At 37.6% G+C, this 72,089-nt stretch overlaps 2 pseudogenes across 2 annotated transcripts; one reads left to right on the top strand and one right to left on the bottom strand.

Annotated features, from left to right (window-relative positions):
• Positions 1-14,225: 14,225 nt before the first annotated feature.
• LOC308244044 (large ribosomal subunit protein eL21-like) lies at positions 14,226-14,695 on the top strand (annotated as a pseudogene). Its single transcript has one exon. The product of its transcript is annotated as a large ribosomal subunit protein eL21-like (transcript).
• A 25,229-nt stretch (positions 14,696-39,924) lies between these two features.
• On the bottom strand, positions 39,925-43,475 carry LOC308244043 (succinate dehydrogenase [ubiquinone] cytochrome b small subunit, mitochondrial-like; annotated as a pseudogene). The gene is made up of 2 exons: positions 43,379-43,475; positions 39,925-40,387 (listed from the first exon to the last, which is right to left on the bottom strand). The product of its transcript is annotated as a succinate dehydrogenase [ubiquinone] cytochrome b small subunit, mitochondrial-like (transcript).
• Between the last annotated feature and the right edge of the window lie 28,614 nt (positions 43,476-72,089).

Genomic DNA, 72,089 nt, shown 5'->3' with positions numbered 1-72,089 from the left:
CCAATGGGAATCTCATATCTTAATCAGAGTCAGAGTGAATTCTAATACTCTAATGGACCAGGAGAGCTGAATTTACAGTTTCATTTCTCTCCCTTTGCACCTGTGGCTTGCAGTTATTTGTACTTCTAAATAATTAACAAAGCTTGAGACTAGTAAAATCTCTGATTCATGTAAGTTTAATTTGATAATCTAATTCTTTTGAAACTAAAGAGAGGTATATATAAGGAAACTAAAACCCTGTGCAATTCTATTTTTATTTTTTAATTTTAAAAATCTTTTAATTCTATTTTTTTGAAATACATTTTTACTGATTTCAGAGAGGAAGGGAGAGGGAGAGAGAGAGATAGAAACATCAATGACAAGAGAGAATCACTGATTGGCTGCCTCCTTTACAACCCATACTGGGCATGGAGCCCGCAAACCCAAGCATGTGCCCTGACCAGGAATCGAACCATGACCTCCTAGTTCATAGGTCGACACTCACCCACTGAGCCACACTGGCTGGACTGTAATCCTATTTTTGATATATAATTCTGAATTCTAATTATTGTGATTGTCATTTTTGTTGTTCAATGTAATACTGTGCCTGATAGCATTATGTAGCAGTCAGTATTATGATGATCATACATAATTATTTCAAAGTCAATATCAGACACGTCTGTTAGTAAATGCTGTTTGTATATCAGATTAGTTAAGTGCCATTGCTTCTCAGTCTTTTGGCTAAGATCAAGTGCAGATTATTTAAGTGCAAAATACTTTACTATTTATAATATTCCTTCAAAATTAAATATCTTGATGAAGTTATATAATAACCTCTTCATACTTGCTACATATTGTTAAAAATGTGTTTGAATATTCAGTCCCTTGGCTGGACGGTGTGGCTCAGTGGCTGAGCATCGACCTATGAACCAGGAGGTCTTGTTTCAATTCCCGGTCAGGGCACATGCCAGTTGTGGACTTGATCCTCAGTGTGGGGTGTGCAAGAGGCAGCCAATCAGTGATTCTCTCTCATCACTGATGTTTCTATCTCCCTCTCTCTTCCTCTGTGAAATCAATACAAATATATTAAAAAAAATTTCAGTCCCTCTCTTCACTTCCAGTATGTCTTCAATTCATCTAGTTACCCATTACTGCTATACATCATTTTAAGATTGAATGAATAGATTGGGTACTTTAGAACGATTATTTAATTATTCAATTTTCTCCCAATTCTGAATGATCTGTAGGCCAATCTGAAATGACCAGATGACTCTATTATTTTATCTTCTTTTATTTTTTTGGTTGGTTGAATAATAAAAAAATGAATTAAAAAGTCATTAAGTTTACTTATAAAACCTAAATTCACATTAGATTTAACAAATACTTTTTAAAAGAAATAGAGTATGTTATTACTCCATAATAAACATATATTTAACTGTATTTAATAAAATGTGGTTATATTCCTAATTAATATGTTTAGTAAGAAGCAGAGTTGAGGAACACAACTTTCTCTTGTTAACTAATATTTTCTGCATTTTTACAGAAACTATTACAATAACCCAATATTAATTTTGTCTACAAGTAAGTTAAACATCTATATTATTTGCTTATGGTTTTTCAGACTCTTATTTCGATATATTTAACCAAATGTGGGCATAATTACCAAAGAATTATATTAGCAGTAAGAAATAGAGTTTTAAAAATACTGTGTCTTGTTGAATAACATTTTCTTGAATGCTATAGAATGACTATAATAAATATTTTTTCTATGTTTATAAGTATGTTGTTTACTTGGTATTTTTTGTAGACTTTATGATAAAACCAATGTGGTCTGCTATTTTCAAACATACTCTTTATCCTTATTTTTTTTCTCTTTCAAGGCTCCCATTTACAAGATCCCATTTACATATAGGTTATATGTAATATATTAGTTTTATTTTAAAAATTGAGGATGGGAGTGATGTCAGAGAAATGACAACACAAGGGGTCACCTTTTCCTCTCCCCCTAACATTTCAACAAGTTAACCATCTATAATTCAACAAAGAAATCCCTGCTCAACACAGATACACACACACCTAAGAGACCCGGGTACCAAAACACCTAAGGTGGGCATCTGGGAATAAACGGGGAAATGAGAAGAAGTTCACATTGACAGGAGTTTACAATGTGTTTTCCATTTTGTAAACCATTTGATAAACTTCGTTTTGTTTTATTATACCAATATGAATAAACAGCTTACCTTGATAATTGTGAAAGAAATTTGAATGACAGAAAAAGAAAGGGAAAGTAACAAAAAAATAGATATCATACATAAATAATTTTAACTCATGGTTCATTAAAAATATTCAGGAGCTATCATATTACTCAGATGGTCAACTTGCAAATACTAATAATGGCTTTGAACATCAGCCAGAAGGTAATTAAATCACTATGGTCAGAACTGTATAAATAACTTCCATACACTACACATACAATACTTAAAATGTTGCTTGATATACTCCTAATTACCATTTTTCAAATGAGGTGATTGGTTCCTGTGAAATTGAACTGAATTTAAATTATACAATTTCACAAATTTAAAAATGGTAACATTAAATACAAACCTAGATTTGATTAATAATCCCAAAGCCCATGCCCTTATCTACTAGGCAATATTAGTAATCATGTTTGGTAAGAAAGAATATTAAAGGAGAACTCATAACTTTGTAAGATTTCATTAGTATAAAGTTAAGAGAAAAGAAAATGAGTTTTAAATGGTGCAAGTTAATGTAACAACGAATGGTAGTCACCAGTGAAGAAGTATAAGAAACACATTATAATTGTGATCAATAAACAAGTAGGGCATTACGTTTACAGGAGCAATTACATTAGGACAGAAATAATTTGTAAGTTATTTTAGGAAACTTCAGCCTATTTTCAAAGGCATATGTAAGCGTTAAAGAAAATCACAGAATCCCATTATATTTTAAAGAAATAAATAGAAAAGAGCAATCAATAATCACTTTTAATTTCCCCAGTTTATATATGAAATGTATGTGATTAAAATATTTTGACATATAAAATTAATGTTTGTCAAATCTTGTAAGTATCTTTAAGAAGGTAAAAACAAATCCAATTAATTTAATATGTGATTTTTATACTAAACTAAATATAATTGTTTAGTCTGAGAAGGTTCTGCTCACCCAAGAAAGAGAATTCAACTTAAACCATTGAATCAAAAAATATTATTGAACAGGATGTTCTCAGCAATTATTTTTCAAGTTTCAGCATGATAGTTCTAATTTGATACATAAAATTATTATCTTTCTCTTTTTCCTTTCTATTAGATGTCAAATAGTGCATAAATGTATTGAATCATTTTGACACATTGTTGCTTCTGCAAGCATAGCCAATAGCTTTTTTTTTTCCCCAAAAACTTGCCTAATACATGAAAAGGTTTGTTTAAGTAGCTAAAGAAGTTGAGGTTTTTTGTTGTTGCCTTTTTTTGGGGGTGGGGTTAGTAATCTGAAAGTATATGCAGATATGGTTGAAAACAAAAGTAACCTAGTATATTATGAGCATAATGAATGAAATTTAATAAAAATAACTATTAGAAAGAAGACAAATAGGACTCACCAAGCAGAGCGAAGCAAAGATTATAAAAGTGATTTAGATATATAAATTTGCATGAATAAAATAATATCCCAGAACAATATCAAACATCTAGAACACTATTTGATGCTTTTATTGAAATGTATGAAAATCTAATAGAGGCCCAGCCAGTGTGGCTCAGTGGTTGAGCATCGAGCCATGAACCAGGAGGCCACAGTTTGATTCTCAGTTTGATGCTCAGGTTTCAGGCTCAATCCCCAGTAAGGGGCTTGCAGGGGGCAATGGATTGATGATTCTCTCTCAGCATTGATGTTTCTATATCCCTTCCTCTCTCTGAAATAAATAAACACATATTTTAAAAAACCTCATAGAGTAAGAGGGAAATTGGGTATTTTGACATCCTGACCAGCCTTTGCAATGTATCTGCAACTGTCAATTTGTACTAGAAGTCACACTTCTTGATTCCCTGTGGCATCTAGACATTAACTGCCCTCCGTTACTCTCTTACTGTTTTATTGAGGGTTGCTCTAGAATTGGAACTGACCAAATTGATTAGCTTACACACTCAAAATATGTGTTTACTCATTATTTTGCAGGTCATACTACTTAATATAAATTAGTCATTACCAGGTTCTATGAAAAGAAAATGTTATGTCTATTTTTTGTATTAAAACAACCGATGAACACAAGTAATCATTCTTTAAATAAACAAAGAGGGGGTTCCTCAGAGACTGATGGGCTTTGAATCTTCAGCTCTTCTTTTCCGTTTTAGGGCTGAAGCAGGCAATTTATAAAGGCAAGAATTCTTCCTATATTTAGATTTAAGATATAATGGAGGAGTGCCCTGGGTTTTCCAAGATATCACCAAGTATTCCAGTCTTTAAAATAATCATATGTATCCTCCTTGAACCAAATAATATCTCATGGTATAATCTCCACAGGTACTATATAGTCAAATTGTTTGCTGAAGAATTCTTGGGAAATATTACTTTATAGTATAAATACTATAGTATTTATACTTTATAGTATAAATATTGGTTTCTTATATCAAAACAAAGGGTAAGTACAGGACAATAATAATATGAAAGAGTGGCACCAATCATGAAGATTTACTTGGACTGTCTCTTCTAATTATGCTCCTTAATCAAATACAATACTTGCTTGGCAATAATGAAGTCTTTGATTACACTGATAGTTTTTCTGGTGTCAAGCTATTGTTCTTTCCTAGGATACAACCTATTTAGCCTTGTTTTGTACGTAAGTATTCTTTTACTTACTTATTTATTTATTTATTTTTATTGACTTTTATAAATGACGCTGACTTACACTTCAAAAGACATTACCCATTTTGGTACCAAACAACCATTAAATGAAGTGGGAATCTTCACTTTGTTACTATTTTCTAGAATGAAATAGAGATTTAAATGCTCTAATGAATAAAAAAACCTAAGTTTGCTGGTGATTGATAGTCACATTTCGTATTTCTTTTTGATCCAATTTTATAGATTCCATGTTGTTATGATATTGTTAATTTTGCATTTGTAAGTAGAGTCCAGAGTGGGGTGTCAGATGGTGAGCCATGGTTCAACATAGACTGCAAGGGAAGGTGAAATTGAGAAGTGTATTACAGGTCCTGGAGGAGGTACACAGCACACACACCTTGAGGGCCCACAGGTGCAGATAGAGTGCCAGCAGCAGGACCTGGGGCACATGCCTTTTTTAGGGTCCTTGGATAGAGTGCTTTTGGGATTCCTGAACTAGGTTCAGATTGGTCATTCAAACCAAAAAAAGCTGGGATTTGGTAAGATGCCAGGGGATCTTATCTAAGGGACTAGAGGCCCAGTGCACGAATTCGGGGTCCCTCGGGGTGGCCTGCAGAGATCAGGACCCAGCTCACACCCCCAGTCTCACCCCCAGCCTTGCAGCCCCCCAGCCCTGCCTGGCACCCCCCCTTGGCCTGGTGCCGCCTCTTCACCTGCTCCACCATCCTGCCTGCTGGGCGATTGATTGGGGCCGAGCCCCCCGACCTGGCTCCCTTAGCGCCTGGGAGCCAGGCGGTGGCCCCCCCACCCCCACCGTCGCTGGTCACCGTCTGTGGGCAATCAGCGGGGTGATCGGGCCCCTGCTCGCACCTGCCTTGGCCTGGCGCCACCCACTCACCTGCTTCACCATCCCACTGTGGTCCCACTCTTATCGGGGCCCATCAGGGCCAGCAGTGCCTCTACTGCCGCCTGCTGCCAGTGCCATGTCGCCTATGCCTGCCATGTTTTGTGCCGCCCCCTGGTGGTCAGCGCACATCATAGCGAACGGTCAGTCTCCTGGTCAAATGACAGCCCGAGGGGACAATTTGCATATTAGGCTTTTATTATATAGGATGTGCAAGGGGAAGAAGCTGGATAGGAGGAGTGATTGTTTATCACCAGGGGAGTTAGGGAAGTCATACAAGGAACTTACACTTATTTGTGATTCTTCTGGCTATTATCTAGTACATGCATTTGAGAGAGTATTTAGTGTCAGTTCCAGGCCCCTGAAGGCCACTTAGCCACACAAAAAGGATGTAAAGGCAGCCATATTATGAAGTAATTTAACTAAACTCTCAACACATGTCTTTCTTCTAACTTTAATCTACTGCCTCTAAATGTTTAAAGATGTGCATTATATACTTGTATGAGTTTTAAAAGTCTTTTTAATGTTTTTAAAATATATTTTATTTTTTTTCAGAGGGGAAGAGAGAGGGAAAAAGATAGAAACATCACAATGATGAGAGAGAATCATTGATCAGCTGCCTCCTGCATGCCCTGCACTGGGGATCGAGCTCAAAACCTGGGCATGGGCCCTGACCAGGAATCAAACAATGACCTCCTGGTTCATGGGTCAACGCTCAACCACTGCCCAAACAGGACAAAACCTGTTTTTTTGAGATGAATAAGATTATTTAATCTCTAGCTCACTGATTAAAACTAAAAAGAAGACACAAATAATCAATATCAATGAAAGAAGGAATATCACTGGATATCCTAGAGGCATTTAAGGAAAAAACTATATATTATAAACATTTTATAAATGTGACAATTCACATGAATGGACCAATTTCTAGAAAAACACAGACTCTTAATAGCTTACTCAAGAAAAAAAATTAGACAATCGTCCTATACGTGTTAAAGAAATTTAATATATAGTTTTAAAATTTTCAACAAGAAAATTCACAGACTTTATTTATTTTTTATTTCTGTTTATTTTTTATTTTTATTTTCAATCATTTTATATATATTAGATCGATTGAGGTGACATTGGTCAACATGAACATATGTTTCAGGTGTGCCAAAGACTTTAAAAAAAGAAACAACAGCAATTTTAATCAAATATTTCCAGAAAATTGAAGAGGTATGGATATTTTTCAAATCATTCTATGATGCCAGCACTAAAAGATTTACAAGAAAACTACAGATTCACCTATGTAACACTCCCTAATACAATTTTAGAAAATCAATTTCAACAGTGTCAGAATAATAATGAGATGTTAAAATTTAGCCTGAAGAGGTAAGTTCTCTTATCATTTGAAAACCAAAGTAATTCATAATGTTAACAGAAATCTACAAATAATAACCTCCATAGACACAGAAAATTATTTGTCAAAATTCTACTTCAAACCATGCTGAAAACTCTCAGCATACTAAAATTAGAAGAGAAATTAGGAAACAGATAAAGAACATCTAAAGAGAATATAACAGCGATGTTATAATTTTGGTGAAAGAGTAATCTTTTCCCCCCCTTACAATAATGAATAAAGCAAATATATCAGCTTTCTTCATTATTGTCTAGAGAAAGAAATGTCTAGAGAAATACTATTGTTTTAAAAAGCACATTAGAAAAGTAGTAAACTGTCTTTATTCACATACAATACTATGTAGAAAATTTACAAAATAATAGTTATAAATTCTAATAAGGAAGTTTAGCAATGCTGCATGATATATGATCAATATACATAAAATAATTGTATTATCAATGAATAACATTGAAATTCACCCATTTAAGTTAAAAACAATGGCCCTGGCCAGGAGGCTCAGTTGGTTGAGCATCGTTTTGTATACCAAAAAGTTGAGGGAGGCAATCAATTGATGTTTCTTTCTCAAATCTATGTTTGTTTTCTCCCTTCCTCTCTCTCTAATATCAATAAAAAAACAACAACATATCCTTGGGTGAGGGATAAATAAAAAAATGCATTTTACAATAACAAAGTATGTAATATGTAGGAGCATATAAAGTATGTAAATGATCTGCAAAATAAAAATTATAAAAGATTAGGCAGAGAAAGTGAAGACCTAAATAAATTGACAGATATACCGTGTTTGTGCATCAGAAAATTCATTATTGTTATCAATTTTCCCCTAATTTTTCGATAGACTTAAGGCAATCCTTATTACATACCTACAGCCTTTTATGTAGAAATTTATAAATTGATTCTAAAATTTACATGCAAATATAAAGGGTCTTGGAAAGACATCTTTGAAAAATAAGAACAAAAAAGGAGGACTTATACTACCTGATATGCTACAAATGTACACTAATCAAATCAGTCTGGTTTAACATAAAGATAAACAAAACAATGTAAAAGAATTAAGACCCCAGTATTTTGTGGAAATAAAGAATACATTGACATAGTACCATTATAATAAGCATATTTTAATTTTTTTCTTATATTTTATGATGCTTTGACATCTTTGCATCTTACAGACCTAGGCAGAATGCAAAGTACCTCCCAGGTTTGTCTAAGTCCTAGAGATAGAGAACAGGTTGTCTGTAAACACACTTTGATATGAAAATCAACTAATCCAGAGTCTATATTCCACCCACTACCTTTTATCAGCATTCTGCATTCCAGGACACTAGTATATTCCTGGCCTAGCTGCCAGGGCCAGGTACCACACAACTAGAGAAAATCACTATACCTCAGACCCTGCTGAAATTATTCAAACTATCCAACCCTAAAACCCGTTTAGCTGCTTACCATGCCTCATGCATTCCTTCCCATAAAATTAACAATAAAGATTTTGCTCATGTTTCACCCTTATTCCTTTTACCTCCTGACTGACCCAGGTGCTTCCTGGTGTGGCTGTGTATGGCATGATGTGCTTCCTACTCTTGGGAACTGTGAGGAATGAACTATGTAATTACAGTCATCTCCAGATCTCTTGACCTCAGCATACCTGAATAAAAACAAAATCCCAGTAACTTTTTCAAATAACTACTAGATTCACAACAGAACACTTAAATTGAAAAACAAAAACCAAAAATCCAAAACAACTAACTAGATTAGGCATTGACAAGGATGTGGAACAACTTGATTTCTCTTATATCATTGCTAAGAATAAAAATTTTCAATAACTTTTGAAAATGTTTTGGCAGTTTCACAATAGTTAAAAACACACTATATTCCATTATTGCTGTATAGCTAAAGAAATGAAAGCCTATGGCAAAATAGGACTTGAATGCAAATAGCTACGTATAGAAACAACCCAAATGTTTAATAGCTACATATAGAAACCACCCAAATGTTTCTCAACAAGAGGATGGATAAACAAATTTTGGCATACCTTTACAAAGAAATACTGTTCAGTGATCTGAATATTTAAGTAATTGATTCATACAACATTAAAGTTGTTCAAAATAATTATGCAGAGCAAAAGAGGTAATGCCAAAAAAATATTGCCTGATTCAAGTTATATACAATTTTACAACATGAAAACTAATCAATAGTGAATTCAGTAGATCAATGGCTGTTGGTTGTATGGAACAGGGAAGAGAGGATGAACTGCAGAAGAGGCATGAAACAACGTTTAGGGTAATGGAAATGTTTATTATCTTAATTTGGTCATGGTTTTAAACTTTTACACATATGTCAAGGTGCATCAAATTGTATACTTTAAAAGTATACACTTCATTTTATATTAATTAGACATCACCAGAATTCTTAGATGAATGAGAAGGGGGAGATGATTTGGCTTCCTCACCTCTAATCCAAAATAACAAAAAATGTCACTCTCACTTTTCATCTGTAATATTGATTTATGTTGAATATAAATATGACCATATATTAACATAATTAATATTAACTTAGAGTCATTTTTAAACTACAGTACTATGGCTATTATTCACATTAAAGGCAAGTGTGCATAGATTTATTTGCTAATGCAATACTTCATTAGCACTAATTGAAGATAATGTTATGTCAATCACATTGAGATTTTCTTCCACAAATTTCACTCAATCAACAGCAATTAAGCTATTATTAAGTAAAACAATCAACATTACACTTTGTCTTCATGCTATTTTTAACGTGATAATTACCTGTAACTGTTGTATTCTGTTTAGTGATTTTTATATTTTAATAGTTGATATTTAAAAATCAACAAAAAGTCTCCAAAAGTTCAGTTATTTATTAATTCCTTTCAAAGATGTACTTATCAATCATATGGACAGCCATTTAAAGCTAATATATTTTTTAAAGAAAGTAACTTTATATTTGTTTCAAACTTGCTTTCTTTTCTTTGCTTTTTTCCTTCATGTTTGAATTCTTTTTTTAAACAATGTATTGAAAAAAAAAGTAAATAGAAAAAATAAAATGGACTAAAACTTAACTAGAAGTTTACATTTAATTAAAGTGATTGTCCTACAAATATACTAGTCAATTTAAAGTAAAAAATTGTTTTATAAAGTTTATTTATTTATTTATTTATTTATTTATTATATATTTTATTGATATTTCACAGAGAGGAAGGGAGAGGGATAGAGAGCTAGAAACATCGATGAGAGAGAAACATCGATCAGCTGCCTCCTGCACACCCCCCACTGGGGATGCGCCCGCAACCAAGGTACATGCCCTTGACTGGAATTGAACCCGGGACCTTTCAGTCCATAGGCCGACGCTCTATCCACTGAGCCAAACTGGTTTCGGCTATAAAGTTTATTTTTAAAGTACAAAGTCCTCTGCTTTGTTTTAAAGGAACTAAGCAAGTGGTAGACACAAAAAGATATTACTCCAAAATTCTGCTATGTTAATGAACAGAGAGCAATTATTACAATTATACTAGTATTCTGTATTATCAAGTTTTATAAAATATCTTTAGTAGTTAATCAGTTGTTCAAGCAAGAAGTCTTCAGTTATTATTATAGCAATGGGAAATATTAAATTTCCTTGGCAATTATTTCTATTACACTGAGATTAAAAAAATGTTATATTGCAATATTCACATACAACAGGACTTACCTGATTTAATTTTTAAATTAACATTTAAAAACATAAAATATATACTGAAGGATAGTCAAAATTAATTTCAGCATGTGGGTTCAGGTGTTGTGCTAATTTCCATTAAGTAAAATGTTTTTAAGCTTATTAAAATTTCCTCCCTGCAGTGTATCTTTCAAAAAGTCACCTTCATTAATAAAGTTGTATTTAGGACATGTATGCTTTGAGGCAATTTCTACATTAGACAATGTTCAGATGTTTATCATCATTAAAATAATTTATTAAAAGTCTTTCCAATTAGTATTGACCTTTCCTAAGTTAAATAAGTCACCGGTTTCTTGTTACTTTGATAAGTCCTGGTATCATGTTACTTTGATAATTTTAAGAAAGTACACCTACAAATCCAAAGAGGATCTATATACATACTACTTTGATAGAACTTATTAGCTTCAAGGCAGTTTACATTAGCAAAATTATTCTACCCTAGAACTCTATGAAGTAAAACTACAAGTAATGAGTTGGAAAGACACTAGAAATAATTTTAGCCTTAAAACTTTTTTCACATTTTCTGACTCATAGCAATTACTTATCTGTCTAAATGTTTTAAAAAATCATGATAGAAGTCCAGTTCCGTTTAGAAACCACTTGGCTACAGCACATTCTGCCCAAGAAGGAGTGGATCTAAAGCCAAGCAGATCATCCCGTTTCATCCCTATTGGTACTTGTTCGTATGCCTCAGCTAGCATGAAAGCAGTGTGAATTCAGAGGGGATAGCAGTTTGTTCAGGATGTATTTGTTACACTTTTCTTCTTTCTGAAGTGGAATGAACAATGCTTGTCACAGGAAAAAATGGTGAATTGTGTAAATATTTTGGATACTGTTGTGTTACAGGGTGGGGCAAAGGGGGTTTGAAACACAGAGTTTATTCTTGTATTATTATTTATTACTTATTGTATTATTTTCCATATGAACAATGGTAAACCTACTTTTGCCCCACTCAGTATCTTATGCTTTACTTCAACCACTGACTTATTTAAAAAAAATTATTTTTATTTCATAGAAGAAGGGAGAGGGAGAGAGAAATAGAAACATCAATAATGAGAGATAATTATTAATTGGCTGCCTCCTCCACACCCCACACTGGGGATTGAACCTGCAACCCGGGAATGTGCCCTAACCAGGAATCGAACTGTGTGACCTCCTAGTTCATATGTCAATGCTCAACCATTGAGCAATACTGGCCAGGCCAACCATTCACTTCTTAAACACTTAATTTTGAGAAAAATTTATGAAAAATTATTTTTTAAAATACTAAAATCAAGTAAAATGATGACTTAGTAGCAACCACTTTCACATAATCTTTAATTTCTAGCCCTTTTTCTGAGCCCTCCTTTTTATTTTTTAACCTTTCTAATCTACTACCTCTCTCTTCTCCCTATATTATTGCTGCTATATCCCCTCTTTCTACTTTTTGACCTTTTTCTTTCTTTCTATTGATGTATTTTCATATAATTGGTGGGGAATAAGAAGATTAAAACTTTTTACGAGTATAACATGTAGAAAGAGAAACAAGGAGAAGGAAAAATAATGTTTAGTAGCTATTTTTATAATCTTATTAAATGGGATTTTTCAAAATTCCTCTCCTCTCCTCTCCTCTCCTCTCCTCTCCTCTCCTCTCCTCTCCTCTCCTCTCCTCTCCTCTCCTCTCCTCTCCTCTCCTCTCCTCTCCTCTCCTCTCCTCCCCTCCCCTCCCCTCCCCTCCCCTCCCCTCCCCTCCCCTCCCCTCTCCTTCTTTCCCTTCTCTTCCCTACCCTATCTCCCCCCTTCCCTCCCCTCCTCTCCCCTTCCCTCCCCTCCCCTCCTCTTCTCTTTCCTTCCTTCCTTCCTTCCTTCCTTCCTTCCTTCCTTCCTTCCTTCCTTCCTTCCTTCCTTCCTTCCTTCCTTCCTTCCTGCCTTCCTTCTCTCTCTCTCTCTTTCTTTCTTCCCCTTACCCAAGGATATTTCCCCATTGATTTTTAGAGAGAGTGGAAGGGAGGGAGGGAGGGGGAGAGACACAGAGAGAAACATTGATGTGAGAGAGACATATTGATTGGTTGCCTTCCGCACACACCCAGACCTGGTGTCAGGGATCCAGCCTGCAATGGAGGTATGTGCCCTTGACCAAAATTGAACCCAGGACCCATCAGTCCGTGGGCCGATGCTCTATCCATTGAGCCAAACTGGCTATGGCTCAAGATTATTTATTTAATTTTTTCCCACTGTAAGAGAAGATTTATTTATAAAATTACAGAGGTAGACCTAACCGGTTTGGCTCAGTGGATAGAGCGTCAGCCTGCGGACTGAAGGGTCCCAGGTTCGATTCCGGTCAAGGGCATGTACCTGGGTTGCGAGCACATCCCCGGTGGGGGGCGTGCAGGAGGCAGCTGATCGATGTCTCTCTCTCATCGATGTTTCTGGCTCTCTGTCCCTCTCTCTTCCTCTCTGTAAAAAATCGGTAAAATATATTTAAAAAAAAATAAAATAAAATAAAATTACAGAGGTAGAAGAAGTAATTTGTAAAAGAGATGGGCTGAGGAAATGAGTTATGGAGGCAAAGGAAGGGCCCTAGGCATTTGGGGATGAGGGGGAAAAGGAGGGGAAAGGCTACTTACTTTATTAGAAAACATTTACTAGTTTAATTTATTTCTTTAGAAATAAGTGATTTAACTATCGTGTAGATACTTTACTTATAGAGTGGTTGATTTTCACCACCTAACTAAAGTGATCCTTGTCAATTATCATTCTTTAATTTGTAAAAATGATTAAAAACAAGGAGTAGTGTAGAACATGTTTAAAATACTGACCTTACTTCTTAGAAGACTATAGATGATCTTATTCCTGAAAATTATCCACAACTAGATTAAACGTTAAAACTCTTCTTCAAGCATAAACATAAGTACATGTTTTAACTTGTGTCTCACAGCTCCATTCTATGTTCCTGTACTTTATTTTCTTATCTTTATTCACATGCTAATAAAGTCAATATTTCTTGTTGTTGGCCTCTCAACATTGCCTGTCCGATATGCTTGCTAGTTTGTCTGACAGAGTTACCACTGTTGGACTATGGATGAGAGAAAGAAAATAATTTTTCTTTCATTTTTGGAAACATGCATTTTAGCACTCAATTGTGTTTTTATTATTGAGATTTAATTACTCAGGAAAGAAAGGAGGAAGACAGTAATTAGTTAAGCCATTAATTTATCTTTGACTCATTCTACAAATATTTAATGAACTCTTGTTTAAGCCAGGATCTGAGGTGCCTAGTACCCTCTAGGATATAGGTGTCTATTTGTGGAGAAAAGTTAGAAACAAGAATTGCAAAATGTGCTTTTTTCAGCTGGAACCGCCATCTTCCAGTAATTCGCCAAAATGACTAACACAAAGGGAAAGAGGAGAGGCACCCGGTGTATGTTCTCTAGGCCTTTTAGAAAACATGGAGTTGTTCTTTGGGCCACATACATGCAAATCTACAAGAAAGGTGATATTGTGGACAGCAAGGGAATGGACACTGTTCAAAAAGGAATGCCCCCACATGTTACCATGGCAACACTGGGAGAGTCTACAGTGTCACCCAGCATGCAGTGGGCATTGTTGTGAACAAGCAAATTAAGGGCAAGATCTTGCCAAGAGAATGGATGTACGTATTGAGCATATTAAGCACTCTAAGAGCCGAGATAGCTTCCTGAAACATGTGAAGGAAAATGACCAGAAAAAGAAGGAAGCCAAAGAGAAAGCTGAAGCGTCGTCCTGCTCCCCCCAGAGAAGCACACTGTGTGAGAACCAGTGGACAGGAGCCTGAGCGGCTGGAACCCGTTCCCTATGAATTCACGGCACGATAAGTGGGAAAAAAATAAACAAGACTTCTGTGCTGATAAAAGAAAAAAATTGCAAAATGTGGCATGATTTCTCAATGAAATATATACAGGGTACTCTGAAGGCTTATGGAAATTTTGACTACTATTGTCTCAATTTTTGGATTCAAAGAAAGTTACCAGATTATTTGAAGTTAAAGCTGTGAACTGAGAGGATATTTCTAATGTTTAGGTAAAATAAAGAAAGTTAGAAAATTATAGGAAGGAGGGCAAGTGGGTGGATAGGAGACATGGGGACAAACCAGAGAACAGACTGTAAAGTATAAAGTGGAAAAACAGAAAGGCATTCAGGTCATAAAATTATTGGATGCTAAAGTAAATACATTAAATTTTATTTTGAGAACAAGGAAGCATTGTTGAAGTATTCAGGCATGGAGGTCTTATGAAACTATTTCCTTAGAAATATATCTTGTTGTAATGCCATAGGAGTTGAAGATGTCAGAAGCATGGATAACTGAGAAAAGTAACAACAGTTGATCAATTTAGTAGTCAGGGTCATAAGACAAAAAGTAAACAGGGTTGCCTCCCCAGTGTGGCTCAATTGGTTGAGCATTGTCCCATGCACCAGGAGGTCGTGGGTTTGATTCCTGGTCAGGCACAAGCCCCGGATGCAGGCTCGGTTCCCAGTAGGGGTCATGCAGGAGACAGCTCTCTCTCTCCTTCTCCCTTCCTCTCTCTGGGAGGGGGGAGGGAGGAGGTGAGAAGAATAGATTGGGCTAAGTGGTTGATCCCAAAAGGTGAATAAGAAAAATGAGATGACCTATTTATCCAACGGGTTTCTGGTTGATAAAAATGTCTACATATTGTGTTAATTTACCAAAAGAAGTAAAACTGAAGGAGCTGATATCACTAGAGGAAAATTTGGGGGCAGTTCAGAGCTTTTAAAAATCACCAAATAGTAAACAACCTCTTATTTAAATCTGTTTCACAAACAAGATTAAGAAAAATGGTACTATTGTTTTAGTTTTTTTTTTTTCCCCTATCTCAGCCTGATTTATATCCAAGTTGCTGTATATGCACCTTTATTTTTTTATTTTTTTGTATATGCACCTTTAAAATATCAGGTGTGTAAAAGAATAGATCAAATACAAAATTTAAGTAATATAAGGAAATTATTAGTGCCAGATCCTCCCTTCCCCCAACTGGTGGGCGGAGTATGATGTAACCTGCAGCCCGGAAATACCTGAGTGCCTAACCATGTACCTTATATGGACCATACATTAAGCCACCAATCAGCGCACGCCGAGTACCCAAAGCCCCCATTCCTCCCCTCAAAAGGAGTGCTCACCTCTGCACAGGTTGCTGTTCTCCCCTGAGACTGTATTAATAACATTTTAAGTTATATATTTAATTTTTGTTTCATATTTCACATTGAGATAGAGAAGAAATAGCTGACTTAAAAGGCTTTTAATATCATATCTGGAATTAAAATGTGAATGCTGACCCTTAGTTTCCATTGTTTAAACTTCAAATGTATTATTAAAATCATCATTAGATTTTCTCTTGAGAATTTTAAAGGGGTTTAGAATAAGTGACAGTTATTAAAGAAAGACATTAAAATTGTAAAAAAACCCCCACAAAACTGTATTTGTTTGGTTCCAAAAAATAAAATAATTATTTTAAACTTTTAAAAGATATTGTGTGTTCATATGTATATGCACACACACACACACACACACACACACACACACACATATATATATATGTATATATATATATATATATATCTTCATTATAAATTATGCTTATAAAGGTGCTTTTACATATGGGCACTGAGGAAAAGATCAAGGTGAGCATTAAGTCCTGTAACAACAGAAGCATAACAACTTTGCACAAAATAGCCTTGAAATTGAAGAGCCTGGTTAATCAGAAAAAATAATCTTTCTTTTAAATATGTATGAAGTAAGAAGACAATTTTAAAAAATAATTTATCCCCGAACTGCATGCTATCATTACATCTTCCTGGATAAAGAGATCATAATGAATTATGTAAATTTTTGATTGTGTTATCAAGCACTCTTGTACCTTGATAATCACTGATTGATTCTTTGCAATTTGTAAATAATGACCTCCAAAATGCTAACAACCTATTTGTAATCTGTTCAAGCAATCATACAAAAATTGTTCTTTATGATGAAAGACTATCCTCCAATTAAAAGCATAGCAACAAGCTGAGAAGCAGAAATACCTCATTGTGTTTTATACAAATTACCTTTTGAAAGAATAGACATTTTTAAAGTAAATTTGATCATAACAAGTTGCCTAATATTATTTAAATTAGCCCTACTATTATTTTACTGACATTGGTAAGGCTAAAGCAGTATTTTAATCATTCTTTTTTTATATGACATTGTTTTTATTTATTTTTTAAAATTTCTTTATTGATTAAGGTGTTACATATGTGTCCTTCTTCCCCCATTACCCCTCCAGCCCCCCCACTCATGCACTTACCCCCCCAATTGTCTGTGTCCATAGGTTAAGCCCATAAGCATGCATACAAGTCCTTTGGTTGATCTCTCCCCCTTACCCTCACCCTCCCCTACCTTCCCTCCAAGGTTTGATGGTCTGATCAATGTTTCTCTGTCTCTGGAACTGTTTTTGTTCATCAGTTTATGTTGTTCATTATATTCCACAAATGAGTGAGATCATGTGATACTTATCTTTCTCTGACTAGCTTATTTCACTTAGCATAATGCTCTCCAGTTCCATCCATGCTGTTGCAAATGGTAGGAATTCCTTCTTTATTAGCACAGCATAGTATTCCATTGTGTAGATGTACCACAGTTTTTTAATCCACTCATCTGCTGATGGGCACTTAGGCTGTTTCCAAATCTTAGCTATGGTAAATTGTGCTGCTATGAACATAGGGGTGCATATATCCTTTCTGATTGATGTTTCTAGCTTCTTGGGATATATTCCTGGAAGTGGGATTACTGGATCAAATGGGAGTTCCATTTTTAGTTTTTTGAGGAAACTCCATACTGTTCTCCACAGTGGCTGCACCAGTCTGCATACCCACCAGCAGTGAACGAGGGTTCCTTTTTCTCCGCATCCTCGCCAACATTTGTCATTTATTGATTTGTTGATGATAGCCATTCTGACAGGTGTGATATGGTACCACATTGTCATTTTGATTTGCATCTCTCAGATGATTAGTGACTTTGAGCAGGTTTTCATATGTCTCTTGGCCTTCCTTCTGTCTTCTTTTGAAAAGTTTCTATTTAGGTCCGTTGCCCATTTCTTGATTGGATTGTTTATCTTCCTTTTGTTGAGTTGTATGAGTTCCCTGTAAATGTTGGAGATTAAACGCTTATCAGTGATAACATTGGCAAACATGTTCTCCCATACAGTGGGCTTTCTTATTGTTTTGTTGATGGTTTCTTTTGCTGTGCAAAGCTTTTTATTTTGATGTAGTCCCATTTGTTTATTTTCTCCTTAGTTTCCATTGCCCTAGGAGCGGTATCGGTGAAGAAATTGCTTTGGCATATGTCTGAAATTTCTCTGCCTGTGGATTCCTCTAGTATTTTTATGGTTTCCCGTCTTATATTTAAGTCCTTTATCCATTTTGAGTTTATTTTTGTGTATGGTGTAAGTTGGTGATCTAGTTTCATTTTTGGCATGTATCTGTCCAATTTTCCCAACACCATTTATTGAAGAGACTGTCTTGACTCCATTGTATGTTCATGCCTCCTTTGTCAAATATTAATTGAGCATAGTGGTTTGGGTCAATTTCTGGGTTCTCTATTCTATTCTATATGTCTGTTCTTGTGCCAGTACCAGGTTGTTTTGAGAACAGTGGCTTTGTAATACAGCTTGAAATCTGGTATTGAGATCCCACCTACTTTGTTCTTCTTCCTCTGATTGCTTCAGCTATTTGGGGTCTTTTCTATTCCAAATGAATTTTTGGAGAGTTCTTTTTAGGTCTGTGAAATATGCTGTTGCTATTTTAATGGGGAGTGCATTGAATCTATAGATTGCTTTGGGTAGTATGGACATTTTAATGATATTGATTCTACCAATCCATGAACACGGTATGTTCTTACAACTGTTTACGTCTTCCTCTTTCTCTTTTTTCAGTGTCGTGTAGTTTTCTGCATATAGGTCTTTTACCTCTTTAGTTAAGTTTATTCCTAGGTATCTTAATTTTTTTGGTGCGATGCTAAATGGGATTGCTTTTTAGTCTCTCTTTCTGTAAGTTCACTACTGGTATATAGAAATGCCATAGATTTCTTGGCGTTAATTTTGTATCCTGCTACCTTGCTGAATTCATTTAAGTCTATTCATTTTTTTGATGGAGTCTTTAGGGTTTTCTATGAACAGTATCATGTCGTCTGTGAATAAGGACAGTTTTACTTCATCTTTTCCAATTTGGATGCTTTTTATTCCTTCTTCTTGTCTTATACCAATGGCTAGTACTTCCAGTACTATGTCGAACAGGAGTAGTGAGAGGGCATCCCTGTCTTGTTCCTGTTCTTAGGGGAAATGGTTTTAGTTTTTGTCCATTGAGTGTGATGCTGGCTGTGGGTTTATCATATATGGCTTTTATGATGTTGAGGTATGATCCTTCTATTCCCACCTTGTTGAGAGTTTTTATCAAGAAAGGGTGTTGGATTTTTGTCACATGCTTTTTCTGCAGCAATTGATATGACTATGTGGTTTTTATCTCTCAATTTGTTTATGTGATGTATCATGTTTATTGATTTGTGGATATTGTATCACCCTTGCATTTCTGGTATAAATCCTACTTGGTCATGGTGTATGATCTTTCTGATGTACTGCTGGATCCGATTTGCTAGGATTTTTTTTGAGGATTTTGGCATCTATGTTCATGAGGGATATTGGCCTGTAATTCTCTTTCATTGTGTTGTCTTTATCTGGTTTTGGTATTAGGGTGATGCTGGCTTCATAGAAGAAGCTTGGAAGTGTTCCTTCCTCTTGAATTTTTTGGAATAGTCTGAGGAGGATAGGTTTCAGTTCTTCCTTGAATGTTTGGTATAACTCTCCTGTGAAGCCGTCTGGACCTGGACTTTTGTTTGCTGGAATCTTTTTGATGACTGCTTCAATTTCTTCCATAGTTATTGACCTATTGAGATTTTTAGCATCTTCCTGATTGAGTTTTGGAAGGTTGTATTTTTCTAGGAATATGTCCATTTCCTCCAGGTTGTCTAGTTTGTTGAAATAGTGTTGTTCATAATATTTTTTAACAATCCTTTGTATTTCGGTGGGGTCTGTTGTTATTTCGCCTCTCATTTCTGATTTTGTTTATTTGGGTCCTCTCTCTTTGCTTCTTGGTGAGCCTGGCTAGAGGTTCATCAATCTTGTTTATCCTTTCAAAGAACCAGCTCTTGGTTTCATTGATCTTTTGTATTTTATTTTATTTTTTGGTATCTATGTCATTTCTTTCTGCTCTCATCTTTATTATTTCCTTCCTTCTGCTCACTCTGGGTTTTTCTTCTTGCTCTCTTTCTAATTCTTTGAGTTGTTGAGTTAGATGATTTATTACCAATGAGATCAAAGAAGAAATTAAAAACATTCTGGAAACTAATGACAATAAAAACACAACAATCCAAAATGTATGGGACACAATGAAAGCAGTCCTGAGAGGGAAGTTTATAGCTCTACATGACTGCTTTCATTGTGTCCCATAGGTTTTGGATTGTTGTGTTTTTATTGTCATTAGTTTCCAGAATGTTTTTAATTTCTTCTTTGATCTCATTGGTAACCCAATCTATTTAATAACATGCTATTCAGCTTCCAAGTGTTTGAGTGTTTTGGATTGTTTTTATTCTTTATTTCTAATATTATGCCATTGTGGTCTGAAAAGATGCTTGGTATGATTTCAATCTTCTTGAATTTGGGGAGACTTTGCTTGTGACCCAGTATGTGGTCTATTTTTGAAAATGTCCCATTTGCACTTGAGAAGAACATATATTCTGCAGCTTTGGGGTGAAATGTTCTGAAGATGTCAATTAAGTCCATCTGATCTAGTGAGTCATTTAGGATTGTTGTTTCTTTGCTGATTTTTTGTCTAGAGGATTTACCCAGTGATGTCAGTGGTGGATTAAAGTCCCCTACTATGATGGTATTGTTGTCTATCTCTCTCTTGATATCTTCCCGGAGATTTTTTATGTATTTGGTTGCTCCTGCATTGGGTGAATATATGTTTACCAGGGTTATATCCTCTTGTTGTATTGATCCCTTTAGTACTATGAAGTGGCCTTTCTTATCTCTTGTTATGGCCTTCACTTTGAGGTCTATTTTGTCAGATATAAGTATTGCTACCCCAGCTTTTTTTTCATTTCCATTTGCTTGAAAGATATTTTTCCTTCCCTTCACTTTCAGCCTGTGTGAGTCCCTTATTCTGAGGTGGGTCTCTTGTAGACAGCATATATATGGGTCATGTTTTTTTATCCATTCAGCCACTCGATGTCTTTTGATTGGAGCATTTAGTCCGTTTACATTTAAAGTTATTATTGAAAGGTACTTGTTTGTAGCCATTTTTATTTTTTGAGGCTGTGTTCCTTCTTACCTTTTTGTTTCTTCTTTTTACAGCATTCCCTTTAGCATTTCTTGCATTGCTGATTTGGTAGTTATAAACTCCCTTAGCCTTTTTTTGTCTGTGGAGCTCCTGATTTCCCCTTCAGTTTTGATTGATAGTCTTGATGGATTGAGTATTCTTGGATTGAGTCCCTTGCTTTGCATCACTTTGTATATCTCCTTCCATTACCTTCCAGCTTGATGTGCTTCTTTTGAGAAATCATTTGATAATCTGATGGGGGATCCTTTGTAGGTAACTCTCTGTCTCTCTCTTGCAGCCTTTAAGATTCCCTCTTTGTCGATAACATTTGCCATTGTAATTATGGCGTGTCTTGGTGTGGGTCTTTTGGGATTCATCTTGCTTGGGACTCTTTGTACTTGAGTAACTTTTTTCTTCCTCATATCAGGGAAGTTTTCTGTCATTATTTCTTCAAATAAATTTTCTAATCCTTGCTGCTCTTCTTGTCCTTCTGGCAGCCCTATTATACATATGCTATTTCGTTTTGCATTGTCCCAAAGCTCCCTTAGGCTCTCCTCCTGCTTTTTAATTTTTTTCTCTAGTTGCTGTTCAGATTGGGCTTGTTTCTGTACCTGATCTTCTAACTTGCTGATTTGGTCCTCTGATTCTTCTAGTCTACTGTTGAAGCCTTCCATGATGTTTTTGATTGTAGCTATATAATTTTTTCATTTCTTCCTGATTTTTGCATAGGTTTTTGATTTTCTCATCCATGCGGTGTATGAACTGTATGACCATTACTCTAAATTCTTTTTCTGTCATGTTGCATGTTTCCGTTTCACTTATTTCCTTACTTGGCGATTCCTCCTTTTCTTTCCTCTGGGGATTGCTTTGTTGTCTCCCCATTCTGACTATCACCAGAAGGTTCAGATGTCGAGTTGCGGGAGCCTGGACTGTGTGCAGTGGGAGTTTTGCACCCTCCAAGGGTCACTGAAGAGCTCTGATACCAAGACGTGTGGTTGCTGTGGGTTGGTGGGAACCACGCTAGCCCTGGGTCAGAGTCACAGGTGCTTAGTGTGGCCTCGTGTGTGCACCTAGAATCAAGGACCCTGCCTGTGCCACGTTGAAACAGAGAACCCACTGGCGTGTGCCAAAAATCAAAGTCCCCTATTGCGTGTCAGGAGTCAGAGGCTCCCTGTGTCCATGCCGAGAATCGAGTATCAGAGTCTCTGTTTCTTGGTGCTACCTCACACTGAGAATCAGGTCCCTGTGAATGTACTGGGAATCAGGGATCTCAGGCGCACGTAATGAGGAATGGAGTCTAGTCACTGGTGGTCAATGCTGCCTATTGTGTGGAGATTCAGGGTCCCTGATCTGTCCGAGAAACCCGGTTGCTCAGTCGCACTGTGTTGGCAGGAGGTCCACTTCTGCCCTGCGGTAAACAGCCTTCTGTGTGCGCTTGCCCTGAATCAAAGTCAGGTGGCTCTGCCCCTTAGTGTGGATGTGGGGTCTGGTCACGTGGGTGTGCACTGTGGAAAACAAACTCCCTGTGTCCATGTACCCAGGCTCAAATTCAGCGCTGCCTTCCTGTGTGGGCACAGGGTCTGGTTGTGGGGAACAAACTCCCCGAGACCACACATCCAGGTTCAAATTCACCGCAGCCTCTCTGCTAAGGTGCAGGGTCTGGTCATGGGAAACAAACTCCCTGGGTTTGCACCCCCAGGCTCAAATTCAGCGCTGTCTCCCTGCATGGGTGTAGGATCTGGTCGCAGAAGACAATCTCCCCAAGGTCGTTCACCTATGCTCAAATTCAGGACTGCCTTCCTGCCTGGGTGTGGAGACGAGTAGCAGGAAACAAATTCCCTGATTTCGTAAGTCCAGGGTCAAGTTCAGCGCTGTCTCCCTGCCCTGTGTGGGCACGGGATCTGGTCGCAGAAGACCACCTCCCTTGGGATGAGTGGCTAGGCTTGAATTCTGCTCAGTCTTGCTGCCTGGGCGTGGAGACTAGTCGCGGGAAACAAACTTCCCGTGTCAGACACCAAGGCTCAAAGTCAGGCAGAGTCGCCACTGCTTTGTGTGTGCAGAAAGCCTTATTGTGCAGCTGGGGTCTGGTAGGTTCTATGTCGCTGTCCCTGGAGCAGCGAGGGAGGGGGATTGGCTTTGTGACTCACAGAAATCTGCGGCCGGGTGCCTGGATCCTGGTGTCCCTGGGTTTGCAGCTGTGGTGGCAGGTCTTCTACCAGAGCGGCTGTAGGGTCCTGGTTTGCTTCCGAGACTAGACTGGGTGGTGGCGAGGCTAGGATCCTAGTCTCAAGCAGTTCTGTTCTTCAAGATGGCGTGGTCTCGGTGCTGCTGTTGTCCTCCCTGCAGTGTTTGCGGTGGCCGTGGGGTTTTGCCATCTAAGACTGCCTGAATTGGCAGGCCCCTGGGAGAACTGCAGGGTCTAACTGTCCCTATTTTACTCACACACACACACCCACACACGTCCACACACACCTCTATTGCTCCCTCACTTTCTCACACACTCTCCCTCCCTACCTTCCTGCCGGTCACCAGCTTCTGACTTAATCATTCTTATATACTATGAAAAATAAAAGCGTAATATGCTAATTAGACTGGATGTCCTTCCGGACAAAGCCAGGGCTGCAGCTGCAGGATCGAGGCAGCTGCTGTGGCTGTGAGGGAGGGATCCAGGCAGCCTTCGCAGCTGTGAAGGCCTACTCTTGCACGGATTTTGTGCAGCGGGCCTCTAGTATACTATGAAATCATAGAATATGTGCTCCAATTCCATCAAATAAAAATAGATATATATAGAAAATATTACATCAGAGCACTATAGATGAAACAACATCATAAATTATACAAACTACCTGAAAGCATGCACTTTCTATTCTTTTTGTTTATGTTTTCTATTACAAACAGACTTTGAGGTTTATGATTTTACCTTTATTTTACATTTGTTTGTAATAAATGCATTGCTAAGTTCATTAATATTCTGTCCACATTTTTCAGATTCTACATTTCTGAAAATCTATAAAATTTTTATTAAATGCCACCCCCACATTGCACTTATGAGAAGGCTAAAAACGGCTAATTCCAATGTAACCCTAAAATTTGGGGGGCTAGCAATCTGAATCCATGCCAGCAAGCCCAGTGTACATTCTTTTTTTTTTTAAAATAAATCTTTATTGTTCAGATTATTACAATTGTTCCTCATTTTCCCCCCCATAGTTCCCCTCCACCTGGTTTCCACCCCACCCTCTGCCCTTATCCCCCCTCCACTGTCCTCATCCATAGGTGTACAATTATTGTCCAGTCTCTTCCTGCACCTCCACACCCCTTTCCCTCCGAGAACTGTTAGTCTACTCCCTTTCTATGCCCCTGATTCTATTACATTCACCAGTTTATTCTGTTCATCAGACTTTCTATTCACTTGATTTTTAGATTCACTTGTTGATAGATATATATTTGTTGTTCATAATTTTTATCTTTACCTTTTTCTTCTTCTTCCTCTTCTTAAAGAATACCTTTCAGCATTTCATATAATACTGGTTTGGTGGTGATGAACTCCTTTAGCTTTTTCTTATCTGTGAAGCTCTTTATCTGCCCTTCAATTCTGAATGATAACTTTGCTGGGTAGAGTAATCTTGGTTGTAGGTTTTTGCTATTCATCACTTTGTATATTTCTTGCCACTCCCATCTGGCCTGCATAGTTTCTGTTGAGAAATCAGCTGACAATTTTATGGGTGCTCCTTTGTAGGTAATTAACTGTTTTTCTCTTGCTGCTTTTAATATTCTCTCTTTGTCTTTTGCTCTTGGCATTTTAATTATGATGTGTCTTGGTGTGGTCCTCTTTGGATTCCTTTTGTTTGGGGTTCTCTGCACTTCCTGGACTTGTAAATATATTTCTTTCACCAGGTGGGAGAAGTTTTCTTTCATTATTTCTTCAAATAGGTTTTCAGTATCTTGCTCTCTCTCTTCTTCTGGCATCCCCATAATTCAGATGTTGGTACACTTGAAGTTGTTCCAGAGGCTCTTTACACTATCTTCATATTTTTGGATTCTTTTTTCTTTTTGCTTTTCCAGTTGGGTGTTATTTACTTCTTTGTATTTCAAATCTTTAACTTGATTCTTGTGATCCTCTAGTCTGCTGTTGGATCTCTGTATATTATTTTTTATTTCAGTCAGTGTATGTTTAATTTCTACTTGGTCCTTTTTCATATCCTCGAGGGTCTCGCTAAATTTATTGGCCTTGTCTAGAAAATTTTTGAAAGACCTTATAACCGTGGTTTTGAACTCTATATCCAGTCATTTGCTTTCCTCCATTTCTTTCATTTGTGACCTGTTTCTTTGTCTCCACATTTTGGCTGCTTCCCTGAGTTGATAGAGTGGCTTTGTGTGCTAGGTGTCCTATAGGGCCCAGTGGCTCAGCCTCCCCAGTTACCTGAGGTGGACACTCTTGGTGCACCCCTTTGTGGGCTGTGTGCACTGTCTTGTTGTAGTTAAGCCTTGATTGTTGTTGGTATCACTGGGAGGAACTGACCTCCAGGCCAATTGGCTGTAAGGATCAGCTGTGTCTGCGATGGGAGAACTTCTGTGCTGGATACACCCTTATGAGATAAGACTTGCTTCAGTGGGGCTTTGGTGTTCACTGAGTCTGCCCCCTGAGTGTGTCCCTTATGGATCTGAGGAGTTGTAATCTGGATGGTCCAACCCTGACCCCTGGGTACACTGGCTCTTGGATCTCCAAAGAGGTGCTAATTTAGCCTCTGCCTGAGGCCACCCAGCAGGAGCTATGGAGAGATCTGCAGATTCCTCTTCTTTGTTTGGGTTTTGGGGGTGCCCAGATGAGGCCCAGTTGTGAAGCAATGCAAGCTGCTGCAGGGCCTTGGGACTTCTTTTGGATGTTTTGGGTCTCACTGACTCAGCTGCAGTTTGTTAGTAAGTTTAGAATTCAAAGGACCAGGCCATTGATATGCAAAAGCCTCTGCACTCAGCTTGGATGGGGCGGGATCTCAGGGCAGAGCAAACAGCCATGGCTTCCCGTCAGCCCTGCCCTAAGAGGCCCCTTGGTCTCAGTGTCCCCTTGGTAATTGCTGCAAGCACCTCTTAGAGAAAGCCGCCCTCGATTTTTGCCCACTGCCAGACAGTCCAGTTTCTCCCCGTATGAGTCTGGGTCCCCAGAGTCTCACCCGGAACTGGAGTTCAGAGCAGTTGGGAGCTTTTATCTCCTTCCCGATTGAGAAAGCCAGCCGCGTACTCAGTTGCCAGCCCGCTCTGCCCGCGCGCCTCCATACCTCTGCCTTTACTTCCGCAGCTTCTCTGTCTCTCAGTGTGCTTTTCTCTTCCCTTCTAGTTGTAAAATTTTCACTTAGCCAGTCTTCCTGTGGTTCTGGATGATGTCCATTTTGTCTTTTAGTTGTAGTTTTGAAATTGTTGTGTGAAGCAGCAGTTCAGGTGTTTACCTATGCTGCCATCTTGGTTTCTCTTCCTCAACCATTGTGTTTAAATTTTCAATAAATTCTGTGCTTAACTAAGTTACTTTCAGTAGAAAAATTTAAAGAGACGTGTTTCTTACATGTCCATTATCATAATCTACAAATAATATTCTGTTTCCAAATAAGGTTTAACTGGTTCACACATAGATAACCAATATTTTTTACATAGTAATATGGGAAATATCATGAAAACCAAACAAAATATGCAAGTGCAATGTAGTATGTAGTTAGACTTTGTTAAAAGCCACAAAATGCATTATTTTCTTATTAATAAGTCATTTTCTTAGAAATGTTCTCTTTAATATGGTAACCAGTAGCACATCTGACTATTAAAATTAATTAGATGAAATTAAATTAAATTTTAAATCTTCAATCAATGTATACACATTTCAAGTGCTCAGTCATTGAATGTAACTAGTGACTATTTATTGGACAACATAATTAAGCACTTCCATCATTGCTAAATATTTATTAGGCAATGCTACTTGAGAGGTTATTTTTGAAAGTTTGTGCTGAAACTCCAAAAAGTCTGCATTACATAATGTCTATCCAATTACTACCATGTGGCCTTGGAAAATCAGTTACATTCCTCTACTTCAGCTTTTTTCTCTACAAAGTATACCAACTAACAATATCTATTCTCTGGGGTTTACATGAGGGTTAAATAGTATAAATTAAGTAAAATGCTCATAAAGTGCCAGGTGTACTTATGTGATAGATCACTGCTATTGTAGAAATCAACTAATACTTACCCTTATTTTATGAAGAACAATGGCATGTGCTAATTGTTTTCAAATTGTCACAGCTTAAACAATCTCTCTTATCTCCCTTACATTGTTATTCCCAATGAGAAATTTCTTTTTTCACACTGCCTCCAAAACAAACTACTATGTTTACCATTTTGCTTTCCTTAAACACACACACACACACACACACACACACACACACACACCCACACACCCACACACACCACACACAATTGGAACAGGCTGGTGCACAATTTCTATCAATTCACCCACCTGCCATTTTACTGCACTCCTTCCTCCAAGTCATTGTGTCCACATAAACTACTATGAGCCCCATAGCTAAGTGCTAATGATTTATAAGCCCTCTAATTTATCATCTAAATTAGATACTTGCAAGAGTTAAAGTGAGCATGATTATTCATTGTTTTAGACTATGACCTTGAAATGGAGACTATCCCAGGCAATGTGTCAAATTAGGCTCCTTCTACAAATAACCTTGCTAGCCCCAGAAGAGCCAGAATAGAACCTGAGATTCTTGACCTACAGCTTTCTCTATTGAGCCCTAAACAAAATTCCTTATTTCTTATTTGACACTACATGGCTGGACACTGACACTTCTATTTCACTTGACTGTGCTGTTTACTCAAAGCGGGGGGAGGGAAGAGGTAGGCTTAGTGGGAAAAGTTGCTCTTCATTTCCTCTTGATCTTTTTCTCATCTCTTCTCCCACTTCAAATTTCCTCAGTATTATAGTGAAATGAAAAATGCACAGCCATTGACACATTAATCATTATCAAAATATGCAGAAGGATTAAGTGACTTTCCTGTATTAACTTTTAACTCACTGTTTATTCTGTGATTCTCCAGGGCCCAATGAAGTGTCTAATAGCCTACCTAAAGAAGTGTCTACTTGATTCACCTTGATTTAAAGGAAACCTGACCTTAGTGTTTGTGGCCAGAAGCAGTGATAAAAATAGCAAATCTCCCCAACTAGTTATCCCACTGCCTATTTCTTGCTTGCCAAGATGTCTGCATATTATAAAGCATGTATTCATCACTTTTTCAGCATCTTATACCCGTTCTAGCTTCTGAGTGTTTGTACATTTCAGCATTTCTTTGTGCTATGTTAGTCACTTACCAATAATATTTCCTGTGGTTTTGTTATTGACTTGGCTACATGTGGCTTTCTTAATCTTGACACTTTTCTTATAGCTTATTTTCTCAGCCATACATATTTATTATTGTACACATTAGGTACCAGTATGTCCAGAAATGTTTAACCATCTGATTTACCTCTCAATTAGAGACTATTATTAATCTCAGATGACATAAAAACCTGTTAACATATTCTGCTTTGGCATTAATACTTATTAAAGCAATTTAAAAATATTTTTATTGATTTCAGAGAGGAAGGGAGTGGGAGAGAAAGACAGAAACATTAATGATGAGAGAGAATCATTGATCAGCTACTTCCTACACACCCCTCACTGGGATCGATCCAGCAGCCCATTCATATGCCCTGACCGGGAATCTAACCATGACCTCCTGGTTCAAAGATTGATATTCAATCACTGAGATACACCAGCCAGGCAAAACAATCTTTTTATAATAATTTCCAAAATAGGTGAATCATTAAGTGCTACACATTTATAGATCTTTTCCCCCATAGACACAAAATTGATTGAGCATCCTTTGTTTCATCCAGTACTGAAAACCCTCTATATTAAAGACTAAATTCACACTGTACAATTGTAAGAAAGACAGCATGTTTTTCATTTCTTTATTCTTTTAAAAAATATATATTTTTATTGATTTCAGAGAGGAAGGGAGAGGAAGAGAGAGATAGAAACATCAATGATGAGAGGGAATCATTGACTGGCTGCCTCCTGCACGCCCCCTACTGGGGACGGAGCCCACAACCTGGGCATGTGCCCTTGACTGGAATCGAATCCAGGACCCTTGAGTCCACAGGCTTTAATACACTGAGCCAAACTGGCTAGGGCTCATTTCTTTATTCTTATGTCTTCATCCAAATTACCAGGGATCAGTAATGTGACAAACTTTAAGGAGACTAGAGTTCATTTCAATTAATATCACCACTACCATAATGAAAACTGGAAAAAGATATTACAAACATAGGTGGAATCAGTTATTTCCTTTTTTTATAAATAAAAAAATGTGATAACTGAATAGTAACTACATATTTAATACTGTGCTGTGCTTAAGATATTCCACATTTATCTAGCATATCTACTAGAAATCAGTAAGTCTTCATTCTTTATGTTAAGCAGATAATTAGCCTTCACTTTTAGAATATTTTATTTTCAGAATCACGAATGCACCATTAGGTCATATCTATGCTACTTCTGATGACTAATGTTTAAATTGTACTAACTCTGCTTTCAATTTTTGTTTAATCAATATCTAAAGCAAGAATCTGTGATGTGGGTTTATGAGATATTCAGTTGTCCTGAAATTAATTTCAATTTGATGGTGTATAGCATGGCGTATCTGTGAGCATGTCACATTGTGTATGGATATATATGTAATAAAAACAAAGGAAATACAACTATTTTAAGGAAAATTAGGTTCTCTCTTAAATTAACTTCAGCGAGCACTGCATGAAGAGGGCAGTCACGCCTCCCATGTGGAGTTACGTAAAAGTAGGTATCACTGCCAGCTGGTGTAATGAGCTTGACTTGCTTCTTTTATCAATGTCTTCCACAACATTTTTTTTTCTAGTACAACACACCTGCTGGAGCAGTTTCTTCTACCTTTTGATGAAGAGTCAGGGTTTAACATGAAGAATTATAATGTTTTGCCTTTCATACACTCGTTTGGCATAGCCATTTTCACAGGTATTCAAATAAGTTAGACTTCAGAAAATCCTCAGACAAAGCCCATATGCTTTAAAAAATTATATATACTCTATTTCAGATAATGGCCATTTTAGAAGTGTAATGTTAAATTGCCAGAATATGATGATTCCTTCTAGCTTCTACAAGGGATTGTTATTTATTTCCAGGGAAAATGATGCAATTTGGGCCCAAATTTCAGGGGGATATAAAAAAACAATTAGGGAAGGACAGCATTTGGCTTGGGTGAATCGGATGGATGTTTTTTTTTTGTTTGTTTTATGTTTGAAAATTTATGCACTAATTATCAAAGTCCCTCAACATTTGTCACTCAAGTTTCTCTTTTCTGCAAATAAGAACATCATGACCAGCAGAACAAACTGTATTAATTTAGCTGTGCAACTCATTCAATATTAAAATTCTCTTCTATACCCCCTGGTGTGGCTCAGTGGTTGAGCATCGACCCATGAACCAGGTGGTCACAGTTCAATTCTCGGTCAGGGCACATGCCTGGGTTGCATGCTTGATCCCTATTAAGGGGCATGCAGGAGACAGCTGATTGATTGATCAATGATTCTCTCTCATCATTGATGTTTCTACCCCTCTCTCCATCTCCCTTCCTCTTTGAAATCAATAAAAACATATTTTAAAAAAAGAAGCAATAAAAGCTAGCTCACAATTAAAAAATTTTCTTCCTGGAAATTTTAGAGCAATAACACATTGTTTTCAATACTTTGATATTTTTTTAACAGAAGATATAAGAGAGAAAGAGAGAGAGAGAGAGAGAGAGAGAGAGGGAGAGAGAAACATTTAATTAATTCTAATGGGGACACTAGCATGATGATAAATCTGATTCCAAAAGAAAGTGAGTGTGTGAAGTATTCCTAGTGTTTGAAAGAAAAAACATGTTTGAATAACTATTTTAGTTATAAAATTAAAGTTCTGTTGGACAATAAAACTTTAATTTTGGGGATTTTCTTATAAACAGAACTTAATTGCAACTCTATCATACATGGTTCATTTGATCATTTTTGTTGTTGTTTAAGTAGCTACCAGCTACAATTACTGAAATGTAAAATACCCGATCAGTAGTAGAGTAAGTAATTTCTAAAACGAAAAGGTACACACTCCTCGAACAGAGATTCTTGAGCAGGAATGGAGACTGTGGGTTGTCTAGCATGACAGTGAAGAAGCAGAGAGAAATTCCTTTACCTCTGCAATTATTGGATATTTTAAAAACATAAAAAACCCTCATTCTGACTATTCACTATTATGACTAGATTTTCAGAATTAAGGGAAGGAAACTCAGACACTTTTTTTTTTTAGGTTTAGCCTTGTAATCCTTTTTTCCCCCTGACAGCTTACTTTCATTTCTTCCCAAAGACTGATCTAATTCCACTCTGGGAGAAGGTATGGTGGTCGAGAGCTTCATTTTCATCCTGCAGAAAGGTGGATCCTCTCTTTATTGACGATCTATCTGCTTCTCCTAAATGGTTCTGTTGAGCTATAGCATCATCCATGGCCTTTTTGCACTTTCTTTCTAATATTTGACTTTTTGCCTTTCGCTGCAGGCTTTTGTTTCTGATAAGTTTATTCTGCACCTCCATAAGTAAACACAGCAGGCATGTCACCTATTCTACTCTCTGATTACCTCGTGACTTATCTTTTATGTATGGAGGTCACCCAAGTTCACTCTGGACCTCCATACATAACCACAGCATTCCACTCTTTATACTTTACATCATCTCACCATGCGTATAAGTGGGAAATTGCTCTGTGAGGCCTGTCACATATTCAGCTTCCCCCCAGAAGCAAGGGGCAATCAGATCTGTCCTGGAGTTCCCACATTTTATGGGGATTTTATCACTCCAGTTAAATCTTCAACTGAGATTTCAATAGGAGTATTGTACTACTCTCTAGGTCTCATCTCTGCTTCTAAATTACTTTACTTCCTTCACCAGAAAAATGTAAATAATTTTTAAGGGAGGTCTGTTATTTTATTTATTATCTTTCCACTCTGTCTTTATGGCATAACCATTATGTGCTTATTCTTGCCGAGTATAGCATTTTAAATTGCAAAGTAGTTCTTACTTGTCAAAAGTGTTGGCTTTAAAATACCTATCTTAGGAAAAAAAAAAAGCTATTTTAGAATATGGAGTGAGAAATCTTACTTTTTTCTTCTTTCTGACTTCTTTTTAAATATCATCCTCTTATTAATAAATGATATCGAAGCATCAAATGCAGCTGATAGATTCAATGCGATAAGGTGGATATAGCGGGGAAAGATTGAAGAAACAGTGAAAATTTGGGATTAATGCCAACATATATTTCAACCACATTTGCATTTTCATTGTCCATAATTTAGTTATCTGTTTTTTAGGTTCATTCTTAGTGTACAGTACAATAAGTCACTCTTAAATTTTGAATAATTTATTACTAGAGGCCTGATGCACAAAATTCATGCAAAGGTAGGCCTTCTCAGCCTTGGCTGCCTTGCAGACCCACCCCACCTCCTGCACCTGCCTTGGCCTGCTACCACACACCTCCGGTACCCTGGTTTTGCCGGGTTCCCTGGTTTTGCTGAGCCCTCTGATGATTGCCCCACAGAGGGGGGCCTGGGCGGGGAGATGGTGGGCCCCCCAACCAATTGCATCGCACCTGCCTTGGACGGCCTGGCACCAGTGCATGTCATAGCGCAGCCGTCCGAAAGGTTGTTTGGTCAATTTGCATATTACACTTTTATTATTATAGATTGACTGGCAAACCCACTAGAACAAATAAAGACATTAGGAAAGAAATGCAAATCTACTCTGCTAACCCTGTGCTGCTCACATTGAATATTTGAAGTGTAACAATTAAATGGCCTCTCTGTGCTTAATGTCATCATTGTTTTCAAAATCACAATCTACTTTTTTTGTTGTTTATATTGGGATTATAATTTCCCTGTAAAATTCTTTTTTATTGTTTTTTTTTAAATTTCTTTTTTAGGAATATTTTTTAGAAATCTTTTTCCTCATGGACTTTAATAGGGTCAAATGATTTCTAGATTATTATAGAGTTGTTATTTTTGAGAGTCCCTCAAATCAGTTCATTGATGTATATTTTCTCCTGGTCCTCTCTCTTTGTTAAAAATTTGTGATGCTTAAGAAATTATATTTATGTATATGTATATTAAATTGAGTCCTTGCAAATTTTAAAATTATTTTTTCACTTAGAATTAGAGGGTGGTCTCTTGGGTATGGAGTTCTAGGGTCAAAATATATTTTTTTAAACTTTACCAAATTTATATATTTGTTCTTCTCTATTAGTATTTTAGAATATTACTTTTTATTTTACTTATTTATTTTAAATATATTTTTATTGATTTCAGAGAGGAAAGAAGAGGGAGAGAGAGATAAAAACATCAATGATGAGAGAGAAATACTGATAGGCTGCACGCCCCACATTGAGGATGGAGCCAGCAACCAGGGCATGTGTTCCTACTGGGAATCGAACCGTGACGACCTCCTTGTTCATAGGTCAACGCTCATCCACTGAGCCATGCTGGCTGGGCAATAGTAGAAATGAGTAAGAAAGGATTGGTAGCTAATGAAATCCATAACAAGTAACAGGCCCGGTAGATGAATAACTAATTATTGTCCTGGATTTGTTTTATTCAAGTGTTTGAGTACAGTTTTATTTCTGAACAACAGACTGAAATATTGTATTCATACCAAAGTCTAGTCATACACTGTTCCCACACCTTCTCTTTTCCAGAGGTTTCACTGAAATATTATTTTGTGCCACCAAAACTTATTTTCCCCAAAGTTTCTTTTACTCATTTATCTATTTAAACCTGCCTTTCCTGAAACACTGTTATTCTATTTGAAATGCTTCCCAAACTTAAAGCAACCAGTTTGCTAAACAATTTTAGAGAAAGAACATTGTTTGAAAATTATGTAATATTTTAGTTGAAGTTCTGCTATTGCTTCAAAATATCATCCTGTTTTCACATGCTGTTACACTTTCCTTCTTCTATAAATGAAGACATAAAGACAGGCCTTGTCTGGACACTTGCAAGGTTCAGTACAAATGGTGGCCCACAAACCATATGTACAAATATATCAAAGTTACAAATGAAGTTAACAGGTTGTGAGATATAGTATATTTTATCTTTCTACTTTGACAAATACACCTTCATAAAGTCCAGGATAGTCAGGTTTGAGTTTGAAAATATTGGATTTCTTTTAGTGCCAGAATGGTGTCTGTCTCCATGGTATTATGGAAACAGCCAGCCCTGGCCTCTGGGCCTTTCTGTTCCTGGCTCCCTCCTGCAAAACGAGAATCCTTGAACACATGCTGGTGGACCAGTTGCCTACATGACCAAATGTTGTTCATATACTCAGAAAACAAGTCCTTTTGGCCACTATAAATGAGGACAGACCTGGGCATAAGTCCATGTAGACTTGAATAATTGTCTCAGAGCCAATTGAACTCAGAATTTCAGTCTGAGGTGCCTAGTGCATGATGAACAGAATTGGCGGTAGGGGCTCTAAGTGGGAATGTCCCTGCGGCCTATGAGGAGGGGTATGTGTAGAAATGGAATCTAGTAAGGCTACAAAAAAGGTGGCTGATGCATTTGACATTTTGCCAGGGAAGTGGAAAGTAGGGCCTTGTCATGTGGGGGGACTTAGGTTGATGAAGTGGTAGCCTCCTAGTGCAATACCAGTAAACTATCCCAGTATCATGGGACAGAAACACTCACAGATGGATTTAAGGTAAATGAAACATTTAGTTTATCAACTTAAATTGAAACGCACAGAGAAAAGTAAGGAGAAAGATACTGGGGAGGTAAATATACATAGAAAAATGTATTCATTGTTAAAATAATCACATTGTCTGAATCCTGAGTTATGTAATGTTCATATGTTTTCTCGCTCTTTCTTCTCTCCCAACCATCGGCTTCTCCGCAGATGGCTTGGTTACAAGAACCAGAGTCGAGGTTTGAGCAAAGGGGCTCCAACAGATGGCCAATGATACATACACATTTTCTATTATAATAGGTAAAAATATGCCTTGCCAATAGCTGCAGTTTGCCAATTATCCTGCTGAGTAGTTATGAGTTTTAGCTTCATTTTTGGGGCTGAGCACATATGGGCAGAATGGGACCATACTGAGTGTCACCAATGGGTGGCCAATTTAGGGGAGACATAGCTGTTGGCCCAGATGTGACATAATCATGACTTGTTTTTTTCATGTCTATTGAAAGAGACACATTTCTTTCATCAAATTTTCTCTTTATTACTATTATCCTTGTTTTTTTTAATATTTAACTTACTGTATGTTTAACAAACTTCTGGAATCTAAGTCTATTATGCCACCAGCACACTCTGTATACTTAAAGCATCTGATGAGAGCATCTATGTATCATGAGCCAATAGATTACTTATTATTTATGTTTTTTTCTTATCAGTTTCACTCTTCTAATTTTTTTCTCATTGTTTATAACAAAACTAGATATTTCCAACTAGTACAGCAATTTCACATCACATCTTGAGATTTCCATATCCTTTTTTAGTAATAACTGTTTTTGAAATGGATTTAATGATAAAATCCTTCATTTTGTCATATAAATAAAAAAATAAACTATGGCATTTTGAAACATTTTTTAGAAGATTTTACAATTTAAGGTGGAATAAAATCTAAAAATGCTACAAAATTGTGGGACTACCTTTTCCTTATTTTTCTTCTTCTAATCCCTTGACTATTTTTTTCTAATCTGCCATTAAGTCTACAGTATAGCCATAACAAAACACAACATTGCTTTGAAGTAGACAATAACGTAGACAATAAAAATAATCAACATCCTGAGTTTTTCTTTGCCATTTACTCTGAAATGCTCTAATGGAGAAGTATAAATTTAAAAAAGAAAAGGAAAATATCAAACTTAGCTCTGTCACTCTGCATTAGCAAAGGTCAAATTTCATCAGATGAGAAATGTTTTAAATCAGAACCAACGTAGATTTTATATAAAATATGTTTATTTTTCCTTTTAGTAATAAAATAAAGAGAATTTTATACTTAGTTCATCAGTGATAAGCATTTCTGTAATTGTAATTATGGCATGCTTTTGTTCTAAATACTTATCAGATTCTATTAAACATTATTTCTTTCCATTTTACCTTTCAACTAGATGTGAACAAACAACTTTTGAATATTTAGCAGTTTCTGTTTTCCAGAATATCCTCATCAGACCATATTTAGCTAATGCTGTTCATGTAGTAAATGAATGTCTGCAATTTAGAACTAACACCCGGCAACATAATGTTACAATAACTTCTTCTATTTTTACTGCAATAAACATATTTTAAGTTCATAGAGTTTTGAAATTGTTTATAATAAATTCTTATACAATAAATTGATCACAATTTACATGAGGTGATTCTTTATTTGGGTTCTTATTTGCATTAATTTACACCCATATATTCACATGCAAATAAGCTTTCTGTAATTATTTGTGTGGTTGAAAATGGCAATATCAAGATTTATTAGTATAATTAGAATCAGTTCAATAGCAGATGTTAGTTTAATTCTTTAGTTCTTTAGTTTACTTCTTTTCTATGGTAATTCTGGATTAGGGAAGCAAACTAAATGTACTTCATATTTTAGAGTACATTATCATCTTTGACTGTAAAGCCTAATCTCTTGTGTTGTTGAGGGAGTATAAATTATGGGTTCTTAGGATGCTGTAGTGAACAAAACCACCATATTCTCTGCCATTATTCTAGTGGTAGAGACAGAAGAATGACAATAGACTTTTAACCTATGCCAGTCAGTAATAAGTGCTACAGAGAAAGATAACGGTGAGGTGATGTAAAATGCTGGGGCAGGACAAAAGTGCACCATGGTAATAAAATTACTTCCTCATAAGCTAAGACATATAGGAAGAGAGTGAACAACACATGATGCTATGAAAAAGTAATGAGCATAAATAATCCTATATAATAAAAGCCTAATATGCTAAGTGTTCAGTCGTCCAGTGACAGGTTGACTGTTCAACCAATCAAAGTGTAATATGCTAATGATATGCTATGGCTGCTCGACTGCTTGCTATGACATGCACTGACCACCAGCAGGCAGACGCTCTGACCAGTAGGTTAGCTTGCTGCTGGGGTCCAGCCGATCGGGACTGAGTGAGATGGGCCGGACATGCCCTGGAGCCCTCCCGGGGTCCCTCTGTGGCCCTGATCATGCACCAGTGGGGTCTCTCATCCTGTCCTGTGCCCTTTCTGGGGATGTTGGAGAGCCAGTTTTGGCCCAATTCCCCAGGCCACTCCCCTTGGGAGGGTGCCAGACGCAGGGCTCATGGCTGGTGAGTGCTGCTGCAGTAGCACAAGCCTCTCCCAATCAGGACTAATTGGGTGCCAGCCCATGGCAGGAGCAGTGGGGCCGGGATGAGCGGGAGTAGCAGGTAAGAACTGCAAATGGTGTTGGACTGCGGGTTTCGGCCTGATCCCTGCAGGCCACCCCAAGGGACCCCACCAGTGTATGAATTCATGCACCGGGCCTCTAGTAACAGTAACAATAATTGTTTTAAAGGATAGAACTGATCGTTGTCTAGCAAGAGCTCTAGTGTGTCTGATGTTTTAATTAGTTACCACCCAAATGTGTAGGGGGTGGAGGGTTGGTGATGTGGGCAAAGGGGGGAGGGGATGGGGATAGAAAGAGAGTGTGCTTGTGGCAAGAGGCACACTATGCAGTGTGGAGATGATATTTTATTGAGTTGTACACTTGAGACCTGTACCCCATGTATTTCAATATAAAAGGATCATAAAGTTGCCTGGCCAGCATGGCTCAGTGTTTGAACCAAGAGGTCACAATTCAATTCCCAGTCAGAGCATATGCCTGGGTTGTGGGTTCCATCCCCAGTGTGGAACGATATAGAGAAGATTAGCATGGCACCTGTGCAAGGATGACACACAAATTCATAAAGTGGTCCATATTTTAAAAGAAAGCAGGGGTAGGTGGAGAGTTTTGTATGGATTCAAGCAAAGAAGAGACATGCTTTCTCCTCAGTTTTTAGTAGATCATTCTGGTTGCATTGGAAAGAAGAGACTACCAGCAATGCATGACAGAAGCATGGATACCAGGTAGGCACTTTTGCAAAAATCTGGGTGAGGTATTGCACTATCCAGACCAGGATGAAAGCATTAGAGGAGGAGATTTGGAGGTATAAAGTACATGGACCATAAGCCCAATATTGTAAAAGTTACATAATCTCTTTTAGTTTCAGTATCCTCAACTATAAATTAAGATTGTATATGCAAAAATGAGGTAATATATGTAAAGTGTAAGAAAAAAATACTGAGGTAGAATACAAGTTAAACATTATTTATTTATTTATTTATTACACAGAATTTTACTTTAAAATTTTTTTTCTCACAGAATACATTTCACATTAAAGATTCTTAAAGGGGAAAAATAACAATTTATTTTTTAAAGTTTTATATTTGTGGATATTATTTTGGGGCAAGTAAAATGAACACATTTGAGGAGTTAAGTCTCAGTTTAGAACATGTAATATTTTGATACCTTTACAGATGTACCTCTTCCCTGCATGGAACTTCTCTATATTCAGAAGTTCTCTAGGGTCTTTTTTACCAGGATTTAGAAATTAGTAATGTGAAATATCAGCATTTCCTAACTTTTGAAGCATCCATCTTATATAAAAACTGCTGTTTGAAATTTTAACCCTGTTATTTTGGCTTCTGTAAACGCTTGCTTGCTTAAATAATAAGGAAAATAAGACTACTCCCATTTCAGAGAGGCCGTGGACTATGCCTCAGACAGAGTTGTCAGTGCTGACACCAGGCCAGGCCTTGAGATATGGTCTCATGGCCCCTTCCCAGCACGTAGGCCTTCTTTCCCAGAAGGCCCGGAAGTCTCATTCCAAATTTGGGGGACAAAAGAGCTAGGAAAAGTATAAATAGAAAAGGTTTCCTCCATGTGGGGGGCCCCAGAATTTGAAAGGCACATTTTTCTTTGGCCCTGCCCTTAATAAGATGTAACTCCCTTTCTCTAAGCATGGCTTGTTTTTTTTTTTTTGGTTTTCTGTAACACTTTAAAGTTTCCCAAAGACATATATCCATCAGTGACTTTTATCAACTAAACAAAGGGGGGAAGTTTTCAAACATTAAGTGCTGCATAAGTTTCTGAAGTCTTTACTTATGAATTAATAGCTTTTCCTCTCTCCATAACTCCTAGAGCAAATATAGAAGTTTGATTAGGTATTAATAGTAATAAAGCTAATTCCCTTTAAGTATTTGGTAAATTAAAATGGGAAAGCTCATAATAATGTTCAGTTATATTGTGAGTCTTGAGAAGCTGGAGGACAACCTCATTCACTCATCAGAATGTGGAATTCTGTCTCACAATTTCTTGGATACAATTCCTCTCAAACCTTTTCCTCACAGATTAAATTCTAAAACCAGCCATGTGATTAGGAGAAGAGATTTATCTCACCAGTGCACTTATCTGTTACTTCCTCCTTATTGTGAGATGAATGGCATGACAGAGCAGAGGCAAAGAGGTGTACAATCAATTTTCAAGGTATGAAGTCAAGAAGGTCAGAGCTTCCATAGCATGGCAACAGCTTTGCAGATGCCCGTGTCATGATAGTTGAAATAACAAAGCCCAGCAAAGGTGAAAGCCCAGAGTGCCAAGAGGCCTGCCTTGGCAGCTTTCTGCAGTGCATCCTTCTGAACATAGTAACAACTTGTCCCAATGACTATGGAGAGGAGCGCAGCCAGGGAGTAGCCATCGCAGAAGAAGGATTCAAATACACAGCTGGAAGTAGGCCCAGGAGCAAAACACTGACAACCCTCTCACCAGTCCAGTGGAGAGACGCAGCCTTGGAACCAGAATGCAGGCTGGGTGACAGGTGAATGTGCTGTATTCCACACCATCCTGGTGTAGGATGGTCCTGAAGAAATGCTGAGATTTGAGCAGGTCTGACCTCTGGGGTTTGGAGGAAGAGAGCTTGGCCTCCTTGGGCACTGCAGAGGACACTCGAGTTAAATAATTTATTAACTTTGTTTAATATTGGGTGTGGATAGAAAAGAAGATGAAATAAATAGGAAAATTAAATATGATAAATATGCTTAAAACCACTGAATTGTACACTTTTTGTTTTTGTTTTTGTTAATCTTCACCAAAGGATATTTTTCTATTGATTTTTAGGGAGAGTGGAAGAGAGAGGGAAAGAGAGAGAAACATCGATGTGAGAGAAACACATCGATTGGTTGCCTCCTGCACGCTCCCGGACCAGGGCCTGGGCTGGGGAGGAGCCTGCAACCAAGGTATGTGCCCTTGACCAGAATCAAACACAGGATCCTTTGGTCTGCAGGCCGACACTCTATCTACTGAGCCAAACTGGCTAGGGTTGAATTGTACACTTTTAATCGGATAAATTTTATAGCATGTAAATTATGTCTCAGTAGTAAAAGGAAACAAAAGGAATTGGGGGGGAGGTTAATACTTTTCTGAATGTTTCTTTTTATATAGATTTTCAAAGCCATATTAATGTTTTACATACTAAAAAGAAAGTAAAACTAAAAATGGAATTCAAATATAAATAAACAAATCACTCAATTTCAAGTGAATAATATGACCATACTACACAGAAGAAGGGAGGAGCAATTAAGGTAACTTTGGAACACAACATTTGGCCACCTGATCCTAAGGTTAAAGCCAAAAAGGACAGTAACCAAATATTGTACTTCAGTCAGTACACTTGTTACTAACAAATGTGATTGAACAATTTTGAAATTATTTTAGTATATTCCAATATTGAGCAAATAACTAAATATATGTGGCTAAATAAGTTAGAGGTAGCAGTCTAAACACTTATATAGCTTTAGATGTAAATATAGCAAAAAAGAGTTAGATATATAATAAGATTTTAAAACAAAATAGTAAATATTATTTTAACTTTTATTCTCATAGTTTCAATTACATTTTATTTTTCATGGTCTACATTCCTCCCATTTCTTTTTAATATTTAGCAGTATTTTTATCGCATAAAATCACTTACTAATGACATATCTTTGATGACTATTTAATCACAAATCTTTTTGTTATATTACTAGAAATTACATTTCTACTCACTGAAATACAAGGGATTTTATTTATATATCACTACAATATATAGTAGAGTATAATGAAAAGCTAGCAAATATGATGTCAGTTATATTTCATACTTCTATGATTTTTAAAGTCCAGAAATGATGATATAATAGGGCCTCAAGAGGTTTTCAAAAAATAGTTCTATAGAATAGTATTTCTTGTATGAATTTATATTGATACCTTAAGAATATATTATGTTCTGAGATGTTAGGTAATCTATACTAATAAAAGCCTTGGGGGTGATCAGGCAAGCAGGGGAGGGCAGTTGGGGGCAATCAGGCTGGCAGGGGAGCAGTTAGGGGGTGATCAGGCTGACAGGCAGAAGCAGTTAGGGGCAATCAGGCAGGTAGGCAGGTGAGTGGTTAGGAGCCAGCTGTCCCGGATTGTGAGAGTGGTGTCCGACTGCCGCTTTAGGCCCGATCCCACAGGGGTCCCAGATTGGAGAGGGTGCAGGCCTGGCTGAGGGACACCCCCCACCCCATGCATGAATTTCATGCACTGGCCACTAGTAATATCATGAAGCAAAACAATCAATAAGAAGTTACAATTAAAAATCTAAAACATGAAGACAAATATCAACATTCAAGAGATACAGAATCTAGTAGTTCAGAAAACTCATTTTATTTCATTTCTCAGTATATTACTTTGAAATAAAAACATTTCCTGATCTGCCTTGATGACATAGTCATTCTTAGTCACTATCTTATATCCTTTTATAAAAATAGCAATTTGTCACTGCATTCTTTTTGGTTTAAAAAGTTTTTTTTTGGGGGGGGAGAAAAAAAGTGACATACACAGGTATTTGAATATCAATGCAATAAGAAAACACAAAGCATTGTGAGCTTGGCTACCTAGAGAAGAAGAGAGGTGGGAACTGGGCAAAGAGGACAGCAGCAATGCAGAGTGAAGAGAAATCACTGTTTTGACTGCTTTCTTTTTGTACAGTTCTGACTTTTGGAACCTTGAAAATGGTTCACATGTCCAAATAAAAAGGTAATTATAATAAACAACAGTTGGGGAACAATACTTGAAATGAAATATAAAGAAGAACAAAGCAGCTAACCATATTTTAAGTGAATTACATAACAGCAACTAAGGATAGATGGATGAGGAAAAGTAACCAACTAAAGTTTGAGCACTGTACTTAATCTATTTATTTTTATATTTTGTAAAATATTTTTTATTGATTTCAGAGAGGAAGGGAGAGGGAGAGTATATGTCTTTCTCTCTTTGCCTCGACCAGCAAGGCTAGAGAGCGGAGGAGTCCTGAACAGGGGCGACGGGGGATTGAGAAAAAAAGACAGACACAGAGACAGTAGGGAAAGCTGGGACCAGGTGGGACGCTGCCCTCTGGTGGAGGGACAGTGACCCAGAGCTGGTGCAGCGCATTTATTATATACAGCATGATCCCAGGAAGTCTTACTAGAGTTTAAGACAAAGGGAATTATGTGAAATCATGGTTAAAGATCAAGCTGTAATTCTTCATTCTTGTGGCTTCTTTGTAATTGTCACTCCTGGCTGAGCCCAGATAATTGCATCTGTTCCTTGCGCCTGGCTGAACTTAGATAATGAAACCCACCTCCTGGCACCTGAGCTAAGGGTCAGGCTGACAACATACCTGCCCGGTATTTTTCCAGGTCATGGCTCTGCCCATGCTACTGAACTCAGCTGACAATCAGCTCATGTGCCTTCCCAGGCGCTCTCTACAGGAGAGAGAGATAGAAACATCCATGATGAGACAGAATCATTGATCGGCTGCCTCCCGCACGCCCCACACTGGGGATGGAACCCACAAGCCAGGCATATGCTCTGACTGGGAATTGAATTGTGACCTCTTGGTTCAAACACTGAGCCATGCTGGCCAGGCAACTTTATGATCCTTTTATATTGAAATACTTGGGGTACAGGTCTCAAGTGCACAACTCAATAAAACATCATCTCCACACTGCATCGTGTGCCCCTTGCCACAAGCACACTCTCTTTCTGTCCCCATTTCCACCCCCCCTTTACCCACATCCACCAACCCTCCACCCCCCCTTTCCCTCTGTCTGTGTCTATTACAAATGTGTATAATACCGAGTGCTGGCAAGAATATAGGTTTATAGAAACTTTTTCTGAAGGAAGTGCAAACTAAAATAATTTTCTGACATCACTTTGTCCAATCAGAAAGGCATGTGCTTTATACTCATAATTCCTATTTCTGGACTTACTTTTTCGTGAAATTCTTATACATTTGATTAGTAGGTATACACAAAAATATTCACATTATTATGACTTTTGGTAACAGGTAATTGAGTAACCTAGAAACCTATCATTAGATGAGTGAAGAAGTAAAATGTAGTTGGTGTATATTGTGAAAAACTGCAAAAATTAGAAATAAATTAGATATTATTAGAGCTATATAGATAGTTCCTATAAATGGCTGGCTGGAAAATATATGATTTGTAACAGTGTCTTTTGTGTAAAATATAATCAAATAGCTGTGAAAAATGCAAATTCTATCTAAAGTCCCTATGAGGGGAGAGCAGTAAGACTTGGAAAGAACAAAACTTTCACAAAAAAAGAGAGAGAAAAAAGTAGCAGGAGCCTAATGTTGCCTGCTGATGCTAATCTTCTTTGAATTGAGGATTATGATAAGTAATGTAACACACTGATGTCTAATTAAAACATAGTCACTACCCAAAGAAACTATCAGTATTTCTGGTGTTTTTGTTACAATCATTATTGTACAGATGTTCTCTTCTAGTTGTTAAAATCATAATTGTATTTGATAATGTATTTATTAGATTGTTTCCAACTATTCATTGCTTAGTATTTGAAAATTAGAGAAGAGCCAATAGAACATTTTATTTTTTTCCAAAAATAAGAACACCTATTAAGATGTTTGTGGCATAAGACACAGTTTTGATAAGAAAAATTTTTTTCCTGGACTGGCACATTTTATTTATTATTATTATTTTTTTAAAAATTTATTTATTTCAGAGAGGAAGGGAAAGGGATAGAGAGATAGACACATCAATGATGAGAGAATCATTGATCAGCTGCCTACTGCACACCCCCTACTTGGGATCTAGCCTGCAACTGGGGCATGTGCCCTTGACAGGATTCGAGCCTGGGACCCATCAGTCCACAGGCCGACACTCTATTCATTGAGCCAAATCAGCTAGGGCTGGGAAGGCACATTTTAAACTTGACTTTATTTTTTCAAAATAGATGATAATATTAAATGACATTTTTAGTGCCTGAAATATATTTGCTGGTGTTGAAAAACAAAAGCATCTTATATAGAATTTTGGTAACTTAGAATGGATCTCTTGGAACTTCATAGATAGAAAGTATGGCTAACATTTCAGGTGTTATTTTCATCAACCTACTAAGATGCAAAAATCAGAATTTCCCAAAATGTGATCCAATGGAACACAGATGCTTTCTGGAAATAAGTAATGTATATTTAAATTCCTTTGGGAAAATGAAATAGTACCTCAATTTCTGAATATTCAACATTACTATAAACTAATTCTTGAACTATCTAAATTAACCTATTTATACTTTTATAATGCATACCTTTTCAAATGCACTTGTTCATTTACATTTATTCAATTATATTAATATTTTAATACCTCAGTATTTTGTATATATGAAATGTTATAAAATATAAAAATTTAATAACTAAAATTTTAAATATTAAGTCAGAAGCTGATAGAGAAATAGAATGAAAAGAATCACAGCTAGCTCAGAGCACAAGAAAAGAAACTACATGGATAATTTAAAGCTAAGCCATCTCATTTGCATAAAAAATAACTCAATGTTCCTATTCAATTCAAGGAATTTCAGAAGTATCATCTTCATATATGAAGGTCAACATATTTTATTTGTAGCTGCTTGCCCCTAGTATAATTCTGACTTCTTTGCTTCAAAGAAAAATCCATATATGCTATAAATCAGAGTTTTAGTAAATGACTAAATTTCAGCTACAGATTTATGAGATGAAAATGTAACTATTAGTCAAATACACTGAAGATATAGATCTTTTCTTCAGGAGATTCAACCAATTTACCTTAAAAGTTTAAATCATTTTGGAAAATTTTCTATATTTTACTAAAAAATGGAGTTAAAACCTTAAGAAGTATAGTTCAACTAATTCAAAATTTGAACATTTGTAGTATATTTATTTTACACACAACTCTATTAAAGGGGATATTTAATAATTAATTAAAAATTCAATCAAAAGAAATATTTAAGAGTTTTGTATTACAAAAATATTTGATTGCAAATGTATTCATGCAAAATGTATATACATTTACTACTTGCAATTTTGATTATTTAAAGCATGCATTTCAATTTGTAACTTTAAAATTAATATTATGTAAATAAATATTTCAATTGCACTCTATAAGCTTAAATTATTATATCTGTAGTTAAAAAATATTTCAGCTAATAAATTAAAGCTACTTCCATGAATACATGGAATAATTACATTATTGAGAAGTCCAGGACAAGTTTAAAGTATTTATATCAAGTAGGTTTTTCTTATTAGATTTAAGAAAATTCAGCAAATGTATTCTAGTAACTTTGATTATAGATTATATGTACCTGAAATAAATAAACTAAAATACAAATAAAATCAAAACAAAAACTGTCCCTGATTATATGCAATGCAATAGTAGAATTTTTAGCTGACAGTACCAGCTATGTTATTCTTCTACTCTTTATATTTAGAATCTTGAAAAACTATACTTTTATTTAATGTGGGTATAGGTACAGTATTTTTTAAAATCTTAGTATATTTTACCTAAATTATTTTGCTGTGCTTTCTGTGCATGCAGTTGATAAGTCCTACCTTTCCTATGATCCTAACCCTAGTATTACTAGGTGGTGAAAACCACTCTGCTTGCTCATACAGGGGGCTACGTGCAATATTAGTAGCCATTATATAATGCCATTTCTCCAAGAATTAAAATAGAACATAGCTAGTTACTTAGATAGACAAGTAGATAAGCTTTTAACATATGGGAAACAACTGATTTCACTGAGTATAATACAAAGATGTGGGGAAAAATATAAAACTGATCAGTGAGGTATTTATTAGTACTTTAATCTATTTTGAAATGGGGGTTTATAATTGAAAAGAGTTTTATTTTTACTCTATACCTAAAATTCATTTCTCAGGCTACCTTGCCAATTGGCTTCTGGCCAAGTTATGGTAATTAAATTCATAGAGATGAGACGATTGGAGAACTGGGAGGAGGAGAAACCAGGGCATGTCTTTCAGGATTATGGTTGCTCTGAGACATCTGCCCTCTACGATGCCACGTCCTACAGGGTAGCTCCCATCATGGTTCTAGTTCCAGGTGAGCACCCAATATAAAAGGGAAGTAGATTTTACGAGGTAGTTTACCACGCAGATTGTGTTAGTGTGTAAAGCACCCTGCAAACAATCCTGTGGAAGAAGAGAAAGGAAGCAGGAGTGGGCAGAGTGACTAGCTAAACTGTGATGTAGACCCAGCAACAATCTTGACTTATGACATAGGGAGATTTGGAGCTATAACATTCCTTCAGTGTTATCCTGAATGGGCCAAGATGATCATTCTTTTTTTAAAAAAATATATTTTATTGATTTTTTTACAGAGAGGAAGGGAGAGGGATAGAGAGTTAGAAACATCTATCAACTGCCTCCTGCACACCCACCACTGGGGATGTGCCCGCAACTAAGGTACATGCCCTTGACCAGAATCGAACCTGGGACCCTTCAGCACGCAGGCCGACGCTCTATCCACTGAGCCAAACCGGTCAGGGCGATGATCATTCTTTATGTGTTCATTTAATCAGTTTTTGGATGTCGGTTTTGTGGGAAGACATGTGACTTTGGGAGAGAAAAAACTGGGCACCTGAAAAATCTCAGAAAGACTTGCAACTGAAAATAGTCTGCTTAGCATTTGGGACAACTGATTCTTCACTGAAGGGATCTGGGGAATGGATCAGTGTTCAACAAAGACCACTCTTAGTGTCAGTTTTTCCAGAGTTCTGATAAACATCTCTTTCTGGAAGATATATAGGGAATGAATCATATTGGGTTGAACTACTAATCTAATTGCTGGCCTCAGGGCCAAAGTTGAAACACATCATCTCCTGTCTCCTCCACCCATGCTAGACTTCCCCCACCCTAAATTAGAATAACAGCTGGTGTGTCAATGCATTAGCTAGAGATGTAACCAAACGTTCATTTCTGTGAGATTTGAGCCCCTGGCACCGTTGCTTTCCCAGGATGCAGTTGCTATACTTTTGCATTTGCTGTCAAACGTTGGCAAAAGACATACAAGAGCTATTCAAGAGAATCACCATGGACCTAATACCTTCCCCATCCCTTTCACTGTGTGACTGCAGCCTTCTTTTCTCCTGATGATCAGAATTGATTCCCCAGCCTGGATGATGACTCCTCTTCACACAAGGAATGTGATGTGTCCAACTGGCAATCGCAGCTTATGATTTACTCTCTCTCTTTATGCACCTTCTGGCAGTGGAGTTCCCCCTTTGGGAAGCAAAACATTCTAAATTTGCAGATCCTAAAATTATAGTCAGTAAAAGCCTGCTAAGAATGTGGATAAGTAGAGCTTTTCTTGCTTCCAATTTCTTGGTTCTTGGACCCCACAGTTTCTTCTGGAGAACTACTATATAAAAATGTATATGAAATTCATCTGCATATGTGTAAGTACAAGTATATTATAACTGAATTCAATCGGTCCTGAAGGTTGCTCTGTCTTACTGAAGTATTGCCTGTAGGGTACATCTTCTGTGCAATTATATTAGGCCAAGAACTTCTATATAGTGTTTTGGATCCCAAGGTCATGGGGCCACTCCCAGCAGTTGGAATAAAGTGAGAATATTGGACAGATATGATTGTAAGGGTGATCCCACGTTAAATCAAATAGTAAATAAGGCTCCATATAGTTGTGCTGGCTGAGGTCCTGTGGGCAGGAAAGCAAAACTCATGCCTGCATTACAAGTGTCTCCCTCTGTGAGAATGAATCACTGTCTCAGATTGAAAAAGTATACAGAAATAAAGTATGTTTTTGAGAGATGGTGTCATATCAGGGACTCAGCATTGGTCCCCATTGCTGGAAGAGTTGTACAGTCAGCAGTAAGAAACCCAAGTTCTTTCTGTTCTCTGTCATGTGAAGATACAGAGAGAATACGGTCGCCCCCAACTCAGGAAGAAGGTTCTCACAAAGCATTGAATCTGACTGGGACACCTTGATGATCTTGGACTTCCAAACCTCCATAACTCTGAGAAAAAAATCTTTGTTCTTTAAACCACCCGGTCTATGGTAATTTGTTATATTAGTTCTAATAGTCTAAGACATCGAGGTACTTGAAATTATTTAGGTTTCTTTCTTGATTTATTAATGTTTTTATAGTATCTTGCTTTGTATAATTTTTTTTTTTTTTTTTAGTGGTTGTTCTAGGTATTACAATATACATAAAGAACTTACCACAGTTTACTGGTATTGATGTTCTTTTATGTTCCTCTAGTTAAAGTAAATGTCAAAATCTTACTTCTATTAGGTACCTCTACTCACCCCAATTAATAATATAATTCTTTTAAGAACCTTTTTGGCATACACTTGATACAAATTCAGATGTTGTTATTTTTACTTCAACCACCAAATATGATTTTGAAAACTCTTGTAAAGAATAGTCTATTATATTACCTTTATTTTTGCGGACTCCAGTGTTCTCTTACCTTCCTGGAATTTCAAGCCTTCTATTATCATTTCCTTTCTGTTTATAGAAAGGGTAGCCTTGCTAGTGACAACTTTTCTCAGTTTTGTTTCACCTGAGGATGTTTTATTTTGTTTTCATTCCCGAAGGACAGTTTTGCCAGACAATAGAACTCACAGTCAATGTTTCCTTTCTCCACTTGGAGCATTCAAGGATATTTCTTTCTGACCTGCATGATTTCATATGAGAAATTCACTGTATCTGAAATGTTATTTTTCTTATAATGTATCATTTCTCTCTTACTTCTTCCAAGATTGTTTTTGGTATTAGCTTTTTGTGTCTTGGCATGAGTTTATTTAGGTCTATCTTATTTGACATTCATGTTCTTACATCTGTAGATTTACATATTTCACCAAATTTGAGGACTTTAAACCAGTATTTCTTTGAAAACACTTTCAGCCCCACATTCCTTCTCCTTGACATTTGGGATTTCAATGTTAGGAATGTTTTCTCTTTTGTTATTGTTGCCCAGGTCTACTCTCTCTGCTCTGATTGGATATGGTTAATTGATCTGATTTCAAATCATTGATTCTACCAATTCTGTACTCTGTCATTTTTATTATATTACTAGAGGACCAATGCAGGAATTTTGTGCAAGAGTAGGCCTTCCTTCCCCCGGCTGCTGGCACCGGCTTCCTTATGGAACCCAGGACCTAGGCTTCCCTCTCAGCCCCAGCTTTGTTGGAAGGTCATCCAGAAGGATGTCCGGTCTAATTAGCATATTACGGTTTTATTATTATAGATAAGCACATTCATTTTTATTATTGTTCTGAATGTCATTGCATTTTTGGATTCTGTAATTTGCATTTGGTTCTTTCTCTATAATTTTTATGTTTTCTTCCAATGTTTCCCCTTTTTTATTTTCTTTAAGAGAATAATAATTTTTTACTACAATAATTTTGTGATGGCTACTTTAAAATCCTAGTCAGATAATTCTAACATCTGATTCATCCATAAGGAGTGGTCTGGAGCTCACTCTTCCTTGTTTTAACATGAGGGCAGCAGGAGGGTGGTTTTTGTATTGTTGTTTGGCTGGGGTATAGTAGATATTGCTTAAAAGATTTTCTGTTCTGGTAGGCCACCCTTTTTCCAGTCCTCTAGCTTGAGAGTAAGGCTTTTGATGGATTTTTTCCCCCAGTTTGTTTTAGTTTCTGGCTTGTGGTTTTCTGCAATGGCCAGTCCAAGATACATGAAAGACAACAAGAAAACCAGGGACCCTCTGCAGAGTCATTCTTCAAATCACAGGGTTCCTTAATAATTCTCCTTCTTCTTTCCAATTTCCACAGTTATGCTTATTTGTTATCTTGACATTTTAGTAGAACAAGAAGGACCTAGTAGAAATAGGGCTACTTCATTATATATATATATTATTGATTTCAGAGAGGAAGGGAGAGAGAGAAACAGAGATAGAAATATCAATGATGAAAGAGAATTATTGATTGGCTGCCTTCTGCATACGCCCCACTGAGGAATGAGCCTGCAACTCAGGCATGTGCCCTGACCAGGAATTGAACCTTGATCTCCTGGTTCATAGTTCGGTGCTCAACCACTGAGCCACACTGTCCAGCAGGGATACTACATTTTAGACAGCTTTTATTGTCTATAAATCGCTGAGGATCAGGCCCCTCCCTACCTGATGTCCTAATCTTGCCACTTATCACTTTTTAAGGTCATTTTATACACTTGGCTGCTATTTTAAGGGATCTCTACCATGTTATTGAATACTAGAGGCCCGGTGCATGAAATTCGTGCACGGGGGTGTGTGTATCCCTCAGCCCAGCCTGCACCCTCTCCAATCTGGGACCCCTCGGGGGATGTCCGACTGCCCGTTTAGGCCTGATCCCACTGGGCCTCACAATCCAGGACTGCTGGCTCCCAACTGCTCGCCTGCCTGCCTTCCTGATTGCTCCTAACCGCTTCTGCCTGCCAGCCTAATCACCCCCTAACCACTCCCCTGTCAGCCTGATTGATGCTTAACTGCTCCCCTGCCAGCTTGGTCACCCCTAACTGCTCTCCCCTGCAGGCCTGGGTCCCTCCTAACTGCCTTTCCCTGCAGGCTTGATCGCCCCCAACTGCCCTCCTTTGCAGGCCTGGTCCCTCCCAACTGCCCTCCCCTGCTGGCGTGATTGCCCACAACTGCCCTCCCTTTAAGGCCTGGTCCCTCCCAACTGCCCTCCCTTGCTGGCTATCTTGTGGTGACCATCTTGTGTCCACATGGGGGCAGGATCTTTGACCACATGGGGGCAGCCATCTTGTGTGTTGGAGTGATGGTCAATCTGCATATTACTCTTTTATTAGATAGGATAGAGGCCTGGTGCATGGGTGGGGGCCAGCTGATTTGACCTGAAGGGTGTCCCGGATCAAGGTGGGGGTTCCCTTGGGGTGTGGGGTGGCCTGGGTGAGGGGCCTGTGGTGGTTTGCAGGCTGGCCACGCCCCCTGGTGACCCAAGCGGAGGCCCTGGTATCTGGGGTGTATTTATCTTCTACAATTGAAACTTTGTAGCCTGGAGCAGAGCCAAGCCTTCTGCTTGCTCCGTGGCAGCAGCCATTTCTGTAGGGACTTAGGTATCTTCTATAATTGAAACTTTGTAGCCTTAAGCAGAGGCCTGGGCCAGCCAGGGTGTGCAGAAAGCTTAGCTTCCTCCATCTCCGGGGGCAACCCTAGACTCCTGCTCTTTCCAGCTCCGTGGCTGCCGCCATTTCTGTTTGGGTTTATGTATCTTCTATCATTGAAACTTTGAAGCCTTGAGTGGAGGCCTAGGCCGGCAAGGGCAGGTGGAAAGGTTGGCTTCCTCCATTGCCAGGGAAACCCAAGCCTCCCTCCTGCTCTCTGTGTCCGTAGCCATCTTGGTTGGGTTTATTTGCATATTCTCTCTGATTGGCTGGTGGGCGTGGCTGGTGGGCATGGCTTGTGGGTGTAGCGGAGTGAGGGTTAATTTGCATATTACTCTTTTATTAGATAGGATTTGGAGGCAGCCCAGGGAGGGCTCCTTGCATTCCTACACATATTGTTGAATATGTCAACATTGCAAGGGCCTGACTACTTGCTAATCCTGGCCATTTCTCAGGATTGTTTATGCAGCTGGCAGTCTGAGAAGTGAGGTCATATTCCTTTCAATGAGCTACCTTCCTTCTCCTTGCCAATAACTTCAGTGTTACTGACTACTGCTTTTTTTTTTTGGTAAGTATGTATACATTTGTCTCTGATCTAGGAGACTTTTGTCTTCTGCTAGCATCCAAGAAACTATCCCAGGCAAGTATATTTACTTGTAAGTCTGGTAAACCCAATACCCTGATCCTGATAGCTGTCATTGAGCTTAGCTCCTTAAGAACTTCCTATATCATCATCCTTTGTTTATAGAGGAAAGCAACCATGCTTTCTCACCTATGCATTCTCCTTTGTCTCGGTAAATCATGTACCTTTTGGTTCTTCTCCTGGAACATAATCATTTGTTGTATTTTTCTCAGCTTTACAACATATATCTACTACAGCATGTCTATTTCTCTGAGCTTTTAAAATTTTTCTCCCACTGTCACAAAAATTCAGGTGTATCAACCATATTTAGTACTGGAGATCACATTTTCAATGCATCTAGGAGATATCTTAACAATAACTTGACACAGTCTCTCCTGGAGTTATTTCCAGAATTTCAAATCATGTGTCCTAGATGAGTTTTTCCAGTTTGGTAAACTATCCATTGTAATGCTTTGTCCACATGATCAAACCCCAATGTTTTTCCTGGCTCTTGCTAGTGCATGCCAGCTAGACCTTACAACTCTTTTGAGTGTTTAGTCCTTTTTCCTTACTATACTCAGCACATCCCTGATTGGGTTAAATTGTCACTTAGTCTTAGTCATAGACATTTTTCTCAGGATAGAGCATAAAGGAAGAATCTAGAAGCAAAGGAGCATGGTATCTTCTAGGAGAGAAGAAATTGTTGTATCTGCTCTAAAGAAGGAGGAAATACTAGCTCTTATTAATGAGATTGGGCCACATTTTGCAGGCTCAGTGGGCTCAGGAAAACCTGGTGATTCATAATTTGTGGAACATCAACCAGATATCTGTCAACATATTTTGTGTCAGTGTCCCATTCTTTTGTAACAAGGCCCTGAGCATGGCCCTTCCCTGGTTGGAAGTTTTATACATTTTGAAGCTTGGCTATTTTGTCCATTAAATTCTAGTTTTGATCCTCAGGGTTTTGTAGTTTTTATTTTTACCCTTTTATTTTATTTTATTTTATTTTTTTTATTTTTTTATTTTTTTTATTTATTTATTTATTTTTTTTTATTTTTATTTTTTCCAAATTTTTATTAAGGTATTATATGTGTACATATCTTACCATTGCCCCCCCCCACCCCACTCCCATACCTGCCCTCACCCCCCAATGTTTTGCATCCATTGGTTACTCTTATATGCATGCATACAAGTCCTTCAGTTGATCTCTTATTTCCCCCACCTCTCCCTAACCTTACTGCTGTAATTAGACACTCTGTTTGATGCTTTACTGCCTCTGTAACTATCTTTTGGTTCATCAGTTTATAATGTTTTTCATTATCCCTAAATGAGTGAGATCATGTGGTATTTTTCTTTCACTGACTGGCTTATTTCACTTAGCATAATGTTCTCTAATTCCATCCAGGTGTCTACAAATGGTAGTAATTCCTTCTTTTTTATGGCAGCATAGTATTCCATTGTGTAGATGTACCATAGTTTTCTGATCCAGTCATCTGCTGACGGGCACCTAGGCTGTTTCCAAATCTTAGCTATTGTAAATTGTGCTGCTATGAACATGGGGGTCCATATATCCTTTCTGATTGGTGTTTCTGGTTTCTTAGGATATATTCCTAGGAGTGGGATTACTGGGTCAAATGGGAGTTCCATTTTCAGTTTTTTGAGGAAACTCCATACTGTTCTCCACAGTGGCTGCACCAGTCTGCATTCCCACCAGCAGTGCACGAGGGTTCCTTTTTCTCCGCATCCTCGCCAACACTTGTCGTTTGTTGATTTGTTGATGATAGCCATTCTGACAGGTGTGAGATGGTATCGCATTGTCGTTTTGATTTGCATCTCTCGGATAATAAGTGACTTTGAGCATGTTTTCATGTGTCTCTTGGCCTTCCTTCTGTCTTCTTTCGAAAAGATTCTATTTAGGTCCGTTGCCCATTTTTTTATTGGATCATTTATCTTCCTTTTATTAAGTTGTATAAGCTGCCTGTAGATGTTGGAAATTAAACCTTTATCAGTGATACCATTTGCAAATATGTTCTCCCATACAGTGGGGTTTCTTGTTGTTTTGTTGATGGTTTCTTTTGCTGTGCAAAAGCTTTTTATTTTGATGTAGTCCCATTTGTTTATTTTCTCTTTGGCTTCCATTGCCTTAGGGGCAGTATCACTGAAAAAGTTCTTTTGGCATATGTCTGAGATTTTGCTGCCTGTGGATTCCTCTAGTATTTTTATGGTTTCCCGTCTTATATTTAAGTCCTGTATCCATTTTGAGTTTATTTTTGTGTATGGTGTAAGTTGGTGATCTAGTTTCATTTTTTTGCATGTATCTGTCCAATTTTCCCAACACCATTTATTGAAGAGACTGTCTTGACTCCATTGTATGCTCATGCCTCCTTTGTCAAATATTAATTGCGCATATTGGTTTGGGTCGATATCTGGATTCTCTATTCTATTCCATTGATCTATATGTCTGTTCTTGTGCCAGTACCAGGCTGTTTTGAGAACAGTGGCTTTGTAATACAGCTTGAAATCTGGTATTGAGATCCCTCCTACTTTATTCTTCTTTCTCAGGATTGCTGTGGCTATTCAGGGTCTTTTTTTATTCCAGATGAATTTTTGGAGAGTTCTTTCTAGGTCTGTGAAGTATGCTGTTGGTATTTTAATGGGGAGTGCATTGAATCTATAGATTGCTTTGGGTAGTATGGACATTTTGATGATGTTGATTCTACCAATCCATGAACATGGTATGTTCTTCCATCTGTTTACATCTTCCTCTATCTCTTTTTTCAGTGTCCTGTAGTTTTCCGCATATAGGTCTTTTACCTCCTTGGTTAGGTTTATTCCTAAGTATCTTAATTTTTTTGGTGAGATGGAAAATGGGATTGCTTTTTTAGTCTCTCTTTCTGTAAGTTCACTGTTGGTGTATAGAAATGCCATAGATTTCTTGGCATTAATTTTGTATCCTGCTACCTTGCCGAATTCATTTATTAAGTCTGTTAGTTTTTTGATAGAGTCTTTCGGGTTTTTTATGCACAATATCATGTCATCTGCAAATAGGGACAGCTTTACTTCTTCTTTTCCAATTTGGATGCCTTTTATTTCTTCTTCTTGTCTAATTGCAATGGCTAATACTTCCAGTACTATGTCAAACAGGAGTGGTGAGAGTGGGCATCCCTGTCTTGTTCCTGTTCTTAGGGGAAATGGTTTTAGTTTTTGCCCATTGAGTATGATGTTAGCTGTGGGTTTATCATATATAGCTTTTATTATGTTGAGGTATGATCCTTCTATTCCCACCTTGTTGAGAGTTTTTATCAAGAAAGGGTGTTGGATTTTGTCAAATGCTTTTTCTGCATCAATTGATATGACTATGTGATTTTTATCTTTCAATTTGTTTATGTGATGTATCACATTTATTGATTTTCGGATATTGAACCATCCTTGCATTCCTGGGATAAACCCTACTTGGTCATGGTGTATGATCTTTCTGATGTACTGCTGGATCCGATTTGCTAGAATTTTGTTGAGGATTTTGGCATCTACATTCATGAGGGATATTGGCCTGTAATTCTCTTTCATTGTGTTGTCTTTATCTGGTTTTGGTATTAGGGTGATGCTGGCTTCATAGAAGGAGCTTGGAAGTGTTCCTTCCTCTTGAATTTTTTGGAATAGTCTGAGGAGGATAGGTTTTAGTTCTTCCTTGAATGTTTGGTAAAACTCTCCTGTGAAGCCGTCTGGCCCTGGGCTTTTGTTTGCCGGAAGCTCTTTGATGACTGCTTCAATTTCTTCCATAGTTACTGGCATATTGAGCTGTTTAGATTCTTCCTGATTGAGTTTTGGAAGGTTATATTTTTCTAGGAATATGTCCATTTCCTCCAGGTTGTCCAGTTTGTTGGAATAGAGTTGTTCGTAGTATTTTTTAACAATCCTTTGTATTTCGGCGGGATCTGTTGTTATTTCACCTCTTTCATTTCTGATTTTGTTTATTTGGGTCCTCTCTCTTTGCTTCTTGGTGAGCCTGGCTAGAGGTTCATCAATCTTGTTTATCCTTTCAAAGAACCAGCTCTTGGTTTTGTTGATCTTTTGTATTGTTTCTTTGGTCTCTATGTCGTTTATCTGTGCTCTGATCTTTATTATTTCCTTCCTTCTGCTTACACTGGGCTTTTCTTGTTGCTCTTTTTCTAACTCTTTGAGTTGTTGGGTTAGGTAATTTATTACCCCTGTTTCTTGTTTTTTGCAGTAGGCTTGTAGAGCTATGAACTTCCCTCTCAAGACTGCTTTCGCTGTGTCCCATAGATTTTGGATTGTAGTGTTTTCATTGTCATTTGTTGTCATGATGTTTTTTATTTCTTCTTTGATTTCTCTGGTAACCCAGTCATGGTTTAATAGCATGCTGTTTAGTCTCCATGTGTTTGATTTCTTTGGGTTGTTTTTATTGTAGTTGATTTCCAGTTTTATGCCACTGTGGTCTGAGAAGATGCTTGATATGATTTCTATCTTCTTGAATTTGAAGAGACTTTGCCTATGTCCCAACATATGGTCTATCTTTGAAAATGACCCATGTGCACTTGAGAAGAATGTATATTCTGTGGCTTTGGGGTGAAATGTTCTGAAGATGTCAATTAATTCCATCTGGTCTAGTGAGTCATTTAGGATTGATGTTTCTTTGCTGATTTTTTGTTTAGAGGATTTGTCCAATGGTGATAGTGGGGTATTGAAGTCTCCTACTATGATTGTATTGCTGTCAATCTCTCCCTTGATATCCTCCAGGAGTTTTTTTATGTATTTGGGTGCTCCTGTATTGGGTGCATATATGTTTACCAGAGTTATTTCTTCTTGTTGGATTGCTCCCTTTAGTATTATGAAGTGGCCTTCCTTATCTCTTGTTATGTCCTTCAGTTTGAGATCTAATTTGTCAGATATAAGTATTGCTACCCCAGCTTTTTTTTCAGTTCCATTTGCCTGGAAAACCTTTTTCCATCCCTTCACCCTCAGTCTGTGTGCGTCTTTTTTTCTGAGGTGGGTTTCTTGTAGACAGCAGATATATGGGTCATGTTTTCTTATCCAATCCATTACCCTATGTCTTTTGATTGGGGCATTTAATCCGTTTACATTTAAAGTTATTATTGATAGGTACTTATTTGTCGCCATTCCTATTCTTTACACCTGTGTTCCTTCTTCGCTTCCTATTTCTTTTTTTTTTTTTTTACAGCAGACCCTTTAGCATTTCTTGCATTGCTGGTTTGGTGGTAATAAATTCCCTTAGTCCTTTTTTGTCTGTGAAGCTCCTGATTTCACCTTCAATTTTGATTGACAGCCTTGCTGGGTACAGTATTCTTGGATTCAGACCCTTCCTTTGCATGACTTTGTATATTTCATTCCATTCCCTTCTGGCCTGATGAGTTTCTGTTGAGAAATCAGTTGCTAGTCTGATGGGGGTTCCTTTGTATGTAACTTTCTGTCTCTCTCTGGCTGCTTTTAAGATTCTTACTTTGTCGTTGGTGTTTGCCAATTTAATTATAATGTGCCTTGGCGTCGGTCTTTTGGGGTTCATTTTGCTTGGGACTCTGTGAGCTTCTTGGATTTGTGTGGGTTTTTTCTTCTCTATATCAGGGAAATTTTCTGTCATTATTTCTTCAAATAGGTTTTCTATTCCTTGCTCAGCTTCCTTTCCTTCTGGAACCCCTATTATGCGGATGTTGTTTTGTTTCGTGTTGTCCCAAAGTTCCCTTAGGCTCTCCTCCTGCCTTTTAATTTTTTTTTCTAGAAGTTGCTCTACTTGGGTATTTTTTCCCATCTTGTCTTCTAGCTCACTGATGCGGTCCTCTGCTTCTTCTAGTCTACTCTTGATGCTTTCTATTGAGTTCTTTACAGCAGCGATGTCATTTTTCATTTCTTCTTGGTTCTTCTTCATTTCCTCTTGGTTCTTGCTCATATTGTCAAATTTGTCTTCCATTCTTTTCAGCCACCTTATGACCATTTCTCTGAATTCTTTTTCTGGAAGGTTGCTTGCTTCCATTTCGTTAACTTCCTTTTCTGGTGATGCCTGCTTTTCTTTCATATGCGGGCTGTGTCTTTGTCTCCCCATGGTCTCTCTTCTCTGGGTGTCTGGTTATGTAGTTCTCTCTCTCCTGCGTCGATTTAAAGGCACAAAATACAGCACTACCAGGTACAACACACAAGGCACTGAACAGAAATGTATTCACGATATTAATAACCTCCAATAAAGGTGACCACCTGAGAAAGGCAAATTAGGGGATAGGAGAGAAAGAAGAAGAGGAAAAAGAAAGAAAGAAGAAGAAGAAAAAAAAGGGGGGTGTCAAAATGAAATTGGGAAAAGGGAAAAAAAGAAGAAAAAAAAGTAAGAGAGACAAGAAAGAGACTAAGAGAGGAAGGGAAACAGACTATATATATTGGGGATAAAACTCCAATAGAACAATCACTTATCCCAGCAAATGCCAGCAACAAGTACCTGGGGATTAATACAAACTACAACACCAACTAATATTGAGTGAGGCAAGGGAAAACAGAAGCACTAAACAAACAAAAAAATAAACAAAAGAAGATTAAGCAAAACAATCTCACAAAAAAGCATAAAAATTCGATATAATCTACATTCAAACGAACAACAACAAAAGAACAGAGAGAAAAACAATTTTTTGGATAGTTAAGACAGCGAAGAGAGAGGTGTGTATGGACTTGGAGCAGGGGATTGGAGATTAGATATATAAGTAGGGTGAAATTTTAAAAGGGGGTAAACAGAAAGTATAGGGAAAATCTAAAGCAGGAAAGGGGTAAGATAAACAGGACACTGAAAAGGGAAAAGTGAGGAAGATAGTGATGGCATAAAGGTAGATTTGAGATAGAGTAAAATGATGCTAAAGGAAAGATAAAAATAGAATGTAGAACATTAATCCCAAAACAAAATGAAGAGAAAATAAAATGACACTTAAAAAAAAAAAAAGATAAAATAGCAGTAGTAATAATACGGATTGAAAATAAAAATGTAATAATTAAAAAGGTAAAATCAAGTGAGGAAAAAAATTAGTTTCTTGAGTAAAAGATGCAAAAAATGAAAATAAAAAAATAAAAAATAAAAATAAAATGTGGAGTAGTGAAGGTCATTCACTTCCTCTGTTGTTCTGTTTGGCACGCCTGTTTCTCAGTCCGGACAGTATTGCACTTCCCTGCGTTCCACTGCTCTTCAGTGATGTAAGCCAGTCCTGATTTTAAGCAGGCGGTGTGTCTTAATTCGTATTCCTTTATTTTTTATTACACAAGAGTCAATTTGTGATTCAGCCCCTGGGTGGCAGTGTTTCTGGATTGACTTCCGGGTTTATCTATGGCCTCTCTAGGGAGTGTTAGAGCCTTCTTTCCCCGGTTTGTGGGAGTGGGCTGCCTCAGAGCTGGCTCTCCGATGGTCACTCCCCGCTCCGATCCCCAGGTTCCAGAAAAACAACTTTCCCCTGCAGTCTCCCAGGGTGTCCCCAACTGGGTGAACCTATGAATTGGGCTTAGTAATCAGAAGCAAGAATTTCAAGAGGAAAAAGCCCAAGTGTGCGCACTCTGTGGCTGCGCGTAAGTCTAGCACACCCCTGAAATTCTTAGGGTGTCCCTGCACTTCAGATCAAAATGGGTTGCTTTTTAGAGAGCCCTTCTGTTAGCAGCTCTGAGGACCCCCTTCCACATTCACAGATCACGCCAGCCCCAGCAGCCACCGATTTTTCTAGGCACAGACTTCCCTGGTCCTCCAGCTCCCGCAAAACGCGCGTTCCTCTCTCGCGCTGGGACCAGAGACCTCACCTTATCCTAGGCGAAATCTGACCTTTCCGTGGTGGAGTGTAGAGCTCCTCTGAACCCGTGTGTTTGCGCCAATTGGGGAGCGTTGTTCTGGGGCTCGCAGCTGTTCCGTGGGTGCCGCAGTTGTGGATTCTCAGGCTTCCGATAAGCTCCACTTTCCGGTTCCAGATGGCGGCGACTCCGCGTCCAAGCCCGCAGCTCCGGGAGGGGACCCAGCCGCAGTGGGAGCTGCCAGGTCAGGGGAACCCCGTCTAGCAGTCTCCCACCTTCTTCTGGAGTTCAGCTGTCCCCCAACTTGCCAACAAACACTCCTAGTGCGACCCTCAGCTGTTCTTTCTTTCTGCTCCGGGACAAGGCTCGGAACACGTCTGTCTATTCCGCCGCCATTTTTCTCCCTCTATTTTTACCCTTTTATTGACAGGAATGAAAGCATTATTGTAAATTACCCTGGAGTTGCCTGGTTACACACTTAGCATTAGTTAGCAATTCATCCCTCTGTGAGATCCATTACATTTTTCCAGAGTTCAGTTGATCTTTGCAATAGACATTAGTTACTCATTTTTATATTTGTTCTACCCTCCATATTTCTCAAATACTTGATTTATCACATAAATTAATTAATTTTTCTAACAGTATCCTATGTAATAAAAGAGTAATATGCAAATTAACCATCACTCCGCTACACCCAAAGCAATGCCCACCAGCCAATCAGGAGTGAATATGCAAATTAACCCAACCAAGATGGCTGCAGCCACGGAGCGAGCAGGAGGCTTGGGTTTCTCTGGCGATGGAGGAAGCCAAGCTTTCCACATACCCTGGCAGGCCCAGGCCTCGACTCAAGGCTACAAAGTTTCAATTATAGAAGATAAATAAATCCCAACAAAAATGGCTGTGGCCACGGAGCTGGAGAGAGCAGGAGGCTTGAGTTGCCCCTGGCAATGGAGGAAGCCAAGCTCCCGCAGCCCTGGCCTGCCTTTGCCTCCGCTCCAGGCTACAAAATTTCAATTATAGAAGGTAAACAAATCCCAACAAAAACAGCTGCAATATGGAGCGAGCAGGAGGCTTGGCTCTGCTCCAGGCTACAAAGTTTCAATTATAGAAGATAAATAAATTCCAGATACCAGGGCCTCTGCTTGGGTCGCCGGGGCATGTGGCCAGCCTGCAAACCACCACAGGCCCCTCGCCCAGGCCGCCCCATGCCCTAAGGGAACCCCCACCCTGATTCAGGACACCCTTCAGGGCAAACCAACCAGCCCCCACCCATGCACCAGGCCTCTATCCTATCTAATAAAAGAGTAATATGCAAATTGACCATCATTCCAACACACAAGATGGCTGCCCCCATGTGGACACAAGATGGTCACCACAAGATGGCCAGAAGGGGACAGCAGTTGGGAGGGACCAGGCCTGCAAGGGAGGGCAGTTGGGGGTGATCAGGCCAGCAGGGGAGGGCAGTTAGGGGTGACCAGGCCGGCAGAGGAGGGAAGTTGGAGGCCACTGAGTCTGCAGGAAAGGGTAGTTGGGGGGGACCCAGGCCTGCAGGGGAGAGCAGTTTGGGGTGACCAGGCCTGCAGGGGAGGGCAGTTCGGGGTGACCAGAACTGCAGGGAAGGGCAGTTAGGGGTGACCAGGCCTGCAGGGGAGGGTAGTTAGGGGAAAACAGGTTGGCAGGGGAGCAGTTAGGCATCAATCAGGATGGCAGGGGAGTGGTTAGGGGGTGATTAGGCTGGCAGACAGAAGTGGTTAGGGGCAATCAGGAAGTCAGGCAGGCGAGCAGATGTGAGCCAGCAGTCCTGGATTGTGTGAGAGGGATGTCTGACTGCCCGTTTAGGCCCTATCCTACCGGGACCGGGCCTAAACAGTCAGTCGGACATTCCTCGAGGGGTCCCCGATTGGAGAGGGTGCAGGCTGGGCTGAGGGACACACCCCCCATGCATGAATTTCATGCACCGGGCCTCTAGTTTGTTATTATAAAAACCATGGGTATAAGTTTCAGTAGTTATACTGCCTCTTGTAGAAACTGTGTATGCTATTCCTAGTATTGTTGATGGGTCCTCATTGTTAGAATGCCAGGGATCCCACATTATGGCTTTCTTTCTCAGATGGCTTCCAGTAGCAACTATTATAAAGTGGGTTAGTTGAAAATTGATTTTTAGTTGGATTTCAGCATGCATGTTGTTATTCTTTATTGTGTAGATTTTTTGTGGTATGAACACTTTTGGGAAAAAAAAGTGAAGGAAGCAGGAGTGGGAAGAGGAAAAAATTAACCAGAGTTGCAAGGCCAAGGACAGCCTTGGCTTCCCTTAAATGGGGTTCTGAAGATAGAATAATTTATCTTTTCAGAGCTTCCCTGATTTGACCAAGATGGCCAGTCCTTTGTACTCCAAAATTAGTTATTAAATGTGGGATTCTCAAGAAGAAATATGATTTGGGTGATAAGACTTCTTTCAGCTAAAGTGCAGATAGTTTAAAAGGTAGATAACAATGTGCACTCTCAGAATTGCCAATTATGACCATATTATCTGATCACAATGCAATTAATTCATAATAAAATGTTAACATCATCTCCCTACTATAATGCAACAATTTTTAGATAATTCTTACATCAATAAAGAGCTTAAATATAAAAAACAAACAAACAAAAGATTAATAAATCAGTATTAGAGAGGAGAGAATCTAAGTCATAAAATATTGTTATTAAATAAAAATAAAATAATAATTGAACTAAAATAAACAGTACTTTTATAGGAAGGAGGTAATAAAATTAAAAAGAACAAATCAAGAATCCAAAAAAGCAAAAGCTATAATTTCTAACTAGTATTTTGCACAAAATTTCCTCATTTTTCAAAATCAGATTATAAATAAAAGGCCAAAGTACCAAGCTCTATATAATTTATTATATACTTGTGGTTGTAAAAATTAAAATTATTAGAATCATTTTTATCTTTTAATTTATAAAATACTTTACTAAGACAATTTGATGATATGCTAAGTAAAATTTGGTTTTGTTTACAAGAGCTAATTTAGTTAGATGTATCTATTTTGGTATTTTGAATTCAACTCAGGATATTGAAAAATATTTCACTAATATGAATTATAAAATATGACCTCAGCTAAAGTCAGTCATCCAAATGAGACTCTTCTCATTAAATATATATGCTATTTTATGGTCATTACCTAAGCAGGATGTTTTGTCCTCTATTACTACTTCATTCTGCCCTGGGGAACCCAGCTGCCAAAAATGTGTTATCATTACATGCATGTCAAAAAAGATAGTACACACTTCACTAAAACACACTCATTCAACACACTTACTTGGCAACCTCCAGTTGCTACGTATTTAACACAACCTTGAAATTATCTGCTGCACTGGGAATTGAGAGCAAGATTTACTACAGTGGAAATCTAAACCTAATTCAATAATATAATTTGCAGCTTAATTCTTTAAATTCTTTTTTTAGGTAGATTTTTTTCTTGAGAAAATGAATTTACTACACTCATTCAGAATACTGTAATGTAATCATAGTGATTTAAAGGAATGAGTAATTGAATTAGGAAAAAATAAGAAAAATATTGATTCTTACAGTTATGTTTCAAGCATGGATTTAGGGGAATATATAACAAATTATCTTTTTATTTGTTTTGCGGGCATTTTTGATTCATTCATTTAGACTAAATGGTTCTTTCTGAGTCAGCTCTAGAAAGTGCTTTCTTTTTTCCAGACATATTCAATTAATTCCAGAAATCATCCTCTGGCCATAAAAAATTTAATCTAATATATTAACAATAAAATATAACGACTCACTTTAAAGCTCTCTTTGATTGTCTTGCTTCCAAATGACAAAACATAGAGCTAAAAATTTGCCTTAATGACCACTTTGTCATAAAATGGTCCCTTTACAAATGAATACTTTTAAAATCAAGACTTCACATATAGAATATGAATATATAAATGTGCACACATATATTAACCAAGTCTTTTATTTTAAAGGCATTTAAATAATATCCATATTTGTTATAACATTTTCTAAAAAGATAATTTTAAATTTTAAATATTTTAATTTATAAAAGATCATTTTCAATGCTTTTTATTTTGTTTTATTGTTTTATAATTTAAATTCTTTATTGTTTAAAGTATTATATGTCTTCCTTTTCCCCCATTGACCTCTCCCCAGCCGCTCCCACCCTCCAGCACATGCTCTCACTCCCCTGCTGTCTGTTCCATTGGTTATGCTCAGATACATGCATACAAGTCCTGTGGTTGATCTCTAAACCCCTCCTCCCCTGCCTTCCCTCTTAGGTTGGACGGTCTGTTCGATGCTTCTATGTCTCTGGCTCTACTTTTGTTCATCAGTTTACATTTTCAATATTCTTTGAACTATAAATCATCTCAACTCCATTCAATTAAACTCTCAACAGTCACTTTCTCTCTATAAGTTAATCAGTTAACTGAGGAAAGATACTATATCAATTTAGCTTAGACTTTCATTTCTCTCTTAACCACTTAGGAATTATCTTTATTCTATCACTAAATCCAGATTTTTTCAGTTCTTCCCACCTACTTGATAGCACTTTATTCTGATCTGTTCTGGTAAGAGTGGTTCATTCTGAACTATTTTTGAATTATCTTCATTTTATCATGTAACTCTCAGGCTTTTCAGTATTATACAGGGATTACAGATCACTTTGCACTGATTTGATCTAGTAGTTTATAGATAATTTTAGAAAAAATCTGATGTCATGCATGAAATAAAATGATGCTTTCCCTATTAGCAAATCACTAACACATGATTTTTCCCATAGATTCAAAAGCATATTTGCAAAAAAACAAACAAACACTGTTCTTTTAATTAGATGTACTGATTACATTGTTGTGCATTCCTGAATTATTACAGAAATACAAAATGCAAATTTTGAGACATAACATAAATTAAATTGAAGCAAAATATAAATGGCATAAAATACTCATACAATTATCATACCATAATCTAGGTTTCTATAGTTTGATATAATTTATCTGAATTTTCTAAGTCAATGAAAATGTCCACTTGTTGCTAGATAGTTCATTAATGGTGCATATATATAGCTACAAATAATGTTTATTGAAAGCATATGCTGTGTAAAGCCTTGAATAAAGATTTAGGGAGAATATAATGCATTTTGTATTTAATGAGCATTTAATCCAGGGGTGGGAACGTCTGGCTTGCAGGCTGTATAAGGCCTGAAAAATCATTTGGTCTGGCCCTGCCAAGGCATGAGGGGTGAGTTAATTAAATGTTTGACCAAATATAGCAGGCTAATTTTTAAATTTATAATTTTGTATGGACTGTGAATGATGTTATAAATAGCCAAATGGCCATTGGCAGGAAAAAGGTTCCCCACCACTGATTAATGGAAAAAGGTCATAACATTTATACAAAAATAACAATTAGAAAAAAAAAGTCATTACCAAAATAAATAATTTAGTGAATTACTACTTGAATTTCTAAGAGAAATGTTATGACATGGATAGAAAACTGTAAGGAAATACGTAGGTATGGCCTGTTTATCAGAGCCATGGAATATGAACGTCATATAAATTCACATTATGTTCTTGTTTTGAGGACATTAAAGTCAGTTTGGTACAAAAGCTCATTCTCTCTTTTACTCTATTTTACAGGTCCGTGGAGCTTCCTTCTAGTTATTTATTTGAATACCTCCAACGACAGGCCACTTTATACCTTCCAAAGCAGCCAATTTTAACTGTGTAGTGGATAATAGAACAGTTTCAATAAAATATATCTCCTTCAGCTTGTTTATATGTCATTAAAACTTATTATAACCATATAACACATATCAACATTTTTGAAATGAGTTATTAAATGCTCCAAATGGATGCATTTGGATGGAGAGGTCATGGGTAAACACACAAACCCAAAAAACATGTTCGCAAACAGAATGTAGATGTGTTGTTAAAAGTCACTTATACATTCCCATTCTGTTTGAGATAAAATTTTAAGAACTCTATTATCCATATACTTACAGGTCACATAACCCAATCTTTTAAAGTTTATTATGGCACTATAAACATAATATAATCCATTTGAGTGTAGTCAGAAGATAATCAATACTTTAATATATTCTACGCTAAAAGAGAAACTGCATATAAGATTATCCCTCTATTATTGTTATTTATAATAGTGTGAATTTTATAATATCTGACATTTAAGTAGATTTCTTACTTATGCCTTTATCCCCTGAATATTTAAACAAAGAGGATATGACATTTTGATAGATTCCATCACTACGAGTCCCATCGATGCCATTAAATCAAGTCAATGATCTAATAGAGAGTTCTTAGTCTGATTTTATAAAATAATTACATGTTTATTAAAACCTTTTTCTTAGGAGACAAATCTGGTAATATATTTATACTTATTTGGTTATTCAAAGAACAATAATTTTTATGTAACTTATCCAAGAGGCTAATACATTCCAAATTTATCTTCTTATAGGAATGACAGTCAAGTAATTTTATTTTTAACAAAGTACATATTTATTAATCATCTACTTTATAAATGTCATGTTGACAAGTTACATGAGCTATAAAAATGACTAAACCATAATTGATATCCTCGGAAAATAAACATAAGCAGAAGTATGAAAATAATTAGCATATATTATGAGCTACATAAATATTCTGTATAGTTGAAAGAGCTAAATTTAATATAAATTTAAATAATAATAGGGGACTTTATTATCCCACTTATATCAATGGCTATGTCATTCAAATGGAAAATCAATAAAGAAACATCTGCCCTAAAAAACACATTAGACAGACAGACTTCAATATTTACAGACCATTCCATCCAAAGCAACAGAATACACATTTTTCTCAAGTTCACATGGGATATTTTCTAAGATAGATCATATGATAGGCCACAAAACAAGTGTTAATAAACATAAAAGGATTAAAAACATATCAAGTATTATTTCTGACCACAATTTTAATATAAAACTAGAAATTAAGCCCAGCTGGTGTGGCTCAGATAGTTGAGCTTTCAACTATGAACCAGGAGGTCACAGTTCGATTCCCAATCAGGGCACATGCCTGGATTGCAGGCTCAATCCCCGGTGGGGGTGTGCAGGAAGCAGCCGGTCAATGATTCTCTCTCATCACTAATGTTTCTATCTCTCCTCCTCCTTCTCTGAAATCAATAAGATATATATTAAAAACAAACAAATAAACTAAAGTCCTAAAAATTAATTACACAAAGAAAATTGGAATATGCACAAATGTGTGGAGATTAAGCAATATGATACTGAAAAACCAATGAGTCAAAGAAGAAATAAAAAAGAAATACCTTGAGACAAATGAAAATAAAAATGTAATGTCAAAATTTATGGGATGCAGCAAAAGGAATTCTCAGAGAGAAGTTCATAGTAATAAATAGCCAGCCCAGGAAAAAAAGAAAAGTATTAAATAAACAACCTAATGTTATCCTTAAGAAACTAAAAAAAGATCAAACAGCTCAAAGTTAGAGTAAGAAAGAAAATAAGATTAGAGCAGAAATTGATAAAATAGAGACTAAAAAGACAATAGTAATCAGTGAAACTAATAGTTGGCTTTTTGCAAAAACAAATGAACAAAAAAGAAAATTTTAGCTATTGTCATCAAATAAAAAAAGAGAGAACTCAAATAAATAAAATAAAAAATGAAAGAGATGTTACTACTGATACCACAAAAATATGCCAACAAATTAGATAATTGAAGAAGAATTAATTTCTGGAAACATACAAACTACCAAGATTGAATCATGAAGAAATAGGAAATCTGAATAGAACAACCTTGGTTATTGTGAACATACCATATTATAGATTCTGGTTATCTGCAGTAGTAATGATCTATAAATTCATTGCTAAAACTGAATTAGTCAGCTTATTGTGACACTGAGGGTCTTAGAACTTTCTAGCCATGCATGCAACCCTGCACGTGCAAATGTTCTTATAGATTTATAGGAATATTTTGAAGCTTTTCCAAGATCACTAATTCCTTAGTTTTACTTTTCATTTTTATTAGCTCAACTTTTTGTTACCCTCAGCGATGTAGCTACTTCGGGTAACTACATTGTTAAACAATTGCTAGTCTTTTGGTCCCCTCTCCCTCTCTAATGCCCTAGCAACTGGCTCTTGGCACATAATAGCTCTGAGTCAGTTCAGATAAAGACAAGCCTGAAAATGGACAAGTTAGCTGGTGACAATTCTGCGGGAAGGAAATTTTAAGGTAGCTCCACACCCATTTTTCCAAATTCTGTGGCTTTACCCTATTCATTTCATAACTACTGTACTTTTGAGGATGTTAGTTTCCAAGACTACATTGGATTTGTGGAAAGATGACAATCACACAAATGATAGTGTCAAAAGCTCACTGTTCTGGCATAGATTTAAGCTTTTTTTTTCTTGAATAAATACCCCTTGTATTGTTGCAACCCTTAGCTAATTTCCAGAGGTATGAAAAAGTTGATTTTGATCATTTTTTTTGCCAGTATTCTCATCACTTTTATAGAGGGACAGATTTTTATGATTTTTACACTGCCATTCCTGAAGTATTTCTTGCTTTCATAAAATTTCCATTGAACACCTGTGCAAGATTTTACTTAATTTGGTAATTAAGAATAAAAAGAGCAATATCGTATGAGGTGCAGAGCATTTGAGGGTATTATATTATTCATCAGAAAAGATATGTTTTTAAAAGTATGTTTGGATCTTTTTAAAATATATTTTCATTGATTTCAGAGAGAAAGGGAGAGGGAGACAGAGATAGAAACATAAATGATGAGAGAGAATCACTGGCTCCCTCCTACATTCCCTACACTGGGGATTGAGCCAACCCAGGCATGTGCCCTCAACTGGAATGGAACTCGAAACCCTTCAGTCGGCAGGCTGATGCTCTATCCACTAAGCCAGTGGTCGGCAAACCGTGGCTCGCCAGACACATGCGGCTCTTTGGCCTCTTGAGTGTGGCTCTTCCACAAAATACCATGGCCTGGGCGAGTCTATTTTGAAGAAATGGTGTTAGAAGAAGTTTAAGTTTAAAAAATTTGGCTCTCAAAAGAAATTTCAATTGTTGTACTGTTGATATTTGGCTCTGTTGACTAATGAATTTGCCGACCACTGCACTAAGCCAAACCGGCTAGGGCTAGATATAAATCTTGTTAATTTCTTAAAAGGCAATTAAAAAAAACCCCACAAATAACAAACACACAAAAAAAACAGGGCAACTGATTTTGGGGTTACATTTTTTGGTAAGTAAGAAGTTTACAAGTTAACTTGTAACCTGTGTCTGGATTTTAAACATGCAATGAACAGCAGAATCAAACACATACATGGTTTGCTGAAAAATTTTTTTCTATTTATAAATTAGATTCTTAAATTTGTGTATATTGGCCAGCCCTCCCTCTATGTTTCTTTCTTCTCCTCTATTTCCTCATTCTATACAGAGATTAATCTTACAATCCTACTAGTGTATCTTTGCTGAATTCACATTTATGATATACAACTGAAATTCACTTTAAAATAAACAATATATGCAGAAAATATTATCATTTATAAAATAAGATTATGTTCTTGTTTAATTAAAATTACTCTTAATGTATTATGATAAGAAAAGTCCATAACATTCTAATACTAGAGGCCCGGTGCACGAAATTCGTGCACGGGGGGTGTCCCTCAGCCCAGCCTGCACCCTCTCCAATCTGGGATCCCTCTCACAATCCAGGACTGCTGGCTCCCAACTGCTCGCCTGCCTGCCTTCCTGATTGCCCCTAACTGCTTCTGCCTGCCAGCCTGATCACCCCCTAACCTCTCCCCTGCCAGCCTGATTGATGCCTAACTGCTCCCCTGCCAGCCTGTTTTCCCCTAACTGCCCTCCCCTACAGGCCTGGTCACCCCTAACTGCCCTCCCCTGCAGGCCTGGGTCCCTCCCAACAGCCTTTCCCTGCAGGCCTGGTTGCCCCTAACTTCCCTCCTCTGCCTGCTTAGTCACCCCTAACTACCCTCCCCTGCAGGCCTGGTTGCCCCTAACTTCCCTCCTCTGCCAGCTTGGTCACTCCTAACTGTCCTCCCCTGCTGGCCTGATCGCCCACAACTGCCCTCCCTTGCAGGCCTGGTCCCTCCCAACTGCCCTCCCCTGCTGGCTATCTTGTGGTGGCCATCTTGTGTCCACATGGGGGCAGGAACTTTGACCACATGGGGGCAGCCATCTTGTGTGTTGGAGTGATGGTCAATCTGCATATTACTCTTTTATTAGATAGGATAGAGGCCTGGTGCATGGGTGGGGGCCAGCTGGTTTGCCCTGAAGGGTGCCCCGGATCAGGGTGGGGGTTCCCTTGGGGTGTGGGGCGGCCTGGGCGAGGGGCCTGTGGTGGTTTGCAGGCTGGCCACGCCCCCTGGCAACCCAAGTGGAGGCCCTGGTATCTGGGGTTTATTTATCTTCTACAATTGAAACTTTGTAGCCTTGAGCAGAGCCAAGCCTTCTGCTTGCTCCGTGGAGGCAGCCATTTCTTTTGGGATTTATTTATCTTCTATAATTGAAACTTTGTAGCCTTAAGCAGAGGCCTGGGCCAGCCAGGGTGTGTGGAAAGCTTGGCTTCCTCCATCGCCAGGGGCAACCCTAGCCTCCTCTCTTTCCAGCTCCGTGGCTGCTGCCATTTCTGTTTGAGTTTATTTATCTTCTATCATTGAAACTTTGTAGCCTTGAGTGGAGGCCTAGGCCAGCAAGGGCAGGTGGAAAGCTTGGCTTCCACCATTGCCGGGGAAACCCAAGCCTCCCTCTTGCTCTCTGTGGCTGTAGCCATCTTGGTTGGGTTTATTTGCATATTCTCTCTGATTGGCTGGTGGGCGTGGCTTGTGGGTGTGGCTTGTGGGTGTAGCGGAGTGATGGTTAATTTGCATATAACTCTTTTATTAGATAGGATAATTACAGGAATTTATTGTGTATAATTCACTTGTAATATCAGTATTTTATATAAAAAGTTTTCTAAAAAAGTGAGTAATTTTCAATATATGTCACTAAGTGGTTTAATTTATGTAATGATGAACTAAAACCACTGGGAAATATACTCTGCATATATATTTTTCATGAACTCTATAGTATAAAAGTGAACTTAGTGTTTTTAAACAGTCTTAAATTAAATGTAAACATTTTAGTACTTTCACAAATTTTTAAATCCAGTTTTAAACCATAATCCTATCTAATAAAAGAGTAATATGCAAATTGACCATACCTCTGCTACACCCACAAGCCACGCCCACCAGCCAATCAGGAGCAAATATGCAAATAAACCCAACCAAGATGGCTATGGCCACAGAGAGCAGGAGCGAGGCTTGGGTTTCCCCAGCAATGGAGGAAGCCAAGCTTTCCGCCTGCCCTTGCCGGCCTAGGCCTCCACTCAAGGCTACAAAGTTTCAATGATAGAAGATACATAAACTCAAACAGAAATGGCGGCAGCCACGGAGCTGTAAAGAACAGGAGGCTAGGGTTGCCCGCGGCGATGGAGGAAGCCAAGCTTCTGCAGCCCTGGCTGGCCCAGGCCTCTGCTTAAGGCTACAAAGTTTCAATTATAGAAGATACATAAATCCCAAAAGAAATCGCTGCCGCCAGGGAGCAAGCAGAAGGCTTGGCTCTGCTCAAGGCTACAAAGTTTCAATTGTAGAAGATAAATAAACCCCAGATACCAGGGCCTCCGCTTGGGTCGCCAGGGGGCGTGGCCTGCCTGAAAACCACCACAGGCCCCTCGCCCAGGCCATCCCACACCCCAAGGGAACC

This window comes from Plecotus auritus (genome assembly GCF_963455305.1).
Source record: "Plecotus auritus genome assembly, chromosome: 3".
NCBI lineage: Eukaryota > Metazoa > Chordata > Mammalia > Chiroptera > Vespertilionidae > Plecotus > Plecotus auritus.
The sequence above is the reverse complement of the archived record's forward strand: the minus strand, read 5'-3'. Positions and strand labels throughout refer to the sequence as shown.